This window comes from Petromyzon marinus, chromosome 2, assembly GCF_048934315.1.
Source record: "Petromyzon marinus isolate PM22_M1 ecotype Great Lakes invasive population chromosome 2, UKy_Petmar_22M1.pri1.0, whole genome shotgun sequence".
NCBI classification, from domain to species: domain Eukaryota; kingdom Metazoa; phylum Chordata; class Hyperoartia; order Petromyzontiformes; family Petromyzontidae; genus Petromyzon; species Petromyzon marinus.
The window spans coordinates 23,450,523-23,522,611 of NC_133668.1; positions in this window are offsets into that span (position 1 = coordinate 23,450,523).

Sequence of the window (72,089 nt, forward strand, 5' to 3'; positions counted from 1 at the left end):
GGTGTGAAGGGAAATAAGCTGCTGTGAAAGTTTGGGATACCACTACTTGAATAAATATACTGTACCATTGGAAATTAGTTTAATGTTTGGTTTGATTTAGAACATCTTTCCAATGATTGCTTAATTTGAAACCATCCTCTCGGTTGATTTAAGACACCTCAAACATGCGTCAGACTTATTGCTCCCACCACTTAAGGGCGTAGCTTATTTTCTGGTACAAGAAAGCTGCGCAATACATTAGTCAAAAGACTCCTACTCACGTGGAAGGAAGCCGTGCAAGAAAGAGGATAGAACGCTTTTCACGTCTCGCCACCAAGAAGGCAACAAGTTCGTGTCTAAGAAGAAGGTACCATTAAGTTTGTACGAGAGAAGATTGTTACCAAGAGGGAAAGACAAGCAAACGTTAATGAGTCACTGAACCCTGCTAGTTACATAAACAGAACTGTGAGCTGTATTCGCTTTGTCAAGCCAAGACATTGCATATTTTAGGAACGGATCTGCAAAGGTTATTTAATTGAATAACTCTGAGAGTTTTGAAGCCTTTTGCAACTCGTTGTGCACTGAGTAAACAAGATGGCGGACGGCATGGCAAAGTCAGCTACAGTACAAGGCAGCACAAAGACGCGAAGCTGCGTGAGAACCCGTCAAGCAGGAAAGCACGGTGTTGGCAGAAGAGCGGCGGTGCAGGCACCTAGCCAGGGCGCATATGGCCATATAGAGTCAGAAAAGCCCATGGAAAAGTGGATCACAGAAGTATCTGAAGATACAAGTGATGATAAGAAAGATGAAGATGATGTTGATCCAGGAGACAGTATATCATTACTATCAGTTCCACGGAGCAAAATCACAAGTGAGCATTGCTCCGTAATTGGAAATGACTCAATAGTTTCCTCTAAAAGCTCCACAATTTCGGCACGTGTACTAGAAGAAGCGGAACACGCAGCTCCGTTAGCCAAGGCAGCATCTTTAAAGAAGAAACAAGAAATCGAACTTGAAGAAGTACAGCTGATGACAAAGTAGAAAGCTCAAAAAGAGCAGTTGGAATCAGAGACTGCTATTGCAGTATCCAGTGCTAAGCTAAAGGTGTTTGGTGAATATGTGGACACTTTGGATGGCAAGCATGAGTATTTCAAGACCAAGGCAAGATACAGCAAACCTCGGGACTGGACAAAGAGTATAGAGACAGAGCATTTGAGAAAACCCAGCCGGCTCATGCTATAGAAGCATACGAGGACTCTAAATCAACTCCTTCAAGAGGTAGAGAGGCTGGTACAAGTACAGCATACTACAGACCAGACCTAAGTCAATACCACCAGATGCCTGAAAGGAATTAAATAGATCTTTATCAAGTGATGCAGCGTCAGAACGAGATTACAGAGATGCTTGTAAAACAGCAAAATTTGTCTCACCTTCCTCAGAGAGACATTCCTGTGTTCAAAGGTGATCCACTTGTCTACAAGTCCTTCATAAGAGCTTTCGAGCACACCATTGACAGTAAGACAGAATAGCCAAGACAAGTTTTATTACCTGGAACAATTCACCAGTGGAGAACCACAAAATCTCGTGCGCAGTTATGAACATGAGAGTCCAGAGGCTACCAGGAAACCAGGAAGCTACTTCAGAAGCGCTATGGTGATGAGCTGAAGATAGCCAGTGCTTATATGGAGAAAGCTTGCCAGTGGCCTCAGATCAAAGTGAAGATGGAAAAGCGTTGCACACATATGCATTGTTCTTGATTGGATGTCGGAACACCATGGAAGATATTGAGTACATGGATGAAATGGATAATCCCACGAACATGCAAGTGGTCATCTCAAAGCTTCCACATAAGATGAAAGAGAAGTGGAGAGAGAAGGCCTTCAATGTTCAAGAAAGACGAGGAGGAAGAGCCAGGTTTACAGACTTGGTGGACTTTGTCGACAGGCAAGCCAAAGTTGCAATGGGTCCGCTGTTTGGAGACATGCAGGACACCAACAGAGGTTTTGCAGGAAAGGGAAAAGACAAGACAGCAGACATAAAGACCCATCTGAAGAGTGGCCTTAAAGGAAGCAGTTTTGCAATACGCGTTGTCTTCTGAAGAGGGGAAAGCACCAGACTCACCTCAGAAAAATAGTCGAGACAAGCCTGCTATTGGCTTCCAGAAACCCTGCTTGTTCTGTGGGAAGAATCGCACACTGAATTATTGCATTAAGATCAGAGAACAGCCACAGAAAGACAGAATTGAGTTTCTGAAGAAAATAGGACTTTGCTTTGGATGTCTTATAAAAGGGCACCTCAGCAAGGAGTGTAAGAAAATAATAACATGTCAAGAGTGTAACTTGAGACATCCAAGCATGCTGCACGTCATTAAAGAAAACCGTGTCACCTCCAAAAGGAATGAAGATGCCACCACTGAAGAGAATATAGCCTCAAGTGCTATTGCGTCCCTTAAGCGTGAAACTTGTGGCTACACCGGGGCTGGAGACGGACATTGTATTCTCGCCATTGTTCCAGTGAAAATCAAATCCAAAAGAAGTGAGAAGAGTGTGGAGACATACGCATTCATGGATCCAGGGAGTTCAGCGACGTTTTGTACTGAAACCCTGAGGAAACAACTCAACGTCAGAGGCAGGAAGACTGAAATCCTTCTGCGAACCATGGGTCAGGAGAAGTTGGTACACAGTTATATCCTTTCAGACCTGGAAGTGAGTGGACTTGAGGAGGGAGATTATATTGACCTGCCAAAGGTCTTCACCCACAGTGACATTCCAGTGAAGAAAGAAAATATACCACTACAGCATGATGTTGAGAGATGGCCCTATCTGAGAGAAGTGCATTTCCCATGCATTGAGGCAGAGATAGGCCTGCTGATAGGAACTAATGCACACAAAGCAATGGAACCATGGGAGGCGATAATAGTGAAGGTGATGGACCCTACGCAATCAAGACCACTCTTGGCTGGGTAGTGAACGGACCTATGAGAACAGGAGACGTCAATGGAAAATGGCAAATTTTCACAGCAAACCGTATCTCCATCTCAAATATTGAAGAACTTAGTCCAACAATACAACACATACTTCTCAGAACGCAGTTGCGAGGACAAACCAGAGATGTCACAAGACGACCATCAGTTCATGCAATCTGTGACAAGGTCAGCTGAGCTGGTCGATGGACACTATACCACTGGTTTTCGATTGAGAAGTGAGAAGATGGAAATGCTGAACAACCGCTGCGTTGCAAGGCAGTGCATCAGCAGTCTCAAGAGAAGGCCGAGCAAGAACCCAGATTTCCATGAGGACCACAAAGGCTTCATGAGAGACATTTCAAAGGGCTTTGCTGTGAAAGTGCCTAAAAGGCAGCTGGAACGAGAAGACGGAAGAGTGTGGTGTATTCCTCATCATGGGGTGTACCACCCGAAGAAAAAAGAAGATCCGTGTAGTCTTCGACTGCACTGCAACATACCAAGGAACCTCAATGAATGAGCAGTTTCTCAAAAGACCCAATCTCGCCAACACTCTCAATGGTGTGTTGACCAGAATTGGAAAGGAACTTTTGGGTATGATGGCTGACATTGATTGGTGGCCCGATGGTGACTTGAGTCAAGCACAGAGGAGTACAGAATGACTGCGCACCTGTTTGGAGCAACATCATCACCCAGCTGTGCATCCTATGCACTGAGAAGAACAGCCGAAGATGGAAGAACCGAGTCAACACCAGAGGCGGTTGACACAGTATGCAGAAACTTCTACAATGACGACTGCTTGAAGCCTGTGTCATCTGAAGACCGTGTTGTTACCCTGTCAAGAGATCTCCGAACTTTGTATTCTAGTGAGGGATTCAACTTGACAAAATGGGTAAGCAACAGCAGAGTTGTCATACCGTCTATCACAGAAGAAGAAAGAGCCATAAAGGAGGATAAAATGCTTGGACAAGAACATCAAGTGCCGCTCGAAGAGCCTACCTTTTGGATGGATAGCACTGCAGTGCTGAAGTACATAGAGAATGAAACCACTCGTTCAAAGATGTTTGTGGCAAACAGGATCGCTACAATCCGTAAGGCCACAAAACCGACCCATTGGAAGTATATCAATACCTTTGTAAACCCAGCAGATCATGCTTCAAGAGGTTTGAAAGCTGATAACTTCATAAAAAGTGAAAAATTGATTTAGGGACCCAAATTCCTGTGGATGGCTCCAAGTGAATGGCCATAATGACCAATTCAAATGAGTCAAAACTCAGATGATGATGATATAAAGAAGTCGGTAACAGTCAATCTCCTCAGTATCAAAGATAACTCTAATCCAGTGAACAGACTTGTCAATCACTACTCAAGTTGGTATCATTTGAAGAGAGCAATGGCATGGTTTTTCCAACTGAAAGTGATTGCTGCATTGAAGGAATCAAATAAAAGAGTATCGAGCTACAATCAGTCAGGCTGAAAGTAACCCCGAGAGGCAGAAGATACTTCTCAAGCAGTGCATGCAGAAACTAAAAGCAACACTGGAAAAGGAACTGCTTACATTGGAACATTGGACCCAAGCTGAGATCGACCTAATCTGCTTCAGCCAGAAGAATTATCAAGACCATGCCAGACTCCAACAGTTCAGTCTGTCGTGTGTGTGTGTTAAAACGAAGTTCAGCACACTAGAGTGACCTTTTAAAAAGCTCTATCTGTTACAAGAAGCAGCATGAAAGTATATGGATAAGATAAAGAGAAGGCTCAATAAAGCCAATAAGTGGCAGAAATACAAGAAATTATTTTTGTTATAAGTAAAGATTATTATTTAGAGTTTGTGGCTCTTAAGGTTAAAGTTAAGAGTAATTGGTATGCTCCCTGCCTAGCCAATTAGGGGCTGGTAATGTAAGAGCCATAAGACAGAAAGTGAGTGTATTATTTCTGTATATAGATTTGATGTACATCCGTCATACATTTGTTGATGGACTGGTTATATTTGATTTGGAATATCCCAACTGTGTAGAAACCCCCCTGTGGTTAGACGCTCCATTGGTTGAACCCATGACGTCACTTCCGGTTTTACAGTATAAACGGGGGGCTACGAGAAGAGCCGAGGGGGAGCGAGTGGGTAGTCTTTTGACCGTGCGACAAAGTGATACAGTACGTGAACAGGCGAAGATATAACTTTAGAAAATGCTCGTTTTTGTGCAACTAAGAAATAAAGAAACAGTTTGATTTAAGACACCTTCAAACACGCGTCAAACTTATTGCTCCCACAACTTAAGGGCGTAGCTTATTTTCTGGTACAAGAAAGCTGCGCCTACAGTATTGATTAAAATACTTTGCATCAAATTATTACATATATTCATAGAGTTACATAAAAATCGGACATTTAAACAGGACAGCATAATAATACTTGCAAGTAAACTTTCAGTAAATATTCTTGGTTCTTTCAGTAAAGTCACGTAGAAGGGAAACAATAAAATCAAAACATTAAAATCTAAATCTTTCAGTAAATGTTTACCTTTTTTGTTACAAGCCTCTGAGCGCCTGCTAAGATTAATGATACAATTCTACAAAATTGTATAACTTTTTAAAAACGTTACATGTTGATCAAATCCTAAGCTAACCTTTGGAATCTTCCCTCGGACTTTGGAGGAAAATATTCTGAGTGTTAGCGTCAATTTGTAAGAGACTGATGTGCATTAAGATCAAGGCAACCCCTTAAAAATACTAAACTTCATATACTGAATCAAATCAGTGGTTGATATACAGCAAATATGTATAAAACACCAAATAAAAGCAATACTTTGTCCTCACTGAGTTACTGATTATCCCGTTAATATATATTCTACTGTTTTTTTAAAGCCGAGTGGTAGCGGCTACGCATGTGTGTAATCCAGAGCTGTGGAGGCGAAGGTTGGTGGATCGCAAAAATGTTGCAAAACTCCCTTCCTGTGGGTGCCGAGGAACCATGCCCCAGATCTCCAGGAGAAAGCAGTACAGCAAGTGAGCTTATCGCCATCTTTTTCTATCTGCACGTGGTTCGAGGGTTACCCCCTAGCGCACACGAAGCTATTCTCTTTGTGCTTCAGTTTCTCCCCCAACTTTGTATAAACAAACACTCAATATTAGGCATAAAAAAATCCTAAAATAAAACACAATGCAGGATCCTCCTGAAAACGAGTCCTTCAACTCAGCGTGGCTTTTCAATACAAATGAGAAATTATTGTACATTTATGTACACAGTGCATCCAAGAAAACCCATTAATAGAGGCTCACTACAGTTCCAGATATGAATGTCTGTTTGACAAGCACGGTAGTGTTTGTCGCTGATCAGACTGAAAATATTCGATCCAGTTATCACCATGCAGTTTTTTTTGTGGAGTGGCATTGGTATTGCCCATTGCATGATGGTAGAGAGAACATAATATTAACTTTGCTCAATACATACCATTAGGCACATGACCATTGTTTTGAACTGGAAAACACCGGCTTGTTTCGCCACTTAATGCTGTCTCCTTTCTGTTTCCATCAATTGCATTATTACGTTGTGGGCACGATAATTGACTCGCATGTTGATTGTGAGAGAGGAGGGATGTGCTTGTGTTCGCGTGAATATCTATGTCACCACAAAATGCATTCAGTATAACATTAATACCATATAGAGTACAAATACTGTACACCTAAAAGTTATTGAACCGATGCTGAAAGAGTTTGACATTGAACCAGGGGTAGATGAATATTGATAAAAAATGATTTAAAATTGTTAAGAGCAAGAGAAATATGTGTTTATTGACAAAGAAGTGTGTCTGTATTGACACAGCAGATGGAGTAAAGAGAATACGGCGTGTTATACTTGGCAATATGATGAAATAAATTAAATGTGGAAGCCTTTGCTTTTCACGCATCATCTACTTATTGACTGTGGATGAAATAAATAAGTTTCTAAATATTAAATATACCTTTGTATATTATATAGGCATTGGCATTGTAGAGTTCCTCTTGAAATCAGACTGAAATGTGTATTTATACATAGCTTGCGTTACGTTTGTGACTTACTTTTGTTCGGAAGACACACCGTGGTAAATTATATACAATGGCACAGAGCACTTAATGTTTGATTGGAGGCAATTCATATAAAAAATATGTAATAATGGTTATAATAATGAAATGGCAGTGGTGTCATTTTTGGTAATGATAGAAACACATTTGAAGGCATTACGAATATAATGTGTTGTATGAAGTCTATGCATTTTGGTCAAATTATTCAAATAAGCATAAAACATCAAGTAATGACCTTTATATTGCATCATTTATTTTAACAGTTGAATTATTTTACACAATTCATCTTCGTCATCATTATACACACATTATAGCCCACATGTTGCTACTTCAAATAATGATATTTGTTGTATCACTTTAAAATATACAGTGTAATTATTGGGGTTTTTTCCACAGCGAGCTATGAATAAAAGTTAGGAATTTTTGTTTTCCCCTAAAAAATGTGAAGAAATTCCGCAAAATAAAAAAAAAATATTCGTAAATATGAGTTCAACAGGCCTTGGTTGTTATTTGAAACATAAACGAGCCCTATACTAACGTCAAGAAAAAAACCCGCCACTTTTTTTTTAATTTCTTGCTGTGGGTTTCACACCTGATGATGATTGCTTGTGTTGCAGTCGAAACGTCATGAGAATTTTATTGTTTTATATTTTTATTATCTTATTGTTTCCCTTCTACGTGGCTTTACCTAAAGAACCAAGAATACGAGCCCTATGCTGTTAAATGTGTTAAATCAATTTAATTCAGGCTCGTAAAAAGAGTAGAAGTTAAAAACATGTCTACTCACTGGAATTCACCTCAGATGCCACCTGAAAATTGGCACTGAGCACCAAATAATTGATTTCCCTGCTTAGGCTCCATGTGCGAATTCGGTAAATTCTTCTACTCAACCAATCCCTGTTGTTTACTTCACCATTAAATGTCAAGAATAATGAGCAATGTTTATGTGACAGGGGAACATTGATTGTCGAGGGCTGATGATGCCCTCCCATTTCCTTGTTATTGTGGCTTAAGAATATTATCTCAATTAATTCAAAAGAAACAGATATTTTCTCAATATTTTTTTGTTCTTGTAAATAAGACATTTTGCTCGTGTACTGTGTTCCCTACTTACATTTTAATGATGCTTTGTTGACTAATGGGGACTCTAGGGATTCTTGGTTGCATTCAGAGAATCATGGTCAACATCACAGAATGTTCTACTATATGAAGTCTCGTCCAATGAATACAATCACATTGCTCAATATGTGTCTTCGCCACTTGATAAATCACTGAATACGGGGTGTTACTATTTTGCCATTCTTTTTGTTCAGCTGCTTGTGGCTCTTATGTATATGGCTCCATATGCATTATAAATGAATATACATTATCCACATTTTCCTCATTCCACAAAATATACCAATTAAATACATTAGAGCTTGATAATTGTAGATACAAACAAGCTTATATTATGCCATTTCTGCTCTTCAGCTCATTTCACCATAGTGAAAATCATCTAGCCTAATGTTTTATTATTCCAATTTACTTTAGGCATCATGTAATATTTATTAAATATAAAAACCGAATTAGTCATTGGCATTAATGAACTACATAATAACTACATAATGGTGCAGTACCTTCAACTAAGCTGCACATTCTGCCCTTAACCGTTTATCCAGTTTTTTTTTTTTATCTCTGGCCTCCCTATGTATATATGAATGGTGAACTTCTTTCACACTGTACGTAGCCAACCGTGCTAATCGGAGGTGCAGTGGAGGTATAAAAAGCTAAACATAAAAAGCAGTTCTATAGAATTTATTTTTCAATCGCGATTCAAAGTGCACAGCTCTAGTGGCTTCCTAATGTCAGAAGGAAGAGCATTCCAGACAGCCACAGAAGCACATCTGAAAGCGTGCAGTGACCATCTTTGTGACAAGCCAAAAGCAGATGCTGCGAGGATGACCGGAGTTCGCATGATGGTTTATGCTCCTTGACGAGAAGAAGGGCCATTGCCCAAAATATAATTGATTACCTCTTTTTTCCAAAGCAATGTTACTGACGAATGCGTTGAATTCTATTTTTAGATTCTAACTTGTTCATATTATAAGTAAGTAATGGCTTCAGAATAGCAGATCTAAGTGAAGTTCCACTCTACTCTAAAACCATGCCAACAATGCCACAACACATTTTGAAAATTAAACAAAACCCCATCGCTCTCATTTTAAGGGATGTCGATGAAATACGTCAACCATTTTGTAAACTTTCCATTGGCTTCATACCAAATTTGCTTTGCATATTATTATTAAAATGTATACACCAAAATCTCATTTGTGGAAAGCATAGCAGTTGTCTTCTTACCATGTAGTCTAAAGGACAAAACATTAAAATGTATAATGCATTTATATCAAAGGTATTTTATATACAGTCTCCTACTCTTATGCTTGCACTATTTAATATTATCTGGCTCATTGAGGATTACACTGCAAATCACACTTCCCAATTATTACATAAATAAGGTGTAAAATACCGTACCATATATGCTAAGTAGAGGAATTTTAAAATAAGCATCATATAACATAGGACGGCATACATCACTACAACAACACATACAAGCAAAACATGGAAATTAAGTGTGGCTTAATGTTTAAAACTAATTAGAGTAAATCTATTACGTGAAAGTGTACCATATTAAGGAGGACATTTTAATAATAGGGTTTTTCCCCTTTTTTCTGGCAACAAAACTGAAACCTTTTTACAAGAATTAATGTCTGCATTAACCACAATACCTGCAGTCAAAATGCAAACAAAAAGCATACTATGATAATATATGCATTATCCTTGAAGCTGATTGGTCCACACCAAGAAAGCCGTCCCTTAGTGTGGACCAATCAGTTTTAAGGACAATGCATATAGTATGTTTTTTGTTTACATTTTGACTGCAGGTATTGTGGTTAATGCAGACATGAATCCTTGCAAAAAGGTTTCAGTTTTGTTGCCAGAGAAAAGGGGAAAACCCCTATTATTATATTTTGGTACTGGCAAAGGAGGTCTAATGAAGACAGACATTTTATTAAATGTTCCGAAATTTCCGTTTAATCATCCTCTTATAACACTCAGCTGACGCATTTGTATGAGGTGATATTACAATTTGCATTGGAGAACATGTGTGATGTACTCTGAGGAAGTGTGTGGTGAGAAAGCACCCTTCCCTCTTTTTAACAAACAGCTTACGAAAATGTTTTGTAACCTAAGATGTTTAGCGGCTAAAGCAGCAGTGCTGCTAAGTTAAGGCTTAATGCTGACAGACAGCATTATGAAAGTGTTTCTCTGTTTGAAATCAAATAAATATTCCCATATTAAAAGGGCCAAGTGAGAGCTAGGTAGGCAGAAGGATACATATGTCTATCGTGGGTACACATAAAAGCAATGTTATACCAAACATGTTTATAAAATATGAGTCTTTAACAGTTTTATGTTCTGCTATAAAAGGACAGAATTGCATGCATATAAAATGTTAGAGCACTGAATGTTTGCAATGTTTGTGAAAATAAAATGCACCAACGGTTCATTTGAAGTTTATTCTTGAACACATGATTGTATTTATTTAATTCTGAAAAAAAATCATGGATTTTATTATCTTTGTTCACATGTTACTTTAATGCATTGTAAACTATCGATTTGAACTGAGGTATCACTTGAAAAACAGACTTTTTCTCTAAATAGGTTCTCACCTAGTTATACATAATAATTTGGAACGCTTTGTCAATCCACTTCTGGATGAAGGCCTCCCCACACCGTATCAGTCATGGAGGGGCATTGAACATAAACACAATTCATGTTGATATGATACCTACGCGATCTCACCAAAAATAAAGAAATTATAAATCACAGTATTGATGTGTTTGTATCAATCTTTTACATTTATAATGTTAACTGAATACATTACATGCAAAAAAATACACTGCTCTGTATTTTTGTGTAGCTTTCAGAATGCAACTTAATGATGTAGCATCTGAAGTAATTATGAGAAGCACATACCTTCCCCATGCCATACTTGTGAGACATTTTCCCAAGGCAATTACCAAAAAAAATCATTACGATGTTTATTATAGTTTAACACTTTCCAATATTTCAAATTGTAATTGCAAATTTTTTGTTCATAGAACAATTAAAAAGTTAAATGGGAAGGTTGACCAACTAATTGGTTGGACAGCATGCAGGCTGTTATTATTGGTAGATAATACATTGCATTGGTTGTGGGGGTTGTTTGACCATATTTCTCAACACTAGTCAGTGCTGCTTGGGAAAGATGGTGCAGTTTCCAGGACTGCTTCAGATACCTTCTGCCACTGTTGTGAAATATTGGTGGGAATTGACCTAAGGTCATTGGGTTCATGCAATTACAGTACCACTGCGCCACTGATCCTCCCCCAATTATTAAAAAAAAAATTAAATCTATTGGTCAAAGAGCACATAGGAATAGGTTTTACCCTTTTAACTGGTTCAAAACCTGACACCTTTATTCAAGGCATCATGTTTGCAATAACCACAACACAAGCAGTCAAAATGCAAACAAAAAAGACAACTCTGATAATAATATGCACTGTCCTTGAATTTGATTGGTCCACACCCGAGACAGCTTTTCTTCGAGCCTAGTCTCCATTGGTGTTGGACCAGAAGACGCCAAAAGGCGTACAACTCAAACACAGCGCACTATCAGAGTATTGAGGGCTCGGGGTGAGCATTTACATTATGAGACCTCCTTTGCCAGAAACAAGATATAGGAATAGGTTTTACCCTTTTAACTGGCACAAAAACTGACACCTTTATTCAAGGCATCATGTTTGCAATAACCACAACACAAGCAGTCAAAATGCAAACAAAAAAGACAACTCTGATAATAATATGCACTGTCCTTGAATTTGATTGGTCCACACCCGAGACAGCTTTTCTTCGAGCCTAGTCTCCATTGGTGTTGGACCAAAAAACGCCAAAAGGCGTACAACTCAAAAACAGCGCACTATCAGAGTATTGAGGGCTCGGGGTGAGCATTTACATTATGAGACCTCCTTTGCCAGAAACAAGATATAGGAATAGGTTTTTTTAGTGCCAGTTAAAAGGGTAAAACCTATTCCTATATCTTGTTTCTGGCAAAGGAGGTCTCATAATGCAAAGAGCACATCTTTCATTAAAAAATAAAACGAGTACCCGTCTATAGGAAGGCAATGTTGGTCACTCATGGAGTGATTTGCCTCTGCCATATGGGATAACACTATTTTCACTACTGATTTAGGTACTTAAAAAGGGGAATAGCACAGCCACACATTTATTACATGGAGGAGACACGAGATTTGCAAGATCAGTGTATGAGTTTCCAGAGGATAGTAGCTACCGCGTAGCCTATAATAGCGACGAGCCATTTTATTTTGTAAGATAAAAGAGCCCTTGTCTGACTACCTTTCTGAAATGCATGTACTTAATTTAATCTCAGTGTCGCTGTTCAGTATAAATAAATCGTATCCAAATATTTGTATTTAGACCTTAGTTTGTGAGACGTTACACAACTGCATTCATTTCTACTTCATCAAATGCATTTTCATAGATTACCAAGGCGAAGGATAATGGTATTTGATATTCATTTGCTTTGATAGTATCTAAAATAGCTGTTATTCTGTTTCCAATGATCTTCACTGTATACATGGTTTTTAATTCGGTAATTCAGTGTTTTCTCCTTATTTTAACAAAAACATGGTTGATGTATCTTTCCATGAGATCTGCAGAAAATCACTTCATTAAATAAAAAAATCTGTCCTTGTCATGCATTCCAACTGTCTGCCTTGGGGATGTTATTTGTGAATTTCCAATCATCTGCTTCTAATGTCTGCTTTCATATTCCCTTTACCTGCTATGACGTCATTACAGTGTGCACTTGTTCATCGATGCCTTTTTTCAATGTTTTTTTTTTTATCCAGAGTTCTGGTTATTAAATTTTTGTTTAGTATCGTTGCTAGGCGCTTGTAGCACATACCTGTAATCCAGCACTTTGGAGGTGAGGGTTGGTAGATTACACAAATTCGTTCAACTACCTACCTGTGTGTTTCTCCTGGCTTGCCCTGTATGGCAGTAAAGCAAGTGGATTCATTTCCGTCTGTACAGAAACTGAGGGTTTTCTCTGGGCAATGGTATTTTTCCTCCTACGCGTATAAACATTCATTAATATAGTCAGGCAAATACGCCAATATGGGACCACAGAATGTGGGCAATTTTTGGCGCTTTTGCTGGGTGTCTTCTCACATGTCTATGGTTTTCGCGTGAGTCCGTGTGAAAATTGTACAAGCTATACATTCTACAGTGGTTTGATATGTATGTTGAACTTTTTTTCGCACCGTACTTAGCCAACCATGCTAATTGGAGGTGCGGGGGAAGGACAATAAACTAAACACACAAAGCAGTTCATAAGAAATTCGTATTCAATCTATATTTAAAAGTGTCTTCCTAATATCAAAAGGAAGAGCATTGCAGATGTCCACAGAAGTGTATCTGAAAGCGTGTTATGCTGTGACTGTCTTTATTCGATGGTTATGTATTGTGGTTGATTTGCAGCAAGCACTTTGTGTGAAATGAGTGCAACCTTATAGTGTATTCGTTCGGAACCAGAAGACAATGCTCTCGGCGAGCACTGGACGGACATGGTTGGATATTGCAGTTCCCGCCATGACATGTGCTAAATAATGCTGTACACGCTGCAGCTTAGTAATGTTTTTGCCTGATGCAACTTGCATGAATGATTCTGCATAAAATATATATTAGTAGTACAATTGATAATTATTATACTTCGTTCGTTCGTTTCTCCATCTACTTGTCCTGGTGAGGGTCATGGTAGCAGCATGTTGAGTAGGGCAGTCCAGACCTCCCTTTCTTCCTGGGGAATTCCCTGGTATTCCCAGGTCAGCCGAGCGACATAGTTCCGCCAGCGTGTCCTGGGCCGGCCCCGGGGTGTTCGCCCAGGGAGACATGCTCGGTAGAGTTCCTGGGGGAGTCGGCCGATGGGTATCCTTACCAGGAGCCCAAACCACCTAAACTGGCTTCTCTTGATCCGGCGGAGCAGTGGCTCGACTATGACGCTCTCCAAGAAAAAAATGTGCTCCCCAGAAGGGTATTGGATTCTGGGAGATGGATGAGAGATGTGACCTTGACTAACTGCATCAGGGTATATGCCAGCAATTTGTACTGCACACTATGAGTGACATAGTCCCACTAGCGTGTCCTGGTGGGACATGCCCGGTAGAGTTAAAAATGGGAGTCTACCGGGGGGCATCTTTACCACATCAACTGGCTCCTCTTGATCCGGAGGAGCACCGGCTCAACTCTGAGGCTCTTCCGGAGGACAGATCTCCTCACCCGATCACGGAGAGTGAGCCCTGCAATCCTGAGGAGAAACCTAATATTGGCCCCTTGTACCCGCGATCTCATCCTTTTGGCCATTACCCAAAGTAGCCTGAGCGACATCTTGTTGACCCCTCCTAAGGCGGTGGATGGTTTGCCAGAATATCTTTGAGGCTGCCCGATAGTCCCTCTGCATGGCCTCTCCAAACTCTTCCCATGCCCGGACTTTTACTTTAGAAACTGCTGCAGCTGCCGCCCTCTTGGCAAGCCAGTACCTCTTAATCGAGTCAGGAGACCTTTTTCCGAGCATACCATGGAAAGCCTCCTTCTTCAACTTGACAACTTCCCTCACTACTGGTGTCAACCAGCGTGTCCTAGGATTGCCTCCAAGACAGGCACCAACTACCTTCAGGCCACATATTTGCACGGCTACATCCACAATCGAGATCCTGAACATCATCCACTCGGACTCAATGTCCAGGGTCAACCAGAGTGCCATGGCCTAGGGTAACCTTATCCCATGGCTGATACTCTCACACTCCCTCCTGTAGGAGTCAGCACTGCACGCCACGCGTGGTGGGCGCTATCTCAGCACTCACCGAGCCCCCTTTAGGGCTGGTACTACACCCACTAATACGGGGTGTCCACGATGACAATGCATCGCATGCCGTGCCTCGTTAGAGCTGGCATTACTCAGTGAGATTCATGATGTCGCTACAGACGTGATGTCCGCGATGTGAGTACATCGCACGCCGTGCCCCTCTAGGGCCAGCACCACACAGTGACATCCGTGATGTCACTACACAACAATAAAGTCAATAATTGACCTTTGGCCCAAGGTGCTCTGGTACCAAGTACACTTATGATCATCCTTGTGACCAACCATGGTGTTTGATATTGCTATTCCGTGACTATGGCAGAATTCTAATAACATCTCACTGTTCAGGTTATACAAATAATAATTATTTTACTCTTAATTATGTTTTGGTTTCAGACATGCTTCAAGGAGGCAATTTTATTAAATGTATTCATATGTACATCAGAAGTTTTCGCAAAATTGGATTGAAAAAATAAAGACAATCGTGTGAATGGAAAACATATCAAACCCCTTAGATTTGCTGATAACAAATTCTTAACATCGTAACACCCCAAGGCACATGTGAAATCGTTGGGGTATATAACAACATTAACTACTTTTCTGTATTCTTTATTCTGATCTCCAAGTAGCTTGATACACCGTGAAAATGTCGTGCCATGTGTGTTTAATAAAAAAAAATCCTACAAAATGTGTGCATTGGCATTGTTAGACTGCTGTGCTGTGTGTTCTCAGACAGTGCAATCTAATGAAGACAGATGGCCATGTTACCTCTGCTTCAGTAACAGAGTGGCAAAAAGCCATTAATTATAGGCATGCTCTCCATTCTAAACAATTGCTCTGCCTTAATGTGAAAACGACTACATTTAATGGAAAACACACTGACTCACCATTGGAGATACACCTACAAAACTGCTTGCACCTTCCCTACTTCTTACCAAAGTCCTTGTGGATTTAACTGACTGATAAATTGCAGTATACTTCTCAATTTGCTACCAGACCAGATGTTCAAATTTATTCAAATAACCCCAGATATTTTTACACACTGCAAGGCTCCTTGCAAAATGCTTTCCATTCAAGTAGAAAATATATATACATATGCTGCAAAACCGAGTTACACAAACTGGGGGCATAACAAAATCCCCCCAAAATGTATATCAATCTTTAATAAGAGGATCTGTAGACGCAACAACACCTGACCCTCTACCCAAAAATGAATTTAATCATTCAATTATCGTATGCAACGCCCAGGCAGTTACTCATATCTGTATTGCTTGCATGTGCATACATCACAAGGTCGAATATGCATTATTATGCAGGCCTTACCCAACAGCACTGATTGTATTGAGAATGAAAGGACAATATTACTGCATATACACCAAAGTGCCTGTCATTGGTTCAATATGTCGATTTAAACAAAATATGTCAACTGAAATGTGAAATTTCTCCATCTCTGATTAAAGAGTACATTTTGTCTAGACCAGGGGTCGCAAGCAAAATAACAAGAGCCATGAATGTGAATACGAGACGGTGGTCCTTAATAAATAACGTCACGAAGCAGTCCTTAAAGAACTTCATGCGGCTCCGGAGCCGTCGCTTGCCGAGCCCGGGTCTAGACAGTCCTTCTCAATTTTAAGGTTATAATTAAGGTATGCTGTAGCTATTTTGGAGGTATATGCCTGACATATGTAACAGTATTTTTCATTACATATGGATAAAAAATATTGAAAACTATGCAAAGAAACATAGAGTTATGCATGCTGGGAATTACATAGAAACAAACAGAGGAACGCACTGATCAGCGGAATAAACACAAATTAGAAGCATAATTGTTGCCCTTTAAGGAAAATTAATGGGTATGCGTAGGACACATACAGTGAGGGAAAAAAAGTATTTGATCCCCTGCTGTACGTTTGCCCACTGACAAAGAAATGATCAGTCTATAACTTTAATGGTAGGTTTATTTGAACAGTGAGAGACAGAATAACAACAAAAAAATCCAGAAAAACGCATGTCAAAAATGTTATAAATTGATTTGCATTTTAATGAGGGAAATAAGTATTTGACCCCTCTGCAAAACATGACAATCACAGAAGTCAGACGTTTCTTGTAGATAGCCACCAGGTTTGCACACATTTCAGGAGGGATTTTGTCCCACTCCTCTTTGCAGATCATCTCCAAGTCATTAAGGTTTCGAGGCTGACGTTTGGCAACTCGAACCTTCAGCTCCCTCCACAGATTTTCTATGGGATTAAGGTCTGGAGACTGGCTAGGCCACTCCAGGACCTTAATGTGCTTCTTTTTGAGCCACTCCTTTGTTGCCTTGGCCGTGTGTTTTGGGTCATTGTCATGCTAGAATACCCATCCACGACCCATTTTCAATGCTCTGGCTGAGGGAAGGAGGTTCTCACTCAACATTTGATGGTACATGGCCCCGTCCATCGTCCCTTTGATGCGGTGAAGTTGTCCTGTTCCCTTAGCAGAAAAACACCCCCAAAGCATAATGTTTCCACCTCCATGTTTGACGGTGGGGATGGTGTTCTTGGGGTCATAGGCAGCATTCCTCCTCCTCTGAAACACGGCGAGTTGAGTTGATGCCAAAGAGCTCCATTTTGGTCTCATCTGACCACAACACTTCCACCCAGTTGTCCTCTGAATCATTCAGATGTTCATTGGCAAACTTCAGACGGGCATGTATATGTGCTTTCTTGAGCAGGGGGACCTTGTGGGCACTGCAGGATTTCAGTCCTTCACGGCATAGTGTGTTACCAATTGTTTTCTTGGTGACTATGGTTCCAGCTGCCTTGAGATCATTGACAAGATCCTCCCGTGTAGTTCTGGGCTGATTCCTCACCGTTCTCATGATCATTGCAACTCCACGAGGTGAGATCTTGCATGGAGCCCCAGGCTGAGGGAGATTGATAGTTCTTTGTGTTTCTTCCATTTGAAAATAATTGCACCAACTGTTGTCACCTTCTCACCAAGCTGCTTGGCAATGGTCTTGTAGCCCATTCAGCCTTGTGTAGGTCTACAATCTTGTCCCTGACATCCTTGGAGAGCTCTTTGGTCTTGTCCATGGTGGAGAGTTTGGAATCTGATTGATTGATTGCTTCTGTGGACAGGTGTCTTTTATACAGGTAACAAGATCCTTTTAAGAGTGTGCTCCTAATCTCAGCTCGTTACCTGTATAAACGACACCTGGGAGCCAGAAATCTTTCTGATTGAGAGGGGGTCAAATACTTATTTCCCTCATTAAAATGACATGCGTTTTTCTGGATTTTCTTGTTATTATTCCGTCTCTCACTGTTCAAATAAACCTACCATTAAAATTATAGACTGATCATTTCTTTGTCAGTGGGCAAATGTTCAAAATCAGCAGGGGATCAAATACTTTTTTCCCTCACTGTAGCTACATGGGATGATGGCACATGAACCAGACTAGTGACAGAATGGCAGCCAAATGAGGGAAACACACCCAAGTGGATGACAACTGCACAATGGACTGATAATCAGCTCGTATACATCAGCCGCGAGACAGACTGTGACACTTCAGAACCATGAAGAATGGTGATAACTAACCGGTTGACAGATAATGACGCATATACTTATGAAATAATCAGCGTACAATATGTGTAATGCTGTTTTTGTACCGAACGGGCCCCCTGGTAGAAGTGGGATGCTTTTGAACATAGTAACTAGCAACCCAGCAGTGGTTGTTTTACGGGTTGAGTGACTTGTACGAGAGACGTCGTTATTGGCACATATTTCCTCCATGCTGACCGCGTGATGCAATGCCTGATTCCTAAAAGTGTGTATCTCTCTTGGAAAAGCAAAGTCACGCAGCGCAGAGAATGTGGGCCTTGCAGCCAGGTTATAGCTCACTTGGTCAGGTATAGCCACGGTGGGAATCTAGGCTGAGCCCAACTGTGTGATTTGGAAACAAGATCTGCTCAGTTTTAAGCGGCCAAGGGAACAGCATCCGAGGGGTCGAAACCGGTCCAGAATTTGCACATTGGAATGGATGATGCTGGGAAATATTGGTCTACGTGGAAGGATGTTTTTGTCTCTTCATTAACTACAGTATTTGAAAAAATAACACTTAATACACTAAATAAGGATGTAATAATATAACCTCTATTTCAAATAGCATTGCTTCTGCTTAAGTGTTTAATTTGCTTTGCATATATAATGATACTAAATATACCTACTACACAAATTATTTTTCCAGGAAAGATTTTCTGAAACTCTTTGCTGAGGATTCTGCTTTATATTGCTATATGCATCATTCAGGCACAAAAACTGCTAGGTGTCTCACACAAGGGGTAAGAGCATGATGTACACAAATAAATTGAAATAAATGTGATACCAAATATCTGCTTGATTATAATGATTGATGGTGATGACTGGCTGTGATAACTGCCATGAAGACAAATTGCTACAAGTAATGGTCTACTTATGAGAACGATGATAACATATGACAGAAATTTCACAATAATGTCCATTTATGTCTTTTATTTATAATGAATAATCTATGAGCATCGATTATGGTTATTATGATAAATATGATGCTTGAAAAAATATCAGGAGAAAGGATAAACATTTCCCTCATTGTTTCAGATAAAAAAAGAATTTTTACAAAATGGCCATTTTTTTACAGCACCATTTTAACATCAAAGCGTGCAATAGACTATTCGGGATTATTATTCTTTTGGCTCCAGGATATTTGCTGCCTTCACTGCAGCCATCTCATACCTAAACATTTCACTGAACAAGGTCATCAGCAGTATACCATGCCTTCAAGCAATCACTTTCAAACACCCAGTATTATCAGGACGTATTACGAAATGAATTAAAAAATATAATTTGGTTTTGCTATGGATGTGCGTTCCAAACACATGACCACACAGTATGTGATTTAAATTATGTTGGAGGATTTCACCTCCACCCGCTCTCGCCGGCTGCATGCCGATTGCGGAGTCGGGTGCGTCATCAAATTGTACACGCGAGATTTCATCTTAATTAACCGTGGAGGTCCCTGCGCTGTTAACGATGGCACGGGAATTCAAAGCTCTCAATTTCAGTAGATCTGTCAGTTTCTGCGTGTCCAAGGAAATCTTTTCTTTTGAATTATAATTTTTTAGTAATATTTTTTTTACTTTCTTCTCTCACTCATTTGTTGGACCGATGCTGCTGCAAGCGCCGATAGGCCACGTCAACGCTCTCGGTTTGAACTAATTCTGCCCTTTGAGTTGCAAGGCATTTATCTCTTTGTAAAGTATACCACGTTACAGTCGAATGTAAGAATAATGGACAGCTATTTAAGTTGTTAGACTGCCTGTCATGTATGTGGTGTATCCTGGTATTCGTACCAAGGTGTTTTAATGATTGCCATGCCCTGTGGCACATTGCTTGTTTTTCCAATGCCAACATGGCAGGGTGACCTCAACAACCTGAGTTTTATATTCTTAGTTCTTTCGGCAAAGTCACGTTGAAGGGAAACAACAAAATAACAAAATATATATAAAATAATAAAAATTCTCACGACGTTTCGACCATAACACAAACGGTCGTTTGTCGTTTGTGTTATGGTCGAAACGTCGTGAGAATTTTTATTGTTATATATATTTTATTATTTTATTGTTTCCCTTCAACGTGACTTTACCGAAAGCTAAGAATATGAATTACTGCAGTCACGAAAGCTTTAAATCAAAATTTAACCTGAGTTTTACTTTATCATTTGAATTTTCAAATTATGTATACAAAGTCTATTTCTATTTGACCCAAGTAAAATATTTTCATATACTACTTTAACAGGGTGTTGCGGTGGTGCAGCAGCGAGTGCACTGTGCGATGAGCCTCGGTTCAATTCCCAACCATGACTATTATCTGTTATGATCGATATCTGAGCTGGTACTACCACCTTCCCCTCATCCCTTCACCAACCTTCACTGGCCAGAGTTAAGGAATTATTTTATCCAGCAATAAATAAAGGTATGTAAACCATTGTAAACCAATAAGAAAAACAACTCTACACATTTGTCAATAGAGGCCTCTCTTCTATGTGGATGTTGCTCAGATGTAAATGTCTTTTGTGCATATCTCTACTGCACACGTGGCTTTACCGAAAGACCCAACGAATATAAACAAACATGATCTAGCCAGTTCTGTTGGACTGACTGTTGCTTTATGCCATTTATTGAGCAGGTCCATGTTTCATGGTACTTGTTACAAAATGGAACAGAATATGATCATGTATAATCCCCAACTACATGTCAATTAATCTCTCTGCCCTCTTTATCTTGGCTGACAAGGCCTGTTGTTTAAAACACTGCCTATTATATACGTTTACCTTTTAAGACAGTGTAAATTACAAAGATGTTGAGGTTTTTTTGGTTATTTGGACTTGTGCACCACTGTCAATGCAGAATCATCAAATATTTTGTTTAATTGTAAGGATGTATTACTATCGATATAAATATATATGAGTGCATGAACACACACGGACTTTGATAGAAACAACAGCTGCCATTCGCTAAGTGCTGGTGATGTCACCACGGTGCTTGAGACAGGTTAAATTGAGTTTGAGGCCACTATGAGTTGCAAATAATCGCTGGCAGGAGGTTACAGGAGAGTCAAAGATGATGCCTCGTGTCCATGACCAATGCGACCTGGGTTCTGCCAGCGCAAGAGTAGCCCAAGAGTGACCCATGGAAATGCAGTTCGCGTCTCTATGCACAATAAGCCATGAGGATTTGTGTCCTCAGTTCTTCACAACCCTTCTAAAACCAAATTGATATGAAGAAAATATCAAGGTATAATGTAGCCATTGGCTAGGGGAGTCAATTTCAACCTAAAATGTTATTTTTTTTATAATTTTCTACTCCAGGTAGGTATGATTAACAAGAGCTCAGTTTGGAAGTTAAACATATTGAAAGACGTCACAGTCAATGCATTTTGTATTGAGCCGAGGAAGTTACAACTAGTTATAGATTCAGCATAAATCTAAGCTTGTGGCTTGAGTCAAGAATTTAGCTAAGCAGTTTGATTTATAGGACTCCATGGGCTTAACTTGGCTGGTCCAGGCAATTACAAGAACATGGACTCTTGAATCCAGCCTGGTGTGAACGCAGTGCCAACATGGTTCCCACTGATTGTGGAAATGAGACATGACCGACGTTACTGGAAATTACACCACCCATATTCCCCACAGTGGCAACGTGCTGTATTATAGCTGTTCAACTCTATTCATTGTTGGATGTGTTGGCTTATCTGTCTCCTGTTATTGCTGGATGATGGCTAGTTACAGCTGATAGTAGTGTCCTTGATATGCCCCCTTCACATAGGCCTATCTTGACACCACTTGTACCAGTTTTTGGCAAGTCCATTCAGCCTCATTAATATGGCCAAACAGGAGCTACTTCTGCACATACTGGTTGAGTATGCTGGCTACATGATCTAGGCAATTCAGCTTTACCTTGGTAGCCTCATGATGGCACTATAGTTAAACAACCCAACATAGATTGTAAGCAGCCTACGCTTAATATTTCAATCTGGTTTTAAAATGTCTGCAAACGTGTCAATGTTTTGCAAGTGAGGCCTTTGGCTGCCAAACCAGAGCTGACCATGAGGATACCACTAAGGTATGTTAATTACGCTACACACTCTCCATCACCACCTCATTGCTCATTCAGATGGGGTAAGGTGGAATGCACAATGACACAACGTACCTGGGCAGGTACAGTCTGTTCTCCTATAACGTGGTAGTTGCGTTCCTGAAGAACACCGCGTTATGGAAAAATCGCGTTATAATAAATCATATATAATATAGGCTAAAGCACAGTCTGCGATAACACATGAGATGCGTACGCAAGCTGAATAAAGACTGAGGCACGTGGGTAGCAACTAGAAGCATCCAGCAGCATCCCACCTGGTGCGATGCTACACAAATGCACAACCGCTTTTTCTCTACTCGCGTGACGTAGTTCTGTTTAATCGCGTTATATCCAATTCACATCCGCGTCATAAAAATGTGTTCCCTAATACATTGATCATGTTATATCGAATTCGCGTTATGAGAACATGCGTTATAAGAGAAAAAACTGTATTTTGTTTGTAATGGTAAGGCACAGCACATATACCATCATTAAATTTAATTCGAACAGCTCTGTGGGGAAGCAAAAACAAATGCAGCTATACGATCTGAGGAACAGCTTAAGCTGTTGGAATTCTTCTCCTTTCATTGGTTGAAATAAAATTCTGATCTGTGTGTCTCTCTCTGCATGTGTGTCTGTCTGTGTTGTTTCTGTGCCTGTGTTTTATCATTCATTCTTACCTGATGGTTGCTTGTGTTGCAACCGAAACGTCGTATTCTATTGTTATTTGATTTTATTTCTACGTGACTTTACCGAAAGAACCAAAGAGTAATTCCCCACAAACTTTGCTTTTGTGGCCAGGACAGTGATATTTTGAAATTTACCTATTTTCAATGATAAAACGGGCGAAATTGTGTCTTTTCGTTCACATAAAGTCAGAAAAAAACAACATGATTCAAAAACAACATGCATCGATACTAAAGTAATGCAAATATTACTATAAAATATTTAGGAGTAGTTTTTCGAGATTTACGATTATACTGTAAATCAATTTCACGAATCAGCCTCCAAATGTAGTCTCCCATCATGTTCTCGTTATACTGTCTTTGGTAGCGGCGTTCAAAGTCCAGTATATCTTGGTGGAAGCGCTCGCCTTGCTCCTCCGAGTACACTCCCATGTTCTCCTTGAATTTATCAAGATGAGCATCAAGGATATGGACTTTGAGGGACATCCTACAACCCATTGTGCCGTAGTTCTTCACCAGATTCTCAAACCAGCTCCACATAGTTTTCGACCTTGTGATTGCCCAGGAAGCACGAACCACTGCGACAAAACTGTTCCAAGCTGCTTTCCTTACTAGTGAGCTTCTTGGGGAATTCATTGCACTCCAGGATCTTCTTTATCTCTGGACCGATGAAGACACCGGCTTTGACCTTTGACTCAGACAGCTTAGGGAAGAATTCTTGAAGGTATTTGAAGGCTGCCGACTCCTTATCTACAGCTCTGACAAATTGTTTCATAAGGCCCAACTTGATGTGCAGTGGTGGCATCAGCACCTTCCGGGGGTCCAACAGTGGCTCCCACTTGACGTTGTTCCTCCCGACATAGAACTCAGTCGACTGTGGCCATTCCCACCTGTGGTAGTGCGCCTTGGTGTCCCTGTTGTCCCAAAGCCAAAGTTAGCAGGGAAACTTGGTAAAACCGCCTTGGAGACCCATCAGGAATGCCACCATTCTGAAGTCTCTGATGACTTTCCAGCCATACTCATCATACTTCAAGGCGTCCAGCAAGGTCTTGATGCTGTTGTAATACTCTTTGAGGTGCACCAAGTGAGCCAGGGGAAGATATGGGTACTTGTTACTATTATAGAGCAGCACGGCTTTGAGGCTCCTGGATTAGCTCTCAATGAAGAGACGCCACTCATTCTGAATACAGGTGATTCCGATTGCCTCGAACAGTCTGGTCACATTGTGGCAGAAACAAAGCCAATCTTGACGGGTGAAGAAGCTGCAAAAAGGTTGGTGACGCTTCCTCTGATCTGCGAATTGCACACTTTCATCCAACAAGTTCCACTGCTTGAGCCTCGACGTCAAAAGCTCGGCATTGGACTTGGTGAGACCAAGATCTCTGATCAAGTCATTGAGGTCTTTTTGGTTGGGGTAGTATTGGTTTCTCTCCTCAGCTCCACCTCTGAAATTGTCATCTGGATCTACAACGTCTTACTCGCTCTCTGACTTTCTGCTCTCTTCTAAAGACGGCTGCTCTCTCTCCAGAGGAGTGGGTATGGGGAGCTCAAGGCAGTGTGGCGCCGGGGCGAAGCAAGGTCCGGATACGTGATAGCAGGTGCATTCTTGCCAGTCCAAGGTTTGGAAGGATCCACTCTGCAGAAGTAGCAGTTGCTTGAGTGGTCAGTGGGTTCCCACCAAATTCTTGGGATAGCGAACTTCATGGCTCTCTTTTTCCCTCTGTACCATCCTACAGAAATACATTCTTTTCACCCATGACTAATGTGTAAGAGATTCTCGCAATATTTTTCATATATGATATATTTGTTCAATAACATTGAAAATTATAATTAATTTTTAAATAAAAACTTTTACAATTTTTTTAATTTGTAACAAATTTTATTATATAAAATTCCGAGCAACAATTGTTCCAGAGTTTTTTTTTGCATTGCTCGCAGGTGAAATGAGGTGCCCATGGTTTGTCTTGCCGAAATATGCCTTATTGGCCTCACACATATTAGCAGATGCTTCTACAGAGTACTGTTTCGCTCTTGTCTTGATAAATTGGCCGCAGACATGGCAAAATGCATCTGTCGGATGCTTGCAGCCTCTTGATGCCATCTCAGAAAAATGCAGATATGTATCCACTTAGGCAGCTGGAACTAAACTGAACTGGTGGGCTTCAGGCCTCCGTATTGATACTACAATTTATATTACTGGAAAGTTCTAGAATGTTCTCAAAGTTACTCCAAGATTACTCAGCACTGAATCTATCTGGAATGTTCTGGAAAATAGGTAAATTTAAAAATATCACTGTCCTGGTCACAAAAGCAAAGTTTGTGGGGAATAATAGAAAATTCCTGTACTTTTGAGGCATAAGCAATTGGGAAATAACACTTACTACCCAGGAACAAAAAGTTACACAGTGTAATCAGGCATCTCATGAAACACAGTTTATGCTTTCAATATGGATATTACAAGAATAGTGAGAGAGAGCACCAATTGTAAACACTTCCCTACCACTAATATCTTGAAAATATTCTCTGACAACTGTCAAAACCTTCTTCTTCAAGAACATATTTCAAACATTTCTGAAACACCTGCACCCAAATATATGACATTAATTGCTTTCTTTAGCCGAGTTGTGTCAGAGCATTAACAACTCAAGATCTGAAAAAGGGCCAAAGTCATTGCCCTCTTAAGCCTGAGAAGGATATTTAGTTACCAGACTATCACCGGAATGAGTGTGTGTTTTACACTACTGGGACAATTGTGCTGCATGGTTACCTCTTCCGCTCACTAAGACGTAATTTAAAGCATTCTAAACCAATATGACACACAGACATATAAGGTCGCGTTCATTACACACAAAGTGCTTGCCGAAAATGAACCACAATACGTTGCTGATATAGTCAAGGAGCATAAATCATCATGCAAATTCCGGTCATCCTTGCAGCGGTTTTTGGCTAGCCATCGAACAAAGACGGTTACTGCATCGTGTGATTTTGATGCTCTTCTGCGGCCGTCTGGAACGCTCTTCCTTCCGATATTAGGAAGCCACTGGAGCTATGCACTTTTAAATCTAGTTTGAAACTAATTACTTTAGAACTGCTTTTTGTGTTTAATTTGTTGTCCTTACCCCGCACCTCAAATTAGCACGGTTGGCTACGTATGGTGCGAAGGAAGTTCAACATACGTACATACATATAGAGGGGGAAAAAGGAAAAATAACCAACATTATTATCACATAATACTATTAGAACAAATAAACACTTAAAGAAATTACAAAATACAGAGATTGGGCTGGCAAAAACATAGAAGGAGACAGTAGCATAGCATTCAGCAATTTCTGACCTGCTCATGATAGCTTTTGGCACCTAGCATGAAAACACTGTCTAGTGTTTCAACATGGATATACTCCAGATAATTGTCTTGACACTTGAATCAGGGAAGAGAAGGAATTATATTCACCTGGGGAGAGGTTATTGGCTGCTAGTAAGGCTTCCCAGGTGTGTTTGCATGAACTATTATACTCTCAGATGGAGGTGCCCAGATATAATATATCTGCCGTTTTGTGCATTTAAAAAACACCATAAGCTTTGGCCTATCGTGTTCCAGTATGGTATATGTGACCAGCAAATCAAAAGCAACAACATTTGGTATTAGAGATACTTAGGGGTAGAAGGCCTATACTTTTATTTTAGGGTATGAATAACAGATAAAGAACACATGCCGATTAAATGGAATGTATTTTCTAAAGTGATGCTGGCTTAGTGTGATGGACTTGCAATCGCGAGACTGCCGGTTTGATTTAACCTCCTAGTCTGGCAGGAGAAACAATGACCACATTTATTAAATCCCCCCTGCCCCTGTCCATCCAGCAGTAGCCCCTAGTAACTTTCTGACCCACCCTGACTGGACATCTGTGAAAACGGGCTTCATAGTTAATCTAAATACAAATTCTGATTCTGTGTATAAAATTATATCCCACAGCTAGTCAATTAGCAGAGTGCATGTGGTGGAGGAAAGTGGTGGTGCTCCCACTTCGTGCAAGAAGTTTGGCTAGAGTGTATAATTATTTTAAAATACCCTATAAGTGGCCTCTCTAGATCTCCATCTCGTGGAGTCCTTCCGCAAGGAATGTTGAGAAAGAATTTGCAGTGCTGCACCTTTACCTCTTTCGCTTCTAAATTTTCTGAACAACTGCGTGTGTCCAGAGAGCATGCTCGCACGTGAACCGAACCGAGTGTGGGCATGTGGGAAAACGAGCGTCCAAAATGTGAGTGTTTGTTCCGATGCCATTCATGAATTATACACGATGGAAAATGCTGTTAAAGCTTCAGCAGAGCTAATTTGATACCATGAATGTTTTTGTTTACAGATAAGATGCTATTCGGGTGCTTATATTGCATTCGGTATCCCCCCACACCCCCATAACAATTGTGCAAGACCTGTGCACGGTCCTTGAACTCAGGAGCTGTGAGTATATCCCTGCGATCCTATTATTGCTCAACAGACCATTCAACAGGATTTGGAAATTAAATTTTTAAGAATTAAGAGGATGATAACTCCCTTCCCAATTGTGCACGTAAATGAATGCATGTTTAATATACTTGTGTACATTGTGTGCACATGGATACACTGTATATACACTCGGTGTATAAATGACAGAAACAGTGGTTGTCCTTAGAATATACTTGGCCCAATCATAGAAATGTGAAATTTATATGAGGAGCTCAGGGCTGTAAATAGTAGATAAGCATTTTATCAAGAAATCACTCTGGCTTGGCTCTGACTTGTATATATATGGATGTATTTCAGAAAAGCAATGTAACCTTTACGTCTTTCGGTAAAGTGACATAGATAGAAAAAAATAAGAACAATAAATACAATTTTAACATAAAAATAAAGTGTATAAAAATAATAAAAATATCACGACGTTTCGATCGCAACACAAGCAATCGTCATCAGGAGAAAAAAGAGGGGGAAAGCTGCTGAGGCAGGCTGTGTTAAAGGTTTAAAATGGGTGTATCCCAAGGGTCATAAACGAAGTTGACGGGGCTAGTGATGTTAAAGTGAGAAATTTGCATGTCAATGTAAGATCGGAGAACTACCTCCACGACGAGGGCGCGGTCGTGGCCATGGTATTGTGAGAGATTAGCATGCCAATGTAAGATCGCAGAGCCTCCACATCGAGGACACGAGCGACGGCGGCTGTGTTAGTGTGAAACATTTAACCTCTTAATGTAAAGTCAGAGATTATCATGTTAATGTAAGATCGCAGAGCCGCCGCTACCTCGAGGATACGAGCGACGGCGGCTGTGTTAGTGTGAGACATTTAACCTGTTAATGTAAAATCAGAGAATCGAAAATAACTGCTAATATCGGAAGGTAGGATGGAATCATCAAAGCCAATTATGACTTAAACTGGTTAATAACGTCCTTCCAATGCTTGCTCAGTTTGTACTCATCTTCTCGGTTTAAATTGTGTCTGTGTCTATATATCTGGATGGCTTCATGAACGAATCTTTGTTGATAGTCAGTGGGTTGCAGAGTACCTTCGTCTTGGAGAAATCAATTTTGTGTGAGCCCACGGCATTAATACAATTATCAGCCATGGCTGAGATATTGGTCCTACCGTGTTTCAGATCTACCTTATGTTCTCGAACACGGTCCGAGACATGTTGCTTAGTTTCCCCAATGTAACCACTGCCGCAGACACAGCTTAGTTTGTAGATGCCGGGGTATTTCATGTCAGCGATCACATCCTTCACAGATGGGATCAGATCACGAATTGTATGTACTGTGTTAAATCGAACCTGGATCTTATGTTTGCTCATGATTTTGGAAATCTTTTTGGTGACCCCTGCTATGTATGGCAAGGTAATGGTTTTGATTGGGTCCTCAGATGGTTCTTTACCATCGGTTGGGGTGATAGCTTGGTGTACGTGTTCCAGTTCACTGGCTAGGTGGTGATGGTTCGAAATACATTGAGCTCTATGGTGTAGAGTTTTGATGAAGGAATTCTTCTAGGATGGATGGTGGTGGGAAACAGGTTTTAGGTAGACATCCGTATGGGTGGCTTTCCTGTAGACAGTGTCACATTGAGCCACCTGGTCTCTTTTCGATTAAAACATCCAAGAATGGTGACTTGCCATCCCTTTCCACTTCCATGGTGGATTTTATGGCTGAGTGTATGGAATTGATGTGGTTGAGGAATTGGTTCAGAGCTGGTAGGCCATGTGGCCAGATGACGAATCTGTCATCTACGTACCTCTTCCACAAGGACGGACGTAGAGTGGGTGCCTGGATCGAATCTGTCTCAAAATGTTCCATTAAAACATTGGCTACAACTGGAGATAAGGGAGAACCCATTGGGGTACCTTCAACTTGTTTGTAGAATGTTCCATTCCAGTTGAAGTAAGTGTTGGTGAGGCAGTGTCTAACCAGGGCCGGTACATCAGCATTCAGTCCTTGTTGGACCAAATCTTCATGATTGCAATGGTGTCAAGCACAGGAACTTTGGTAAACAAATATACTACATCAACACTAACGAGCAAATCACCTGGAGATAGTGATATGTCCTTAACTAACGATACAAAGTGAGCTGAGTTAAGTACAGCTGAGGTGGTCTTACCAGTGAATGGTTGTACGGTCCCAGACAGAAATCGGGCCAGTTTGTAGGTGGGTGAGTCAATGGTGGAGACGATAAGATGAAGTGCTGTACCTTCTTTATGGATTTTTGGTAAGCCACACAATCTGGGTGGTCTAGCAGCAGATGGTTTTAAGGAAAACTGCTTGGTTGGTTTCGATTAAAGATGTTGAATCAGTGATGACATTGTTGGTTTTCGTAACCAGGTGGTTGGTGGGATCTCTATTGCTTTTGGTAAAGCTACCATCATTAAGTAGGTCCTGAATTTTGTTATTGTATGTGGTTTTGTCCATGATGACAGTGGCATTGCCCTTGTCAGCTGAGAGGATGACTATGTCATCTCTCTTTTTTAATTGTCTCACATTAACACAGCCACCGTCGCTCATGTCCTTGATGTGGCGGTGGCTTTGCGATCTTACATTGACATGATTTTATATTAACAGGTTAAATGTCTCACACTACCACAGCCGCCGTCGATCGTGTCCTTGTGGTACCACAACAGCGAAGCCGTACCGTCGGAGCCGTGCCTGCCACTGTGATGCCACAGCAGCGAAGCCGTCCTGCCGACTCCGTGGCCGCGACGCCGCCACCTCCGAGCGACGGGGCCGATGCTACTCTTCCCTCACCACCCGCCACATGAACACACACCCCCACATAGAGCCCCGAGGGGAGGTCACCTGGCCGACAGGTTTTCACCCAGAAGCCCTCTCATGGAACCAAACTTCACGGTTTCCTGCGACCAGGAAATTGGGCGACTTCCCCCGAGCCTAACGTGCACCGCGGCGCCGTGACTTGGGTTGTAATTAGATGGTCACGACGGGGCTGCTGAGCCACCGCGGATAGGAAACACCCAAAACACACATGGGTCAGCAGGCAGGTAGGGGGTGGGGCGGAGTAGCGAGCGGCGGGAAGGCAGGGGGCCCTCTCCTTCCACAACGTGTGCGCTTGTTTGGGGAGTAAAAAGCGGATGTCGGAGAGAGCACCAATCAGATTAGCGAGGAGCGGGAAATCCGAGGCTCCTGATTGGACGAGAGGCCAGCGGATTAGCGGCACGTTATCTTTGATGTAGGGACGATAAAAAGGGCAGGGAAGGTAGGGGCAAATTAGTCGAGTTCTTCTGGAGTTAAGGATCAGAAGAGTCATCGTGCCAGCTACTGGAACGTCTGTGAGACGAGTCGCAGCGCAGCCAGGCCCCGTCCCAGACCGCCGGGAGATAGGTTAGACCTGCCATGCTGGCCCACACTGACACAGGTAGTTTAGCTTCATTATTCGCAGAGAATAAATCGCCAGTAGTCAATAAACCTTGTCGTATTATTAGCTCTTTCGGTAAAGTCACGTTGAAGGGAAACAATAAAATAATAATATATGTAACAATAAAAATTATCACGATGTTTCGACCATAACACAAACGGTCGTCATCAGGTGTATCGGTTTGCATTATTTTTTTTTATTTTAAAACGGTGTATTCATTTATTTATTTATAAAAAAACGTCAGCGCCACGCGCAGCGATTTGGCAGTTTATTTAGAAGGACTAGTCCATCTATGTTCTGAAAAGAGGAGGGGGGAGACGAAAAATTAATGTATGTTGTCTGAAAGCCACTGTAAGCGTGAACAATCAATTAAGACCTGAAATGGTTAATCAAATCTTTCCAATGATTGCTAAGCCAGAATCCATCTTCTCGGTTGAAATTGTCTATGTGCTTGTATATGTGGATAGCCTCATGAACGAATTTCTCATGGTAGCCAGATGGCTTACAAAGAACCTCTGTCTTGGAAAAGTCAATGTCATGTGAGCCTACTGAATTATAACAATGATCTGCCACGGCCGAGGTGTTGGTCCTACCATGTTTAAGGTCTGCTTTGTGTTCACGAATGCGGTTCGAGACATGGCGTTTGATTTCTCCAATGTAACTATTACCACAGAGGCAACTTAATCTGTTTAGATTGATCAATTAATGCGGTTGAATCAGAAATTATTTTGTTGGTTTGTGTGACGAGGCTGTTGGTGGGATCTCTTTTTATTTTTGTATAACTACCATCGTCGAGTAATTCTTTAATTTTGTTGTTGTATCCTATTTTATCCATGATGACAGTAGCATTGCCCTTGTCAGCTGAGAGGACTACAATATCATCCCTCTTTTTTAATTTATATAATTCAAAACGCTCATCTTTGCTGAGGTTGCTAGCTGGCATCTTAGCGTTTTTGAGGGTTGCAGCGATTTCAGATCTTGCTACGTCTGCAGCGATGTGACCCAGGCCCCTGAGAGCAACGTCTACTTGGGCAATTATATCATTAACTGGTATGTGTTTAGGTGTGACTGCAAAGTTTAGACCTTTAGCTAAAACGGATTTCAGACCATCGGAAATAGAACTGTTACTGCGATTAATTACGACTTTGTTAACGTCTAACTTTTTGGTTTGTGGGTCCGGTCTTTTTTAAAAAGATGTGATTCCGGACATACAGTACCCTGGTGTCTATAAACTAAGTTGCCTCTGTGGTAGTAGTTACATTGGAGAAACCAAACGCCATGTCTCGGACCGCATTTGTGAACACAAAGCAGACCTTAAACATGGTAGGACCAACACCTCGGCCGTGGCAGATCATTGTTATAATTCAGTAGGCTTACATGACATTGACTTTTCCAAGATAGAGGTTCTTTGTAAGCCATCTGGTTACCATGAGAGATTCGTTCATGAGGCTATCCACATATACAAGCACAGAGACAATTTCAACCGAGAAGATGGATTCTGGCTTAACAATCATTGGAAAGATTTGATTAACCATTTCAGGTCTTAATTGATTGTTCACGCTTACAGTGGCTTTCAGACAACATACATTAATTTTTCGTCTTCCCCCTCCTCTTTTCAGAACATAGATGGACTAGTCCTTCTAAATAAACTGCCAAATCGCTGCGCGTGGCGCTGACGTTTTTTTTTATTATAAATACACCCTTTAAAAATAAATAAATTAATGCAAACCGACACACCTGATGACGACCGTTTGTGTTATGGTCGAAACGTCGTGATAATTTTTTATGTTTTATATATATTTTATTATGTTATTGTTTCCCTTCAACGTGACTTTACCAAAAGAGCTAAGAATATGAATTACTGCAGTCACGAAAGCTTTAAATCAAAATCTAAACCTTGTCGTCTCGTCCCTGCGAGTGCTGAGAGGGGTGCATGGTGCTGTGAGCCTTCTCCTTGTGGTATCCTGTGTTTGCGCACGAGCATGTATTTTACCCGCGTGTGCGCTCGCCACTGTGTGGCTCGTGGTTAGCGTGTGCGTGTGGTGAGCGGCGGTGGATTTGTACGAGGGTATGTGAGATTGCGACCTTTGGTTAGCGTGTGCGAGAGGTGCACGGCGGCGTACCCGCGAGGTTGTTCATGCAGCCCTTTAAATCATGCCCCGAGGGGCCGCAGCGAGGGGGGGGGGGAGTCGGTGAGCAGTGGCCCTCCCCAGGACACGGAAGAGGGGAGCAGTGGATCCCAGATGAGTGGGGAGACGGGGGTCAGCCTCTCCGACATCCTCAAGGTGGCGGCGGCTCTGTGATCTTACATTGACATGCTAATCTCTGATTTTACATTAACAGGTTAAATGTCTCACACTAAAACAGCCGCCGTTGCTCGTGTCCTCGATGTGGCCGCGGCTCTGCGATCTTACATTGACATGTTAATCTCTCACAATACAATGGTCACCTCTGTGCCCCTATCGTGGAGGTAACTCTCCGATCTTACATTTACATGCACATTTCTCACTTTAACATCACTAGCCCCACCCACTTCGATTATGACCCTTGGGCTACACTCATTTCAAACCTTTAAAACAGCCTGCCTCAGCAACTTTCCCCCTCTTTTTTCTCCTGATGACGATTGCTTGTGTTGCGATCAAAACGTTGTGATATTTTTATTATTTTATACACGTTATTTTCATTTTTTATTTCCTTCTTTATCGTTATATTTTTTTCTATCTACGTGACTTTCCCGAAAGACCCAAAAAATATGAATTCCTGCAGTCACGAAAGCTTTAACTCAAGATTTCAGCAATATACTCGGTGTTTAACTATTAAACTATAAATTCACATTAACATTGAATGCGCAATGATATGCAGCAGTATAAATTGGCACAAAGGCAGATTGAACTTACATTGTCTGTAATGCTAGGTGAGTGTGATAACCATTACACAATACCAGCATTGGAAATATATCAAATTTGGATTATGCACTTCAAAACCTCCAGGAGTATCATAAGTATAACGTATGAGCATAAGCACAACGAAATTTGCAATACGCCATTTATTTATTTGCAAATGTCAGCCTCATTTAGTTATTCCATGACACCATTCGAAGTTGCATTAGTCATTCACAACAGCGTACATATACAATGAAGGAAAAAAGTATTTGATCCCCTGCTGATTTTGTACGTTTGCCCACTGACAAAGAAATTATCAGTCTATAATTTTAATGGTGGGTTTATTTGAACAATGAGAGACAGAATAGCAACAAAAAAATCCAGAAAACCGCATGTCAAAAATGTTATAAATTGATTTGCATTTTAATGAGGGAAATACGTATTTGACCCATCTGCAAAACATGACTTAGTACTTGGTGGCAAAACCCTTGTTAGCAATCACAGAGGTCAGACGTTTCTTGTAGTTGGCCACCAGGTTTGCACACATCTCAGGAGGGATTTTGTCCCACTCCTCTTTGCAGATCTTCTCCAAGTCATTAAGGTTTCGAGGCTGGCGTTTGGTAACTCGAACCTTCAGCTCCCTCCACAGATTTTCTATGGGATTAAGGTCTGGAGACTGGCTAGGCCACTCCAGGACCTTAATGTGCTTCTTCTTGAGCCACTCTTTTGTTGCCTTGGCCGTGTGTTTTGGGTCATTGTCATGCTGGAATACTCATCCACGACCCAATTTCAATGCCCTGGCAGAGGGGAGGAGGTTCTCATCCAAGATTTGACGGTACATGGCCCTGTCCATCGTCCCTTTGATGCGGTGAAGTTGTCCTGCCCCCTTAGCAGAAAAACACCCCCGAAGCATAATGTTTCCACCTCCATGTTTGACGGTGGGGATGGTGTTCTTGGGGTCATAGGTAGCATTCCTCCTCCTCCAAACACGGCAAGTTGAGTTGATGCCAAAGAGCTCCATTTTGGTCTCATCTGACTACAACACTTTCACCCAGTTGTCTTCTGAATCATTCAGATGTTCATTGGCAAACTTCAGACGGGCATGTATATGTGCTTTCTTGAGCAGGAGGACCTTGCGGGCACTGCAGGATTTCAGTCCTTCACGGCGTAGTGTGTTACCAATTGTTTTCTTGGTGACTATGGTCCCAGCTGCCTTGAGATCATTGACAAGATCCTCCCATATAGTTCTGTGCTGATTCCTCACCGTTCTCATGATCATTGCAACTCCACGAGGTGAGATCTTGCATGGAGCCCCAGGCCGAGGGAGATTGACAGTTCTTTTCTGTTTCTTCCATTTGCGAATAATCGCACCAACTGTTGTCACCTTCTCACCAAGCTGCTTGGCAATGGTCTTGTAGCCCATTCCTGCCTTGTGTAGGTCTACAATCTAGTCCCTGACATCCTTGGAGATCTCTTTGGTCTTGGCCATGGTGGAGAGTTTGGAATCTGGTTGATTGATTGATTCTGTGGACAGGTGTCTTTTATACAGGTAACAGGCTGAGATTCGGAGCACTCCCTTTCAGAGTGTGCTCCTAATCTCAGCTCGTTACCTGTATAAAAGACACTTGGGAGCCAGAAATCTTTCTGATTGAGAGGGGGTCAAATACTTATTACCCTTATTAAAATGCAAATCAATTTATAACATTTTTGACATGCGTTTTTCTGGATTTTCTTGTTGTTATTAGGTCTCTCACTGTTCAAATAAACCTACCATTAAAATTATAGACTGATCATTTCTTTGTCAGTGGGCAAACGTACAAAATCAGCAGAGGATCAAATACTTTTTTCCCTCACTGTAGAATATTATATATGATGTGAGAATGTTATGCAATTATGTACAATATCTGAGTATTGATGCCAAGGTTCCTCCAGTACGATATAAAAATGGTTACACAACTGCTCGGTTAACTATGTAATATGCTGAAAAATATGAATTCATTTACAAAATACACATGTAAGTAATTCTACCAAACAATCATCTTACTCCAATTGAAAGGTTCACATTGTAAGAATTTATTTATTGCAAACATTGATGAGGATATAAAATAATTACATTGAAAACATGCATTAAATTTCGTCCATAGCTAACAACAAAGTACATTTGCATACAGTTACTATGTTTATGAATATGAAGTGAGCAGATGCTCGGTTCAGGCAATGAACGTCACCCACCCTGCATAGTCAGAACATCAAATGCTTCAGAACAGAATACAAATCATGCATTTCCATGGTAACCAGTGTTACAAAATGGAAAATGATCAGTGATTGAATCAGTAAATTATAATAGAAGTACAAAGCTTGATACACATTATCAAATGTTCGAATATCTACATGAGCAATAAGGCTGAGTTAAAAAAGCATCTTGATAAGCATTCATGCACGTACGCACACAAACAATAGTGAGCACTGTCCTGTTGGTTAGCGCACTGCCCCAATTATCACAGTGACTCTGGCTACGCGTAACAATGGTGTCAAAATGTTATGCGAACTCAGCATGGGCATCCCATAGGTGGCCATTGACTTAAAAGGGGCGCCAAGTTTCAAGCATTGGGAGGGAAAGACAGCAATGTGCCATGGCCACTTTAATACGCACTGTACTTGTGTAATGCGAGCGTACGCTGACGGTCGCCGAATGGTGGGATAGGCTTCGCCGCTTCAGCCTCTAAGTCAGTGGTTCTTAACCTTGTTGGAGGTACCGAACCCCACCAGTTTCATATGCGCATTCACCGAACCCCTCTTTAGTGAAAAATAAAATGTGATTTTTTTCAAATTCAAGACATAGATATGTTTTTTACTGGTACACAAAATGAGCCGTGCATGAACATTACCTTGTTCAAAGAATAAAACCAACACAATGCATAAACTCACAATAAATTACATACCTGGAAATCAATGTGACTTCTGCTGTTGCCTTTGAGAGATCAGTTCAGATATGGGTGGCTTCACCTTGGCAAGTGCCACTCTCATGTCATTTTCACAGCAAAGTCTGTTCCTTTTCTTCGTTTTTATGTCCAGCATCCTCGAAAAGGATTGCTCACAAAGATATGTTGTAACAAATGGTATAAAAAAAATCCAAGGCTTTCTTAGCAATAACTGGATACTTGTTCATTTGTCGACACCAAAACGTTGAGAGCGTTGTTGTTCTGAAGAGTTGCTGTTGAACCTGGCTCTGCTGAATTTCAATGATTTCGTCGAGGAATTCATCATTGACATCTGCTGTTTCAACAGCAAACGTGAACGGCTGTCTCACCCATGCTGGATATGACTCTCTTGTAGGGAAATATCCGTCGAGAGACTTTGCAAGCTCATCTAAGTGCGTGGCAATTGTTTGCTTCAGTTCCGTGGATACAGAAATATCTCCGATTCCAGACACATCTTCGATCTTACTTGCACAGTCGTCCAGAAGCGGGAAGTTTGCGAAGTTATTGTTCTCTGTTCGTCGTTTCCATAACGGTAGCTTTTTTTGAAAAGCCTTCAGGTGTTCTTCCGCTTCCATGATATTGACTCCACCACCCTGCATCTGCTGATTGAGATGATTGAGAGCTGCGAATATATCAGCCATGTACGCTAAAATGAGAATGAACTCAGGATTTTTGAAGCAATCTGCATGGCAGTGTTGGTGCTCTTGCAAAAACAGGGCTAATTCCACACGCATGGCAAAAACACGATTCAGCACCTGTCCCCGGGATAGCCACCGAATATTAGAATGGAGCAGAAGTACCTCAAATTCAGAGCCCATTTCTTTACACAGCTCACTGAAGATGCGGTGCCTCAGAGCACTTTTTTGCACATAGTTCACACATTCCACCACAGTTTTTAATACTTCTGCCATTTTTGGAGGTAAGGTTTTTGTTGCCAACGCATGCCTGTGCAGAATACAATGCGTCACAATGATGTGTGGTGCATCGGCCTTTACTAGCGCACCAAAACCAGACTTTCTTCCCAGCATGACTGGAGCTCCGTCCGTACAAACTGCAGAAACCATATCCCATGAAAGATTGTTGTCTCTGAAGAAGTCATCCACAAGCTTCTTCACATCGGCTGCCTTCGTTGTTGTTGTAAGAGGCTTACAAAATAAAAACTCTTCTTTTATCATGTCGTCTTTCACATAGCGTACAAAAACAGCAAGCTGGCTTAGATCAGAAACGTCTGTGGTTTCGTCGAGTTGAAGGCTGAATTTTGCCGGGCTTGAAATCAGATCCGCGACTACTTGAGCCAAGATGTCTTTACTCATGTCTTCTATTCTGTCACTGACGGTGTCATTTGAAAGGGGAATTTGGGATAATTTACCTTTGGCCGCTGTTCCGAGTATCAGATTCGCCATCTTTAATGCAGCTGGTTTCACAAGTGTTTCACCAATGGTGTGTGGCTTGCCCTGCTTTGCGATCAGGTAAGCAACTTCGTACGATGCTGTCAGGATCGGTTTGTTAACAGGTACAAATCCAAGAGCAGGCAGAGTGGCCCTTTCATCGAATCTGGCTCTCTTCACCCTGAATTCAGCAAGTGTTGTGTTCTTGTATTCCCCGTCTCCATGCAGCTTCAAGAAGTGTTCCTTTAGTTTGGCCGGTGCAAGACTAGAGTTGCTCAACTTGGCGTTGCAAATCATGCAGGTAGGACGCTCACTCCCATCACGTTCCGTGATACATGAGAATCCATGTTGTACATATTCGTCCGACCACTTTCTTCTTTTGCCCGACATAGTTAGTATGGATGAAATATTAAAGAAATCACACGACGTACGACAACAACAGTCACACGTTGACTACTGAGTACGCACTAAATTCCCCGCAGCGCTGATTGGCCAAGCAGTGTAGCATGATCATCTGCAGCCAGTGATGGCCAAACGGGCCGTGTGTGTCATCACAAATTTACACAATAATTCAAGTGTGTCCGGACCTCCGTGGCGGGGGCTCTGCCGAACCCCTGAGATCGACTCACCGAACCCCTGGGGTTCGATCGAACCCAGGTTAAGAACCACTGCTCTAAGTCAATCGGGTGACAGGGAGTATCTGGGCTAGAGTTCAAGGGCGGAGCCCGAGGGTGCTAGTGGGGTATCATCTAGAACAGGGGTCACCAAACTTTTTTCACAGTGGGCCGGATAACTGAAAGAATGACGAGCGCGGGCCGCATAATAAATACATATTTCTGGAGCGTCGGAACCTGTATTGACAGCTGGAAAATCTGGAGGCGGGAAAGATGCGTGTTTGTGTGTGTTGCCATGGGAACCATGGTAACGTGTTGCCATGACGTTGCCATGGAAACCATGGTAACGTCATAGTGTAGGCGGAGCTACCACGAGCCGGGGAAGTACTTGGGATGGGGCGAAATAAGCAAACATTACAATAAACAAAAAAATCTAAATACAATAATTTTTAATTTAAAATAGTAAATTTAAGGAACATAGCAGTCAAGAGGTCTCCGCACGCGTGAAGATTTCCTAGTATTCTAAACATAATTAAATTTAAATTGTATCACAACGTCTCGTGTTCCATACGTTTTATCAACCAAATTCAAGTACCGTCGGAGGGCCTGATGGACTGACGTCGCGGGCCGGATCCGGCCCGCGGGACGTAGTTTGGTGACCCCTGATCTAGAAGATTCGTGAGGGGGCGTGGATAGAGGCGGGGCTTGGTGACTCGGGAGGGGGTTATAAGGAAAAGCCGGAAGGGACTCGGGGTCAGTGTGGGAAGTCTGGAAGCGGGACCACGTCTCGCGCCTCCGGGACGCCATCGGCCACGTGGCGGTCAGGAGACGGTCTCCTTGTGCGCCGTCTGCCAGCGGTGGGCGGGAGCGGGGAGAGTGAGCGAGCGTGCGCGGAGGATACCAACTCACGCCGCGCAACGCGGAGCGACGGAGATAGTGTGGAAGAACGCGGAGCTGTCTTTGCGGCGAGAAATAAATAAATAGGACAGTCAATTGTCGTCGAAGTCTTTTATTACACTTGGATAGACCACTTCTGTGTATTGTATGTGTGTGCAGTTGTGCTGCACTGCAAACCTGGTGACCCAAGTTAGATTCCCGCTCACGGCCAACACCAGTGTTGAATATGTGAACTAGGTGACGAATATCTGAACTAGGTCGACTCAGCCCCAAATGAGTACCTGGTATGGTGTGTAAACAATGCCATTGGGGAGACAAAGGGATCTGAGTGTGGCGCTGGCCACTCACCCCCTCGCGTGTTGTGGCAGCCTTCATAGGCGCTCACAAACAGCACTTGCCCCAACAGTCTGTTGAGACTATACGGGGGATATTTATCTTTGTCATACAACTGATAGTTTAAATTAAAATACGAAAGTTGGTAGACAGACAATACTTCTGGACTGGGAAAGATGCAAACTAAATTTTAAACATTGACCACCGTGAAGAAAGTTGAACAGCTTGACCTTCACCGTGGAGAAATTCAAGGTTACAGTTATGACAGTCAAATGCAGATGAATGCCTTTCGTATGAGAATCACAGTTTCCAGTTGAGCAAGAGGTGATGCTTAGGTTGCGCACAATGCCATTTTTGCACTGAAAAATAGAGGTCCGTTTTTTTTCCATAGGAAGTAATCCGGTACTTCACAGGCGCCAGTCAATTGGATGTGACCCAGTAAACTGTTATTGAAGTGAATGCATCAGTGCACATTTGCACAGATGGGTTTTTGCATCAGCAATCTTAAATGGATAAATAACGTGTAAATTTGAACCCTGCATATTTGCAGTCCATACGCAGTCATGCTGGTTTGTTTTGCCGTTCAGAAAACATTTACCATTTTCATTGTGTTTATGAATGCAACAGTATAAAAGTGGAAGTTAACGATTTAGGTAACAATACACCTTGAGGGGTCCTTTGCTTTTCAGTGTCTAAAAATAAATAATCAGTAACCTGTGTTGGCTGAATGCCACGAATGAATGGGAGCGCCAATCCAACACATTACTCTGTCCTGTGATCAATATGCAGACAACATGCTTCTGTATCTTGCGAGTGGGATTACATGGTTTGTATGATATACAATTCAATTGGGTTCGGTGGGTTGTGTTGCTGGGATGTAACTGACTTGTGTTGCATTTCCCTACTGCACAGAAAATATTCAAAGGCAAACCAACATCTCGCCAGTTATATGGACTGACCATTGTGCCATATTTTGAGCAAGTTCACATTCCGTGGGTACTTGTTACAACACTGAATAGAATACGGCCATGTAGAATCCCCAACTGCACGCCAGTTTATCTTACTGCCCTATTTCATTGGGCTTTGACGAAGGTATTTGTCTGAAAGTTTGTTTTAATGCAGTGCTAATAATGAATGTGGATATATTATTTTGTGCTTGTGCACTACGTTCAACGCTGGCCCACAATGTTTCGTACATCCTTGCAACTAAATAAAATGTATGCAAATTCTCTGAAGTTACTTTAAGAGGCATGAGTCTGTACTTGTGTGTGCAGTGTAAAAAGATATTGTTTGACATGTAATTATCTTGACGATTTCAGAATCATTTACGTAGCACAGTTGCCTCTGGAAACGCACTGCATGCATCTGTAGTGGTGTTATTTCACGCAGACAACTTCTTCGTGTTCTCCTGTGTCACTTTTATTCGAACCGAACTCCTCACGTTCAACACCACGTAACTCCGTCGCAACTCTCCCCGCTTGCGCTGCTCCGCTCCACTCGCTTCGCTCACTCCGCTCGCTCTCTCTCTTCTAGCCTGCTCTCTCTCCTAGCCTCTCCACTGCTAGCCTGCTATCTCTCTCTTAGCCTCTCTGCTGCTAGCCTGCTCTCTCTCACTCTGCTAGCCTATCACTACACACTGGCAGCTTCCCACCATACTCTGCTAGCCTCTCCACTGCTAGCCTATTACTATACACTCTGCTAGCTTCTCTACTGCTAGCCTCTCGCCAGATACTCTGCTAGCCTCTCTTGTGGGCACTCTTCTCTTCACTCCAACCAACTCAACTCACAACTCCCCCGCGTGTCTCCGCACATCGCCTTATAACCTTTCACTCATTAAGAGACCCCAGGTGGCCCTCATTAAGCCGCCGCTCACGCTGAGTCTCCACCAGCTTATCGCCTCAATCTGCAGACTCCCAGGCGCCTACACCGTGTCTGCATTTGCAGCCAGCCAATCATTGCTATGCTTCTAGATTTGAAGCTTTCGTGACTGTAAGGATTCATACTCTTTGGTTTTTTCGGTAAAGTCACGTAGGTAAAATTAAAATAAAATAAAACAACTGAAGCCATCCAGATATACAAACATAGACACAACTTCAACCGAGAGGATGGTTTCAAATTGAGCAACTTTTGGAAAGATGTCATTAGCCAAGTCAAACGTTAGCTGGCTTATAATTGTACAGCCGTTTCCGTTTCTACCAGGATGGTGCTCTCTCGTGCAGTGCACCACCGCTCCCCCCGAACCCCCTGCAGCATAACAAAAGGCGGCTTAACTTAGTCCTCCCCTCCCCACCCACGTCCCTTCCTGGCTCCTCCCCCCCCTTAACCTGTATATAAGCTCGGGTATCCCAGAGCTGTTCACTTGATACAGCTAATTTTTCTGTCTGTTCCACCTGAAGACGGAAGCTTGTGTTGCCTCCGAAACGTCGTGATTTAATTTAGTTATTTTATTTTACCTACGTGACTTTACCGAAAAAACCAAAGAGTATGCATTGCTATGCTTCTCAATTGGTCGCCTTTCTCTGGTTGCTCTCTCTCCACACCTGTTTGCCCTTACGTGACTTCACTGTCCGCCGCTCACACATGCGTGCACACTGTTTGCCCCCCCCCCGCGCACGCGTTACTCCACTACACATCCATTAAACACAAGCAACCTCAATTGACATTAGGAGGCATGCTCCCCATTGAAATGGTCATGAGTATTTTTATTGTACATACTCCAACAAATAATTTCGCATTTTTTTATTTATGTACAATTAAGCAGAATGACAACCTGCCTCAATACACTATCTTACGCACTCTTACCACATCGCTCAAATTACGGAATGATTCATTTTGGGAGCACATAATTTGAAACGTCACTCTAGATAGTGCATAGCTGTTACCTTCGTGTTGTTTATTTTATTTAAATGTAATGTTCAACTTGGCAGTTTCAGCAGAAGCAGAAGAGAGATAAAACCATGCCGCCATGAAAATTTACAGCACAAACACACCCATGAAGAGGCACAGGGAAGCGTGACCATGCCATGGGCTATTTGAGGATACATGGTCAGAGCATTGCCACCATACGCATCCATCGTGAAGGACTCCTCACTCCCTTATGTGTAAATGCTACGTTGAACCATGCAAATGCCATATTCTGTGAGTGGGTGGGGCACAAGAGCCGTGGAGCCATCGCTGAGCGGCCAGCGGCGCAGTCCAAGTGTGTCAGCAGCATGGGCGGGGCAGCTAATGCTAATGCAGGAGAAGACAAAGGGGGGGGGGGGAGAGGGGGCAGAGCTAGGGGTAGAGAGAGTGGGCAGACATAGGGGAAGAGAGAGGGGGCAGAGACAGGGAGGGAGAAGGAGCAGAGATAGGTGGAGAGATATGGGGAGAGACAGGGGGGAGAAAGAGGGGGCAGAGATAGTGGAGAGAGAGAGGGGGGGGGAGAGATAGGGGGAGAGAGGGGGCAGTGATTGGGGGAGAGAGAGGGGGTAGAGATGGGTTAGAGATGAGGGGAGAGAGAAGGGGAGTAGAGATAGGGGGAGAGAGAGGGGGGGGGGTAGAGATGGGGGGAGAGAGAGGGGTAGAGATAGCGGGAGAGAGGGGGTAGAGATGGGGGGGGGGGGCATTGCACCTCGCTCCACACATCCACACTGCTGATGGTGGAGGTTGACAAGAAATTACAAATAAAGTCATGGCCCAAAGTGGTTGATGACATCTTTCCAAAGATTTCTGAGTTTATAACTGTCTTCTCGGTTGAAATTGTGTTTATGTCTATATAGTTGGATGGCTTCATGAACGAATCTTTATTGATAGCCAGTAGGCTTGCAAAGTACCATCGTTTTAGATTAATCAATTTCGTGTGAGCCAGCCACATTAAAATTATGATCAGCTAGGGCAGAAGTATTGGTCCTACCGTGTTTCAAATCTGCCTTATGTTCACGAACATGGTCCGAGACATGTCGCTTAGCTTCCCCAATGTAACTGCTGCTGCAGATACAACTTAATTTGTAGACACCGGGGATATTGCATGTCAGGAATGTTGTCCTTCACAGATGGGATCAGATCACGAATTTCATGTATTGTGTTAAATCGAACCTGGATCTTGTGTTTGTTCATGATTTTGGAAATCGTTTTGGTTACCCCTGCTATGTATGGCAAGGTGATAGTTTTGATTGGATCTTCAGATGGCTCATTCTTCATGGTTGGGGTGATGGCTTTGCGGATTTTGTAGTCAGAATATCCATTCGCCTTGAGAGCTTGGTGTACGTGTTTGAGTTCACTGGTTAGGTGTTCATGGTCAGAGATACATTGAGCTCTATGGTGTAGCGTTTTGACGAGGGAATTCTTCTGGGATGGATAGTGGTAGTAATCAGGTTTTAGGTAGGTGTCAGTATGGGTTACTTTCCTGTAGACAGAATGGTTCTTTCAGCCATCTGGCCTCTTTTTGATTAATACATACAAAAAAGGTAGCATGCCATCCTTGTCTATCTCCATGGTAAATTTATGGCTGGGTGTATGGCATTGATGTAGTTGAAGAATTAGTTCAGAGCCGGTCGGCCATGTGGCCAGATGACAAACGTGTCATCCACATACCTCTTCCACAAGGACGGGCATGCAGTGGATGCCTGGATGGCGTGGTCTCAAAATTTTCCATGAAAATGTTGGCTACAACTGGAGATAAGGGAGAACCCTATGGCGGTGCCCTCAGTTTGTTTGTAGAATGTTCCATTTAACGTAAAGTATGTATTGGTGAGGCAGTGTTTCACCAGGGCCGGTACATCAGCATTCAAAACTTGTTGGACCAACACTTTGAGCCAACATTTTCAAGGAAAATTTGGAGACGGACGCCATCCAGGCATCCACTCTACGCCCGTCCTTGTGAAAGAGATACGTGGATGACACGTTTGTCATCTGGCCACCTGGCCGATCGGCTCTGAAACAATTTCTCAACCACATCAATTCCATACACCCAGTCATAAAATTCACCATGGAGGTAGAAAAGGATGGCATGCTACTTTTCTTGGATGTCTTAATCAAAAAGAGACCAGATGGCTCAATGAGCCATGATTCCCACCACCATCCATCCCAGAAGAATGCCCTCATTAAAACGCTACACCATAGAGTTCAATGTATCTCCGACCATTAACAACTAACCAGTGAACTCAAACACGTACACCAAGCTCTCAAGGCGAATGGATATTCTGACTACACAATCCGCAAAGCCATCACCCCAAACGTGAAGAATGAGCTATCTGAAGATCCAATCAAAACCATCACCTTGTCAAACATAGTAGGGGTAACCAAAAATATTTCCAAAATCATGAACAAACACAAGATCCAGGTCAGATTTAACACAATACATAACATTCGTGATCTGATCCTATTTGTGAAGGACAAGATTCCTGACATGCATTATCTCGGTGTCTACAAACTAAGATGTATCTGCATCAACAGCTACATTGGGGAAACTTAGCGACATGTCTCAGTCCGTGTTCGTGAATATAAGGCAGATTTGAAACATGGTAGAACCAATACTTCTGCCGTAGCTGATCATAATTTTAATGCAGCTGGCTCACACGAAATAGATTTCTCTAAAATGATGGTACTTTGCAAGCCTACTGGCTATCAATAAAAATTCGTTCATGAAGCTATCCACCTATATAGACACAAACACAATTTATACCGAGAAGAAGGTTATAAACTCAGCAATCATTGGAAAGTTGTCATCAACCACTTTGGGTCATGACTTAATTTGTAATTTCTTGTCAACTTCCACCATCAGCAGTGTAGATATGTGGAGTGAGGTGCAATGTCCCCCATCTCTACCCCCTCTCTCTCCCGCTATCTCTACCTCCTCTCTCCCCCTGTTTCTACCCCCTCTTTCTCCCCCCCTATCTCTATTCCCCTTCTCACTCCCCTTATCTCTAACCCCTCTCTCTCCCCCCTATCTCTACCCCCTTTCTCCCCCTATCACTACCCCCTCTCTCCCCCTATCTCTCCTCTCCCCATCTCTCTCCCCTATCTCTGCCCCCTGTCTCTGCCCCTTCTCTCCACCTGTCTCTGCCCCCTCTCTCTTCCCCTATCACTGCCCACTCTCTCTCCTCCTAGCTCTGCCCCCTCTCCCCCCCCCCCTTTGTCTTCTCCTGCATTAGCATTAGCTGCCCCGCCCATGCTGCTGACACACTTGGACTGCACCGCTGGCCGCTCAGCGCTAGCTCCACGGCTCTTGTGCCCCACCCACTAGCTTGGCTCGGCCATTCATGCTGCTCCACAGCTCTTGTCCCCCACTCCTTCTGACACTTGGGCTGCGCACATTTTCACAGCTTTGGCTCATCCATTCATGCTGCTCCACGGCTCTTGGGCTGTGCCCATTTCAAGCCTTTATAAACAGTTGCAGTTAGAGGCTTGCCCCCCTTTTCTCTCCACCTGATGATGACCGCTTGTGTTGTGATCGAAACGTTGTGAGTTTTTGGTTTCATATTTAAATATTTAAGTTGTATTTCATTTTTATTATATTTTTTTATTTTCTATCTATGTGTTTTTACCGAAAGAACAAAATAATATTAAGTCATGCAGTCACAAAAGTTTTATTTTCTATCTATGTGTTTTTACCGAAAGAACAAAATAATATTAAGTCATGCAGTCACGAAAGTTTTAAGTAAAAATTCCACAGAAATTATTGCCCTGGAAAAAGGAATAGGAAATGATGACGACCGCTTGTGTTACGATCGAAACATAGTTTTTTATTATTTTGTTATTTTCTTTGAACCTATCTACGTGACTTTATCGGAAGACCCAAAGAATGAGTTCCTGCAGTCACAAATACTTTAAGTCAAGATTTAACTTAACAGGGCTAAGGGTTAACAATACTCGGGGTTATTCTAGACCTCTACATGAACTGAGTCCCCGACGACTGACGCTCCAAGACCCCCGAAGCAACGCCGCACGGCAAGCTCTTCCCGCCAGACAACCACGATCGCTCTGCCTCCGTCCCTCTTATCCTCTCGAGCGTGGCCTTGCTCCGCCTCTGGCCACACCCCTTCCTCGGTCTCTCGCGACGGAACCGGAGCCAGCATCACATGTCCTCCGGGCCCCCGTGTCGGCACGTCCCCTCTCTCTCTCTCTGTGACGGGACCCTGCTCTGTAGGGCCTGCATCCCCACGTCTCCGTCGACCCCATCGAGAGGTACGTGCACACTCATTCACCAGTTGTGGTTGTAGTTGGCTTATACGCCGTAGAGACGCTATTTGCGTCTCTACATGAGCATTTATTTAATTGGAAATCAAATAATTGAGGATTACAAATATGGTGTATTCAAATTACCTGATCATTATAAATAATAGCAAGTTGAAAAGTGTAGCCACAGCAGCCTATGATTGGGGATTTACTAAAAGTTGGGTCCTGATAAAAGTTATATATTAATATCTCTAGATATCATTACCTTGGCTTTACTTCTGAATTTACATTACCAAACAAATTAATTGCATTCATACTGCATTAGCAGTGATGCACAAGCATAAATAACAAGTACTCACCATATTCGTTCATATCACTCCCTTGAAAGGAAAAAAAGTACAAATGAAGGGTAATTGCCCAAAACGTTGCCTATTATGTTTACCAGGACACATTGATGGGACTATGCCACTCGTAGTGTGCAGTAGGAATTTCTGGCATATACTGTACCCTGTTGCAGTTAGTCAAGGTCACATCTCTCATCCATCTCCCAGAATCCAATACCCTCCTGAGGAACACATTTTTTTTCCTTCATTTTCATCCGCATTAATGATTAAACTCAATAAAATATTAAATACTAAATATTAAAACCAGCACTGTGTGGGTGGGTGTGTGTTAGTATGAGCGGTAATTTAGCAGTTAGCGTGCTTCGCTTCAAACCCAACGACCTGAGTTAAATTCCCGCTCATGGCCAACACAAGGGATGGTTATCTAAACCAATCCTGGGCCTCCGCTAGGTTGACTCAACCTCCAATGAGTACCTGGTGTGATGTTTATACATTACCACTTGGGGGACAAAGGTGGCCGGGCGTGGGGCTGGCCACTCACCCCCTCGTGTGCCGTGCTGGGATTTGTAGGTTCTTACTAGCAGCACTTGCCTCAACAGTGAATTCCGAATATATGGGGGATCTTTGTCCGAATGCATATGAACGGAGAAAGTTGACTTTGAGCCTCCCAGACATTCTCATAAAATGTTTTGGTTTAATGTCATTCTGTTTTTTTAAAACAAACATAAAACAAACATTATTTCATTCCAATAGGTTTCCATCTGTCGTTGGAATATTTCACTGCTTTTTTCTGTATTCAAAAAAGTTAAGTTGAAAAGTTGACTCATTTTTGTCTCTTTGCACCTATGATTGGCACATTTGGCTACATACGGTGTGAAATAAGTTCTACATATATACACCCTTGAAAAAATATTGTTAAATTAATAAGTAGCATTCAATTAGTAAATGTGTTCATCATGTTTAGACATTTATGTTGCAAAATAACAACCCTAAATAATGTTTTATCTTTTATATTGTAGTGAGCGACTTCCGACACACGTCTAGTAGAAGGCTTCTTATTTATTAAGAGCACACAGGGCGATACACTTCGTAAAGCGGCTACACCGAGGCTTTCCAAACACGCAGCCCATCTCTGTTCCTGCGCGACGCTGGCTGGTTGACGAGCTTAGCGGCGGCGATGGAGCTAGTCTTGCAGAAGAACAGCCACGTGGTCGAAGACAAAGAGATGACGGTGGCAGCGATGCAACCAGGATCCAGACCCCACACTAACAGCTCCAAAGCTCTGGTTCAGTGCTCCTTATATCTGCCTGGCATGGCCAAGCTCCACCTCTCGCCACGCCCCCTTTCTAGAACCTTTTCGATCCTTTGGATGGTTCCCGGAGCTTCTCGACTGACTCCGCCCTTCACCTTTACCCCAGACATGCCCCTTCATAATAAGGCATTATGTAATGCAGCTATAACCGTAATTATTCCTTCAGGCCGGCAGGTGTCAATCTGTCATTACACTAGTATCAGTGATGATTGTCCCAATGTATGAGGGGTAACAAATACTATTTCTGTAAACATTTAGTTTGTATGTTAAACTATATTTCTCAAACTAGAAAAGGGCAAGGTGCAGCCCTGCAATGACTTGCTCTTGCCACTGTCAGCAGAAGGGCCTCTGTTAGGGTCGTCGGCCCCCGGGATCTCTCCTGCCTGCGACCCTGCCCGCGAAGTACCGACGCCCCCAGACTCTCCACTAGTGTGGGAGCTGCCGCCGCTGCACTCCTCACCGGGCGGGGAAGGGTCGCCGCGCTCCTGTTCCCCCCCCTGGGCTGTCCCCCCCCGAGTCCGGGTTTCCTGCCGGTAAGGCATCACTCTCAACCGCCCTGAGACCCGCTAGCGCTTCGCCGGCACTCGAATGCGACGCTCCCCACCCGCGCAGTCCCACGCACCAATCACACGCGGGTAACAGGGGGTTAGAGGTCGGAGGGTAAGCGACGTCACTCGTACCCACGCCGGCGATTGGGGGGATTGGATTAAATGGATTTAAAGGGCTACGCGATGGGCATGCGTGCGAGATGGGTATCCGCTCGCAACGTGGGAGTCCGCAGCCGAGGGTTTGTAGCGCACACACCCCACGCGGCGCCGCTCCACACACGCGGCGACCACCGATAACAGCAAGCACACCCACGCTTCCACTCTCTTTCCACACACTCGCAAAAACCACACCAGTCCGTTATTGGATCGCCGACGATTTATTCCACCGGGTCGGCGAGCCCTTATTTAACCGAGTCAGTCGGGATCAGCGGGGCAGGACCAATCTATCTCTCGATAGTCGGCACTATACTCTACCTATCCTTCTCCACTTAACCCTCTCAGGTTTTTTTTTAGCTAAGACCCAACTCCCTCTTTCTCTCTCTTTCTCTTACTCACGGTTCGTCGCTACTGTCGGCTGGTCCTCGCGGCACGTTGATACGTCCCACGGACGTTCGCGTGGCTGGACTGGGGAGTTGACGGGCCTGGGGTTGACTCGAGCAGCCAGAACGCTCTTGCCCTCGCCCTGACCCGCTTTATTCTTTCTACATCAAAGGGGCTACCTGGTGCCGAATCGCAGGCCAATCAGCTCGCTGGGATCCCTCGCCAATCGGTAGGCCCATCTGTATCCCAGCATCCCCGGGCCATTGCTTTCAGCGACGTCCGCATCTAAATTTACCTGCTCAGCGGCCATCCAACCAGAGGGCGACCCTGCTTTCCCGCCGCTCGTGGCTCCGCCCTCCCCCCTACCTGCCCTGCCGACCCGTGTGCGTGAGGTGCGTACTAACCGCGGTGGCGGGGCAGCCCCGCCGTGAACATGTCATTTCTACTCAAGTCACGGCGCCACGGTGTGTGTTAGCGTCGGAGGAGACCGTCCAATTCCCTGGCCGCAGGAAACCGTGAAGATTATCCCTTTACGAGGGCTTCTGGGTGAAAACCTGTCGGCCAGGGTGTCTCCCCACGCGCTCTAATGGTGGGGGGAATGCGTGCGTGTGTGTTTCGGTGGGGGGGGGGGGGGGAGGGGGGTGAGGTGGAAGCAGCGTCGGCCTCGCCGCTCGGGGGCGGCGAGATCGCAGGTGGGCCACCCGCCGATCGGCTCCGTGGCGGCGGCATCACACCTCCACTAGAAGCTCTAGAAAGTCCTTACAGATGGTGAATGACCTTCCTTTTCATCCTGGCCAAGCGACCTGGAAAGGAGGTGGGAGTACCCAATCTGTACCCCACCACACACGACCTGCCCATTGGCAATCTGTGGCGGACATTTATATACCCCTCGGTGGACAGAGACCAGGAGATTGAAGAAACGTGTTCATTATTTAAAATCTTGTGCTGGGAGATCAAACCAGTGAACTCTGCATTGAAAGTCAAGTCTGCTTAACTTTACACCACAGCAGCATCCGTGCATATACAAGATAAGCAGGCAAAACACCGAGTAGAACATTTCATTTTCTGAAACTGAACCAAATTAGAACATTTATCCTAAATTAATAATTTTCATTTGCCTTTTTTATTACTTAAACACATCCCAAGGCACAGAGAAGGCAAATTATATCCCTTGACATGTCAGTGATTTAAAACTTTATTATATCATCTCCTCCAGGATAATTATATTCCCACCCTGCAGCCAACAACTTCCATAAGTAGAATATGGTTATCACATATTACATTGCACATAGAAGTATAATACTCAAATTCAGATTGGTCATTGGGATTGTGGAAATAGCTACGTCCAATATAAAATGGTCAAACCTTAGCCTAAAATGTAATGCATTCTACCTCTGTGTATTTTGCATTTGCCTTATGACAAAAGAAGACAGCCATAGTGATCAGTAGGTAGGTATTAATATTATGTACTGTAGTTGCAAAGTCGAAGGAAGGTAGCTCACTGGATAAGTATGTAGGCATGATATATTACGATCAGTCATTTGCCTAAACCGATTCACCTTAATGTGTACGATTTTGTCAGACCTAAGATAAGCAGCCTTGAGCCGAGTGGTTACTCGGATGGGAGACTGGCCATGAGTACGTTATGCTTGGTCTACAAGGGAGGAGGAGATTAAAATACAGAAATTTGTTGTATAATTTATCCATATGGAGTTTTGAGTGTTTGTTTTCTTCACATGCATGGGCTTTCTCTGGGTATTCTGGTTCCCTTCAACATGCCAAACAATCATTCGGAGAATTGGTCAAACATTTCGACGAAAGACAACCCCCCCAAAAGAGAGTCCTGAAAATTAGTGAGGCTTTCTTGTCTAAACACAGCAGTGACACACAATGATTGCTTGGCAGCAGGGTCAGCGGTGAAAAGGGAGCAGGTTTTCTAGAACAGAGGCTCTCAGGTGACTTCTCGCTTAAAATAACGTTGGTTTTAAAGGCACTGCATTGGTTGACCCATTAAAGATTGCATTAGTCACAACAAAGTTTTTAAAGAATAACCTGCCACACATCAGAATCAGAATAATTGTTATCCTGGAGGAATCCGATGAGCTATAAAGATTTTTTTTTTACAGATGTCCAGTTGGGGCGGGTAAGAACGTTACAACAATGCACCTTACACAAGCATACGATTATTTCTGACATGTCAGGAAATTACATTATCTTTAGAAAATATAATGCTGAAGAAGAGTGAAGGATAAAACAGAGTGGGTGTAAAATGCTGTAAAATTCCTTCACAGCTCGAATGGTGTAAATATATATTTACATAATTTCAATGTGTGAAGTATGTCTGCACACAGAACGTCTTTTTCCACGCTTTTTGATACATGAAAAGTCACGAATATAGCCACGATGGTGGTAACACACTGTGGAACACTGATGCAAAGAATAACACTTTTCTGAGAAGTAATTGAGAAACTCACTCAAATCAACTGCTGCTGGTGGTGTTATGCACCTGTGACTTTCATTCCCTTTAAATAAACTTAACAGTATTTGATATGTTTTTATATTGCTCTATTTCACTTATTTTAATGGCAAAACTTCATGAATGGGTGTATTTAAGATGAGCACATAGCATTAAGTATACTACACGCTGGAGGTTAAGCAATATTCAGTGAGGGAAAAAAGTATTTGATCCCCTGCTGATTTTGTACGTTTGCCCACTGACAAAGAAATAATCAGTCTATAATTTTAATGGTAGGTTTATTTGAACAGTGACAGACAGAATAACAACAAAAAAATCCAGAAAAACGCATGTCAAAAATGTAATAAATTGATGTGCATTTTAATGAGGGAAATAAGTATTTGACCCCCTCTCAATCAGAAAGATTTCTGGATCCCAGGTGTCTTTTATACAGGTAACGAGCTGAGATTAGGCGCACACTCTTAAAGGGAGTGCTCCTAATCTCAGCTTGTTACCTGTGTAGTGTTCGATTTCACTCGGACAACTTTTGTCTTTCTTCGAACACCGCTTTATTTACAACTCTCCGCATGTCCTCAACATTCCACAGTATCCTGGTCGCCACGGCTCGCTCGCCGTGCTTCACTCGACTCGCCCGCCACCTTTGTCTCTCCACTCCTCACTATTACTGCACTTACTCCACCGCTAACTTCTTCGTCTCCGCTCTCCGCTATCACCGTCGCTATGCTCTCTCCACTGCTAACTACTTCGTCTCTGCTCTCCGCTATCACCGTCACTATGCTCTCTCCACTGCGAGCTACTTTATCTCTGCTCTCCGCTATCACCGACGCTATGCTCTCTCCTCTGGTAACTACTTCTCTTCTTCAGCTCCGCTATCGTTACGCTCTCTCTACTGCTAGCTGCTTCTCTTCTTCAGCTCCGCTCCAAACTCTGCGTCTCAAAACTCTGTCTCCCAACTCTGTCTCCAAACTCTCCTCTCCTCCGCTACTCCATGTCTTGCCTCGTCCAGCTCCCAACTACAACTCCCTCTCCAATTCCCGACTCCTCAATTTATCCACGCTCTCATTACACCCCAATTGATTAACCCGCGTCCCAACGGCGCTTCGCGTGCCCGTCCACCTGTTACCTCGCCAGACTTCAAGACGCCACTCTAGCCTTGACAACACCAACCAATCACAGCCGTCCTTGGCTCCCCCAGCTTAATTGTCCTAACATAACCTGTCCTGTCTTTGCCTTCGCTACAGGCTGACCCAACATAAGCCATACTGTCTTTGTTTCCATGCAATCACACTGTTTGCACTACGCACCTTCCCACTCCACTACACCTGTATAAAAGACACTTGTTCACAGAAGCAATCAATCAATCAGATTCCAAACTCTACGCCATGTCCAAGACCAAAGAGCTCTCCAAGGATGTCAGGGACAAGATTGTAGACCTACACAAGGCTGGAATGGGCTACAAGACCATTGCCGAGCAGCTTGGTGAGAAGGTGACAATAGTTGGTGCGATTATTCGCAAATGGAAGAAACACAAAAGAACTGTCAATCTCCCTCGGCCTGGGGCTCCATGCAATATCTCACCTCGTAGAGTTGCAATGATCATGAGAACGGTGAGGAATCAGCCCAGAACTACACGGGAGGATCTTGTCAATGATCTCAAGGCAGCTGGGACAATAGTCACCAAGAAAACAATTGGTAACACACTACGCCGTGAAGGCTGAAATCCTGCAGCGCCCGCAAGGTCCCCCTGCTCAAGAAAGCACATATTCATGCCCGTCTGAAGTTTGGCGATGAACTTCTGAATAATTCAGAGGACAACTGGGTGAAAGTGTTGTGGTCAGATGAGTCCAAAATGGAGCTCTTTTGCATCAACTCGCCGTGTTTGGAGGAGGAGGAATGCTGCCTATGACCCCAAGAACACCATCCCCACCGTCAAACATGGAGGTGGAAACATTATGCTTTGGGGGTGTTTTTCTGCTAAGGGGACAGGACAACTTCACCGCATCAAAGGGATGATGGACGGGGCCATGTACCGTCAAATCTTGGGTGAGAACCTCCTTCCCTCAACCAGGGCATTGAAAATGAGTCGTGGATGAGTATTCCAGCATGACAATGACCCAAAACACACGGCCAAGGCAACAAAGGAGTGGCTCAAGAAGAAGCACATTAAGGTCCTGGAGTGGCCTAGCCAGTCTCCAGACCTTAATCCCATAGAAAATCTGTGGAGGGAGCTGAAGGTTCGAGTTGCCAAACGTCAGCCTCGAAACCTTAATGACTTGGAGAAGATCTGCAAAGAGGAGTGGGACAAAATCCCTCCTGAAATGTGTGCAAACCTGGTGGCCAACTACAAGAAACGTCTGACCTCTGTGATTGCCAACAAGGGTTTTGCCACCAAGTACTAAGTCATGTTTTGCAGAGGGGTCAAATACTTATTTCCCTCATTAAAATGCAAATCAATTTATAACATTTTTGACATGCGTTTTTCTGGATTTTGTTGTTGTTATTCTGTCTCTCACTGTTCAAATAAACCTACCATTAAAATTATAGACTGATATTTCTTTGTCAGTGGGCAAACGTACAAAATCAGCAGAGGATCAACTACTATTTTCCTTCACTGTAAGTAAATATTTTGTTTCCTTGTTTCATATTGACTCTAGCTGGCAAGGCGATTTATTTTATTTATCAATCGCAAGACCTCTTGACTTCCCGTGTTCATAGATTTTTACACCAGGAAAACATTACTTAGAATTGTAACATAATACATCGACTCATAAAGCACACAATACAAACAATGTTGCTTCGAATCTGAGCATTTATATAAGATCAGAATATCAATCGGTATCTCCATTCGGTACCACGCTCGTCACAACGTACACAATAACCAAGGGAACCCGACCGACCAACGTGAATGAATGTAACGTGCACACAATGTAGGAAAGGGTTTTAGAGTTCTCTTTAAGTGATGGCCGTATATAGCTTGATATGTCCTTCAGCATAATGATTTTCTTAATTGGTGACATATGTGAATGTAAGATGGTGAAGTGAGGTGTAATTGAGATGCAAGAAGCAAGATATTGTTTGTTTCACGAAGAACAATTATTACAATGTTATTTACCACTACAGCATTTACTTTTACAATCACCTCTGATTAGGACGTTTGGTTACATAAACGGTGCGAAAGAAGTTCAACATGCACACACACAACTCCTACCACCACACCACATTTCACAACAACAATACCACAATCACACCCCTCACAACCAAAACCGCAATTTTACTACTACAGGACACCACAATCACCACAATGTTAATACCACAGGGCACCACAACCACCACCACAATGCTAATACCATAGGACACCACAACCACCACCAGAATGCTAATACCACAGGGCACCACAACCACCGCAATTCCACTACCACATGACACTACAACCACCACCGCAATGCTAATACCACAGATTCCTATAACCACCACCGCAATGCTACTACCACAGGACACCACAACCACCGCAATTCCACTACCACATGACACTACAACCACCACCGCAATGCTACTACCACAGGACACCACAACCATCACCGCCACCACCAACGACTGTTTTAGTTTTCATTAGCAAAAGCAAACAGTTTAAATGTAACTGTTTTCAAACAAGTAACTTATCAGCTTAAAACACCGTGTTATTTATGCAAAAATTACCATTTTTAATACATTTTGTGGAGAAAATGTGTGGTCTTTCTTTTTTATTGCGTAAGGGTGATATATATACAGTAAAGGAGAGCAGCTCTTTGCACTACAGATCTAAATCTCAAAACGAACTACTTATCCTATCGCTATTTGTATGCATTCAAAGATCATGTTTTCATTTTAAATATCATTTACATGACATTGAAAGCATAATATCATAAATACATACAACATATGCAAATCTAATGCATTTCATTTTTTTTATATTGCTTTCTCCAATTTGAGTTAATGGTAACATCACAGTCGGAGGTAAAGTAATGTGACAAGTAATGCACTGTGTATTTGAAAATTAATTTGTTATATCTCTCTAAGATAGAACAACCTTTGTGCTCAATATCATATTTTAACATTTTCATAATTTTTATCCGTATTATTCTAACCCACTCAAGGGATGAGAACAGTTTGACAATTCTGATTGTGTTACTTATATCAACAATAATATATCATCCCGCAATCCATTTGTGGATATTAAATTGTGAACAAACCCACACAGAGCCACTGAAACTAATCGAGGGAAAACGACCCACCAATTATGTAGAGTTTGTTTTCACGCTCAGTAGAATCATGGCATGAGCTGGAAATTCTACAAAAGCGATTTTGCCAATCAATGTGACAGCGCTGCTCAAGCAAGGTGTGATTGATGCAATTCTACAGGACTTGAATGCACTTTCACTTATCTAGCAACCCCAGAGTTAAGTGGTATTTTCAGAAAAATATAACTATATTTCCAGAGTGCTCCAGACTCTAAAATTTAGTTGGAAGTCTGGCACACTTAAGTTGTTTTGTTTGTTATGGGCAATATTTGACAATGTCGATATTTTAGAAGTAAAGAAATGCGATATAATGTCTTCTTGTGCGAGTTAGACGTCACACTGGGAAAGTTAAATTTGACAGATGCACTTGAAATCGAGATATACTCTTGATTTCTGACATCGGTCTAGTATATGTACAACATCCATAAAGATGTATTAGCATGACCATAACTGCTACCAGGTGTATCCAAACATCCTTATGTTCAGAAACGCTTGAAATAACATGCATACAATTACTAAAAACTAAAGATATCTGGTCAAAAAGCATATTCTTAAGTTGTACTTAATTTATGTATATTTTACAAGGGTACATGACCAGTAGCGATTACTCTCTAGAAAGGTGAAAAAACCAGTGGACTAGTTTGGCATGAAAACAAGTCTTAACATTGTGTATTTGTTTTATCAATGGTGATCTCATAGGATTTCAATATTCATAACATGTCTAGGTATTTTGATTTAAAGCTTTCGTGACTGCAGTAATTCATATTCTTAGTTTTTTCGGTAAAGTCACGTTGAAGAGAAACAACAAAATAACAAAATATATATAAAACAATAAAAAATTCTCACGACGTTTCGACCATAACTCAAACGGTCATCATCAGGTGTGTCGGTTTGCATAAATTTATTTTGAAAACGGCATATTTATTTATATATATAAAAATAACGTTTGCGTCACGCGCAACGATGGCAGTTTGCCAGGACTAGTCCATCTATTTTTTGAAAAGAGGAGGGGGGAGACGAAATTTGTTTTTATGTATGCTGTCTGAAAGGCACTGTAAGCGTGAACAATCAATCAAGAACTGAAATGATTTATCAAATCTTTCCAATGATTGCTAAGATAGAATCCATCTTCTCGGTTGAAATTGTCTCTGTGTTTGTATATGTGGATAGCCTCATGAACGAATCTCTCATGGAAGCCAGATGGCTTACAAAGAACCTCCGTCTTGGAAAAGTCAATGGCATGTGAGCCTACTGAATTAGAACAATGATCTGCTACGGCCGAGGTGTTGGTCCTACCGTGTTTAAGGTCTGCTTTATGTTCACGAATGCGGTCCGAGATATGGCGTTTGGTTTCTCCAATGTAACTACTACCACAGAGGCAACTTAGTTTGTAGACACCAGGGTATTGTATGTCCGGAATCACATCTTTTACAGACGGAACCAGATCACGGATTTTATGTAATGTGTTGAAACGGACCTGGATCTTGTGTTTATTCAAGATTTTGGAGATCTTTTTTGTGATCCCAGCAATGTAGGGTAAAGTGATGGTTTTGAAAGGCTCCTCAAGAGGGTTCTTCTTCATGGTTTGAGTGATAGCTTTGCGGATTGTATAGTCGGAGTAACCATTAGCCCTAAGAGCTTGGTGTACGTGCTTGAGTTCACTGCTTATGTGTTCCTGGTCGGATATGCATTGGGCTCTATGATACAGAGTCTTGATGAGAGAATTCTTCTGTGATGGATGGTGGTGGGAATCCGGTTTCAGATAAGCATCCGTATGGGTAGCTTTCCTGTAGACAGAGTGGCTCATTGAACCATCAGGTCTCTTTTTAATTAGGACATCCAAAAAAGGTATCTTGCCATCTATTTCGACTTCCATGGTAAATCTGATGGCTGGGTGTATGGAATTGATGTGGTCGAAGAATTTGTCTAGAGCAGGCCGGCCATGTGGCCAGATGACAAAAGTGTCATCCACGTACCTCTTCCATAAGGTTGGGCGCAGAGTGGCAGTCTGGATGGCGTCAGTCTCAAATTTCTCCATGAAAATGTTAGCTATAACTGGAGAAAGGGGGGAGCCCATTGGGGTGCCCTCAGTTTGTTTGTAGAAAGTTCCATTCCAAGTGAAGTATGTATTGGTTAAACAGTGTCTCACCAGGGGGGGGTACCTCAGTGTTTAGTCCTTGATGAACCAAGTCTTCAATGATTGCAATGGTGTCAGGTACAGGAACCTTGGTGAATAAGGAAACTACATCAAAACTGACAAGCAGGTCGTCTGGGGACAGGGAAATACCCTTGATTGTTGATACCAGGTGAGTAGAATTTTGTACCGCAGAGGTGGTCTTTCCAGTGAAAGGACGCAGGATTTCAGACAAAAAACGAGCTAGTTTGTAGGTGGGGGAGCTGATAGTAGAGACTATGGGACGAAGAGGTGTATCAACTTTATGTATTTTTGGTAAGCCTGCTGCCAGGCCACCAAGATTATACGGCTTACCAAAAATACATAAAGTTGATACACCTCTTCGTCCCATAGTCTCTACTATCAGCTCCCCCACCTACAAACTAGCTCGTTTTTTGTCTGAAATCCTGCGTCCTTTCACTGGAAAGACCACCTCTGCGGTACAAAATTCTACTCACCTGGTATCAACAATCAAGGGTATTTCCCTGTCCCCAGACGACCTGCTTGTCAGTTTTGATGTAGTTTCCTTATTCACCAAGGTTCCTGTACCTGACACCATTGCAATCATTGAAGACTTGGTTCATCAAGGACTAAACACTGAGGTACCCCCCCTGGTGAGACACTGTTTAACCAATACATACTTCACTTGGAATGGAACTTTCTACAAACAAACTGAGGGCACCCCAATGGGCTCCCCCCTTTCTCCAGTTATAGCTAACATTTTCATGGAGAAATTTGAGACTGACGCCATCCAGACTGCCACTCTGCGCCCAACCTTATGGAAGAGGTACGTGGATGACACTTTTGTCATCTGGCCACATGGCCGGCCTGCTCTAGACAAATTCTTCGACCACATCAATTCCATACACCCAGCCATCAGATTTACCATGGAAGTCGAAATAGATGGCAAGATACCTTTTTTGGATGTCCTAATTAAAAAGAGACCTGATGGTTCAATGAGCCACTCTGTCTACAGGAAAGCTACCCATACGGATGCTTATCTGAAACCGGATTCCCACCACCATCCATCACAGAAGAATTCTCTCATCAAGACTCTGTATCATAGAGCCCAATGCATATCCGACCAGGAACACATAAGCAGTGAACTCAAGCACGTACACCAAGCTCTTAGGGCTAATGGTTACTCCGACTATACAATCCGCAAAGCTATCACTCAAACCATGAAGAAGAACCCTCTTGAGGAGCCTTTCAAAACCATCACTTTACCCTACATTGCTGGGATCACAAAAAAGATCTCCAAAATCTTGAATAAACACAAGATCCAGGTCCGTTTCAACACATTACATAAAATCCGTGATCTGGTTCCGTCTGTAAAAGATGTGATTCCGGACATACAATACCCTGGTGTCTACAAACTAAGTTGCCTCTGTGGTAGTAGTTACATTGGAGAAACCAAACGCCATATCTCGGACCGCATTCGTGAACATAAAGCAGACCTTAAACACGGTAGGACCAACACCTCGGCCGTAGCAGATCATTGTTCTAATTCAGTAGGCTCACATGCCATTGACTTTTCCAAGACGGAGGTTCTTTGTAAGCCATCTGGCTTCCATGAGAGATTCGTTCATGAGGCTATCCACATATACAAACACAGAGACAATTTCAACCGAGAAGATGGATTCTATCTTAGCAATCATTGGAAAGATTTGATAAATCATTTCAGTTCTTGATTGATTGTTCACGCTTACAGTGCCTTTCAGACAGCATACATAAAAACAAATTTCGTCTCCCCCCTCCTCTTTTCAAAAAATAGATGGACTAGTCCTGGCAAACTGCCATCGTTGCGCGTGACGCAAACGTTATTTTTATATATATAAATAAATATGCCGTTTTCAAAATAAATTTATGCAAACCGACACACCTGATGATGACCGTTTGAGTTATGGTCGAAACGTCGTGAGAATTTTTTATTGTTTTATATATATTTTGTTATTTTGTTGTTTCTCTTCAACGTGACTTTACCGAAAAAACTAAGAATATGTCTAGGTATGTGTATGTATTACAATCATTCAAATGTTGTAGGTACTAGACAATGACTGCATACTCTGCATCCTTCAGTTGTACCCTGGTATAATTTTTTTAGCAGTGTTTCTATACAACTTAACTTTTTTATGCGACTGATTTTATCACCACTTATAGCAGGATTTTCATCAAGCAAATGAGGGATGCAAGTATGTGCTGATAATCTCGATCAGCACCTAGCCTTTCTTTCACTCATGCATAGCCTGCAGGAATAATGCTAATGCATACGCGAGCTGCACAATCTTCCTAGAGATTATAGAGAAGCTGTTAATACAAATCTCTAAAGTACCAACCACATGTTTCGTAATATTCTCTGACCTTAGTGGTATATTTTCTTTTCTCCAAGGACCATGTCTTTGGCATAAATGCATAATTGGTATAAGGAAAGGTCAAGCTCAGTTTGCAATTATATAAAAAGTAGTGTGATAATAGGTTTTTCCACTTTTTTCCCATTTTCAGATGTTAACATCTTAACACCTGTTTTGTTGCCAGAAAAAAGGGGAAAACCCTATTATCATATTTTGGTACTTGCAAAGGAGGTCCCATGAAAAAGTAGTGTTCAAATTAGAAAACTTGTTTGGCATTACTTAACTGGTATGCTGTTCATAATTTGCCTGCCACTTCCAGATTTAATTGGTTGATTATTTTTTTTGCAAAGGAGCACCATTTGGCAAGAATAAATTAGATTGTATTCTTACATATTAACTTATAAAAACGTTTATGTTCTGAACTTGAGTCACCAATTTTCAATGCAACCTTTACAGCCTTTTAGTCTACCAAAGCTCATCATGTTTTCTAGTACCATAACATCATAAAGTCATACTGTGTCGTCACATGTGCAATGGGTGGATTCACATATTTCTGCCATTTCAAGTGATGGCAGCCCTGCTATAGACATTTTATGTTCCAAGAAGTTCGAATATGGTCAGAACACATTTCCATTCTACTCCCCTTATCATTAACATAAATGTGCAAATGACGAATCCTTCATACATATGTGTCTCTACATACAAAAATATGTATGTTTTACACTTTCCATCAACCACTATGCCTTTTGGGAGTGAATCATTTCAGCAGCATTGGTTCAACACAAGCAAACACTGGACTGGTTTTAACATAAAGTACCTTATCAGTCAATAACATAACAAGATAAGCATTCTAGTTTCGACTTCGACAATGTGACTCGCTAATTAAATAAAAAAAATGTACGTTAAATAATTTTGGTCGATTATTTTTTGAATGTTTGAGAAAATACATTTTACTTGAACTTTAGAGCTGGGTAATTCTAACATTTCCTAGCTTTGCTATACAATTTCAAGTTATTGTATGCACACACACTTACCTATGCAATTTATGTACACACGCCCAGATGCTCATTCGTGCATATGTATAAATATTTATAAACATTTGAATCTCCAATATGATAACTGTGTCTACTGATTTAATAATTCAGGGTGGATTGGTAGGAATGGAATTTGACTTTCTTTTGTTCAAAATAGACACGGTTCAATTTGAGTATTTACGAGCATTAAAATATTCGTAAAGGTACAGCAAATTAAGGCTAACATTAATTACCAAACGAATGATAACATTTAATTATAGCACTATTTTGTAAAGCGTAATGTGTTATTCATTTTGATGCCTTTTTAAATGGCTACTTCATCACGCAGTGGATGGGCTCCTTTAAATACAGAATAAGTCACAATGTAAAGTCATTAACAGGACGAATTCGTGCAATTCATGTTCATGTACATGCATGTTTATGTTCAAACTCTGTATGAGTATGAAAGTACCACAATGACAGGTTTTTTTCCTTCAACGCTTTACCAGGTTATGCATTTTTTTTTAAAGTGGTTTGAAATGAATACTGAGTGTGGTTCTTGAGATAATTATATTTTTGGCAGGAGAAAGGATATAATTATTAAGCAGGCTTGGGCACTGACAGCTCAGTACATAAATGTAGGCAATTAATTAATTATTAAACAAAACAACAACAAAAAACTCCTCCAGGTTTCAACATTTTCATAAACAAGTTTTTTTAGTCTTCTTGACTGAAACTAGTTTCCTCAACTAGTTTCAATTATGCGCAAGAACCTCGTATTGCACCAGGTGAAATCTACATCACAGGTGTTACAATTACATTATTTGAATTTCAATGTCGACGGTATTTTCATGGAGCTCATTCGACAATGTAACTCTTTGTATCATGAGATGAAAAACGAAAGAGCACTCCAGTAGCATCTACGGATATGAATTGATGTGCAAATGTATGTTCTCATCACATTTTTCCAGAAAACCCCCCACAAAAATATGTTTAATACTATGCTACCTTCCATTAAGTTTTAGAAGTGTCTCGTGCTGCCAGGATATTGTTTTAAATAAAGCAGCTTTTATGTTTGACGTGCAGTGGTTGGAATGAAATCTCTGTGCCCATTTTTCCATGGAAATTAATGACAATGCAGTGCCCTCCACTTTGTACAACTTGGCTGTGGTAAGAATTACAGATACATAAATTCACGTGTGAATTGTATATATTCCATATATCCTCAGGTTAACTATTAAAATTACTATATTAACCACTGCAAGCCCAAATTTTACATATTTCACCAAGGCAGCCATATTAAGAAGCCCATGATGAAAGAGATATGGTCCCATGTCACGTAGTGCTTGTTTTTTTATTATTTTACACAAAAGCGATTCACAAAGCAGCCTTTCGCCCTGGGTTTTCCTCATGGAATAGGTGAAGTACCATTCTGGAAAATCAATACTGCAGTCAAATAGCCGGTGGAGGAGTGCCGGACAGGAATCGAGGCATGCGTGCTGATATCGGTACGGACATCCCTTCTTCAACAGATTGAACCGACCTTTCAGGCTACGTGTCTGTAATTTTGTCCAATTAAGAGAACAACACGCATTAATTGTGATGTTTCTGGAGTCATTTGGTGACCAGGCTGTGATCAATTCACCACGCTTGGACATCTGTGAAAAAAAGCTTCATAGCTCATCGGATCTCATCAGCATGAATAAAGATTCTTAAAAAGATAAAAATTCTGATTTCAGTTGGATCATGGGTGGCTACCCAGATTCCTATCTAGCATCTCAGTGGTGCCGACTGCTGCCTATCAGTAAATGGGTAAAAGCCACACAGCAAAATCGCTTCTGATTGTAAAACCGCTGTCGAATATACTTGTCAGTGAAAGATCGCGCCTTTGTTATGGCAACAAGCGCTGCGAGATTGGCACAAATGATTTGAATTTATTTGAGTGATGCAGATCTCTACTTATTCCTGCTGGCGATTATGACGCAGATTAGTTTGCACATACGTTAATGATGTTTTTGTCATCAGTGTTGGAGTCCATGCGGCAGTAAGTACATTTCTCCACCGTTATCCATGTTTGTCTGCACCTCGTGCCAACCTGCAGAGACGAAGTAGAACAACATATCCCCCAGAATGTACTCTCCCGCTTCGCTGATGCAATAACCAGGACAAAAGTAAACACAACAAAACGTTACATCCGACATTTTGCTCAGAACAAACCCCGAGACACGATAGGACAGAATGGAACAAACGACCACGACGAGAAACCCCTGCAGGGTGCAAACAGTAAATATAAGCCACCTTAGTGTACAGCAAAACAAACCTCACCAATGACACAATAAATCCCATCCCAAACTTTGGTGAATCCCAAAACAATCATATATTTCCACACTCTCACATGTGAACTAAGCAATAGTTATGAAGCTGAATTTGGTGTCCATTGAGGAGCGGGAGATATGGCAGCTTATGCAAGGAATTACACTCAGAGGAACACATTTTTTTCCTCAAGTATAAAGTTTTGATTTAAAGCTTTCGTGACTGCAGGGATTCATATTCTTGGTTCTTTCAGTACCGAAAGAACCAAGAATAAGTATAAAGTTCTTTGTATTCCTGACAGTGACTGTGTCTGCAAGCATTACAATGATATACTGATCCACATCTGGTGGATGGTTGGGAAATCTGACGGCCCTGCCTTACCGAACTCAATGTTCTGGGACGCCAAGGTGTGCAGTTCACAATGATGAAAAAATATACTGTTGGAAAGCCACACGTTTAAAGATGGTCACTTCTTTGTGCACTTTCAGATGTGCTTCTGCGGCCGTCTGGAACGCTCTTACTTCCGATATTAGGAATCCACTGGAGCTATGCACTTTTAAATCAAGATTGAAAACGCCTTTCTTCAGAACTGCAGTTTCTGTTTAGTTTGTCCTTCATCCCCATCTCCGATTCGCACGGTTGGCTAAGTACGGTGCGAACTAAGTTCAAAATAGATACAGTACGACGTTCAAACATACGAGCGTGAGGTTATGTGAATTGTTCATAAAGTGGCTATAACTTGAGGCCAGTGAGCGGGAATCAATGAATAAGGCAGAGAAATGCATTCCTTCAAAAACTCCACTAAACTGCATTTAGACGCCAGGACGCTTGAGCCTCAAACAACACAAACAGCTCCTCGATTTTCATCCAGCCTGCACTTCCAAGTGGGCCATGATGGCAGCATATCCTCTCTGCAGTTTGGCGCCAAGCAGAGAAGGTGACCCAGCTTTCAGTCCCTGATTCGTGCCAAATTCCGATAATGGCAGCACCTTGAGGATAATTGCGGTGCATCTTAATGCAGGTCACGGACCAGATGAGCTTTCCAGGCGTGCACGGCACCGATTGACAATTTTGACAGTAGATAAGGCGGGCCTCTTGCCCCTCCAAGTTGATTAGCACGGTTGGCTACGTAAGGTGCGAAAGAAGTTAAACATACATAGATACATAAACTTTCTGTGCTCAAGCCTTTTGATCCCGGGTAGGTTAGTGCATACCTGGCAGCCTGACATGTCATGCGCTTCCACCAGGCACACAAATTACGCATGTGGTGCAGGTACATAACCGGCTCTAAATCATCGACAGAGAAGAACATTGTGGAGGGGAAGGCAGTTTCTTCTCAGGAACTGGGGGGTAATGGAGTTGGCTGGGTATTTGCCAGAAATATGTTTCTGTAATTACCCTCTGCAGGGAGGCTCTATTGTTACAGATGTGGCTATTGCTCTGGTGTCTTATTAGTCAACTGCTTTTATACTAGCATTCTTTCTCTAAGCATAAGAGGATAATCACAAAGACAGTATGCTTTACAACGAGACGATGTATTTACCCCAGGACATATTGAACAACCTAATCTCCGACATAGTTGATCACAATTACCGATGCATATAAAACACATTAATTGAAAGAGGGCCATTGAGCCATATGTTATCAGTAATTTTGCAAATGAGACCATTCTGGACTCTTGAGCTCTCACCTGGTTAAATAAAATAAACCTGAACTATTTATCTCCCAATATTTCACAAACATTTTTTTAAAGGCAAGAGAGTAAACAAATTTTAACTTAATTTCTCTTTCAATAACACGTTAGAATGGCTTGCCAGACTGTGCAAGAAAGTCACTGCCGAGAGCTACGTCAAGTCTCCCTGCAGCCAGCCAGAGACAAAAAGTGCATTGTCATTCAGGAAATTGCCTTTAACCTGCTACTTGCTGGGTAATCATTATGCTCCCTGCGATTGAATGCGACACTTGCTAAATATCAATACGGTGCAATAAGGCAGCGTTGTATCTAGCTTTTAATGGGATGACGTCCCTGGGGACCAGTGATGTACAGGAACCATCAAATGGATTTGTCTCGCTGTAATTAGACAAGTCGAACAGGCAAGGATGTTGATCCACACTGCGGTAATTGGACGTCACTTGTTAATCTTATAATTAAGGTTTAAGCTGTCCGTGTCAAGTGTGTGTACTGTATTGATAATTAATGTGCACGGTATATGTGCATTTGAAATGGCTTAAACAAATATCCAATAAGCCAGTTACTCTTCTTGTACAGTTCACAAAATTAAACGCGATCAATATTAATAAAAAAAACACTGTTACTTTTTACTATGATAATGCATCATGTTAAAGTATTAAGCCACTGCCTCAAAGTTACCAGTCAAGGATGGTGAAAATACAATGTCTATACACTTTTTTGATAGCTTCAGATGAGTCAACGACTTAATGAAAAACAAAATAGCAATGTGACCTATTTTCGAGACAGGGTCTTTTTTTGAATGGGTCACGCTCTCTGAGAACACAGATGAGTGACAGTTTGGGGCACTGACATTAATTTGTCAGTCCAGTGGAGAGGCCTTTTAATGACTCCCAAAGAACTGAGGCACCTTGACAGCTCACTGGCATGTGATCTGAGGACACTGTCCGTGCAATGAATGTCCAAAAATGGATCTCTGGCCAGTGAGAGGAAATACAAGCATTTATATACAGAAGCACCTCAAGACACCACATGAAACACAAACAATGTCTCTTCTTAGTCACTGAAACATGTTTTGTTTTTATTAAAAACGATGTGAAGATGTGTGAATAGAAGTGTAATTGTTGGATAGAGGCGCACACACTCATGTGGAGGGAACACTTTATTTAACACACAACTGTTACACTAAACATAGGGTGGTGACCACCATCCTAGTCTCACTAACACTCAGGTACTACTTGGCTTGGCCAAGCCATACCAGGCACGAGCAGCCCCGCTCCCTCAGCGGCGCTCGCATATGAGCTCCCCGGCATGACCGGCCACACCCCGGCCATGCCCCCTTCTCGAACCCTCGAGAAGGCTCCGGACCCCAACCACGTGACCCCAAGGTCCCCCCTGGGCCCCTGGCCCCCACCTTGATCCGGTCACGTGTTCAGCTGGGGTCACTCAGAGTGCCACGATCCCCCACGACCCCCATGGCACTCGTCAACGGCCTCCGCACTGCCCGACCCGGTATTGAAGTCATGTGTGTACAGACCCGACATGGTAGTGACGTCATGTGTGTACAGACCCGGCATGGTAGTGACGTCATATATCACTACACAAGTGTAGTGACATCCGAAACATGACGTGTAAAGTGCGCCTTGTTTATTTCTCACACTTTACAGGCACAACCACTGAGCAACATATATATTGGGCTACGCACGGCCGACCCACTCATACAGCCCCATCGCCGACGTCTAACTATATAGCTGGCTGACTAATACAGTGACGACGACGATGGGAGCCGTACAGCGGATCGGCCATTCGGCCGGGCAGTAAAGAGATGACAGCGAAGACATTGATGGCAGCCAGGACCTGGACCCCCACAACCGCCCTGAACCTCCGGTTACGTCCCTCTTATATACTCCTCGGTGTGGCCAATCCCCGCCTCCGGCCATGCCCCCTTCTAAAACCTTTGAGCAGGTTCCTGGAGCCTCCCGACTGATCCCCGCCTCTGACCTTTAGCCCAGTTATGTATGCCCCCCTCATGGTTGGTTATTATATAACGCACCCATACCCATAATTATCCCTCCTGGTCAACAGATGGCACCCTGTCTGTACACAAATATGCATGAATGTCGACATCACAATATATATTTGTATTATTTTAAATTATTATTGCTTTTATTCAAGTCATTGTATAAACGAGATATTAAACAAATGCATTCATAATAAAGGTTTTTGGGTTAGATCGCGTTATTTATAAATGTGTCGTAACCCTCCAACACCCGACACGGCCAATCAGCAAAAAAGTGTCACGTTGACAAAAGACAAATAGTTCACTACTTTAGCCCACCGGTGTGTTGAAGAGTGAATCCACAACATTTACAGTTTGAGTACGACGTTTCGCTGGTAATTACAGGCAATTCGCCAGAATGGTAAAGCCCTCACTTGCTCTCGGTCTTAAATAGAGCAGCAGGGTGACGTCATCATTCAAATGCATGTTATGTTTTACTCCTGGAAACCATTGCAGGATTAGTTTAGTAAATTTTGGGATCTTTGGATATTTGGATCTTGGAGAGGCGTTGTACGTGTTGTGACGTCTTTCTGAATTAATATCTATGACATCTTCTCAATCCCGCTCATTGTTGACGTGAGCAGTTGGGATCACTATATACCACGGTCACATAGTCCATGCAGACATGTCCATCAAGGCATTTCATGAGACATGTCTCGTGAAATCTTTATCGTCTTTCAATTGCCACTGGGATGTAAGACTGCTCAGTTTGGGAAACAAGAAAATGGGCATGGCCCGGATTCCCCAGGCACCCTTTACTGGGCCAACACTACTCCGGTGCTGGGCCCAATTGCTCATTTTCATCAGCAAGCTGCACGCATGGATAAAGGTCGGTCCTGGAAACTGCCATGCCATCATAGGATCAACATGGATGAGAAGCAAAATGATGTCGCTCACACAAGTGAATATCAGGGAAGTTTATTTGTAAAAAAATATATAGATATTGTTTTAGGTCTAATATAACCCAAGCCTGCATCAAATGTTATTTGACAGTTTATTTGTTTTGCAATTGCTTCCCTCTGGCTGCTAATCGTGGGGATGGGAAGGGGGCAGAGAGGAATAAGTAGGAGGGGCTGAACCCACAAAACAATTGATGGCCTGAGCTGTGCTTGAATGGCCCTGCTACATTCTCGCGCTGACGAGCACGTGAGGCAGTAGTCATGAGAACATAGCATGCTGTCGTAAGAATAGACTTGTATATTCCAGACATGCCACAGACCCAGGCAAAAGCCATTGAATGTGGTTAAAATAAAATAAAAATATTTGATATGTATTTATATAACAAAGGCACATTTTCCTATTTTTTGCATAACGAAATTACCATATGTATGAGTGTTTAAAATGTGGATAAACAATGTTAGTCATGCATGAAGCCCTTGATTGCTGCACCACTCTCTGGCAATTATGTATGATATAACAGCAACCTATTTTTTCAGTGTCAAAATTGAGAAAGCTAGAATGCTACCCGTTCGCATCTAGACCAACTAAACCCGGCCAGTACACCTGCGATCTATACAGGAAATCGGCTAATTGAGAGTGGGCACGGCGAGTTTGCTAAAACCATTCCTTTCGGTGTGCCACACGTGGTAGTGTGACGTTACAGACCTTGCCAGTGTAGAAAAAGTACTTTCCCTCTGAGAGGGCTACTCAGACAACTGTCATTGTTATCTGGTGAGACTGCTAGGCAGCCTCCACACCCTGTTAAGTAATACAACCATTGCTCTTTGGTGCAAAAATAATTGACCGATCAGCCCGATTACAGCGGAAGGCAGCAGTGAATAATGCTTAATATTAAAACAATAAAATCTCCTACACCAGATAACATTGGCGAGAGCCAACACTTAAAGGAATGGTAACAGGCTTTAATGTCGCGTTTTTGTGTGACATTGAATGATGCGAAGCCTTCACCAGCCTGATGTTAAATAATTCCCACCAGGCAATACAATGGGCTGATGATATAGTTGGATAAGACTACAATGCTTAAACACTACCACGTTTGGTCAATTTATTTTCAATGAGTGCATGTGGGATAAACTGGAGTTCATAGGTTATGACCACCATGGAACTGGAGCAATCAGATGAGCTCAAACGCAGAAGCGAGATGAATTGCTGCATTGCAGGCACGTCTGAGATGATAATGGCACAAGGGGGCCGTCATCCAGCAGCGTAAAGATAATCAAGGCTGCTGATGAAAACATTTAATTTTAAACAGTGGTTATTAATGCAAGTATACTTACCATACAAATACGTGACATCCGCTGGGGGTTGAGAGGTCCGTAGTTTTAATTGTAATTGAGTAGGCCATCGAGTGCCAGCGCCATCGTCCAAATTTTCCACATTTTGGAACATTTCCGACGAATTAGTCGATTGGGAAGACACATTGCAACACCGTCCCGACTGTGAAGTTACTGCACACCACGTGAAACGTTGCACCTTCACGGGAGCCCTGCACTATATGGATGGCGTGAATAACATATGTACTAAATTATTCATTATTGTTGAATAAAGATACTATTAAAATACGCAAAACTATATGTGAACATCTCTGTTGTATTATCTTAAGATTTTTTACTTTGCATTCAAATGATAATTGTATTAAATCCATCTTGGCTTAATAATTGCTTAATGAATTCATTGACAACTATTGTTCCACAGAGTTAAAACCTTAATTATACCACTGACCTTAAATAAAATAATACATTAGTAAAAGGTCATCTTTTCCACTTTTAAAATGACGGGAACGGAAATCTGTCATTTCATGAGTAACCCCTTGAAAGTAAAAATGAACAGAATAACAAAGACAATGTCCCCCTGTTCATCATTATAGACTCTTATGGCATATTCTGTTAATAAGCACCTATTAGGGCTGCTCATGCATGTGAGGGGGTTGTGTGGGCAGTGCTATGGCCATAGTCCTTTGTCTCCTGAGTGCTGATATTTACATACTGCAGAAAGTACACATTTCAGGTTAAGCTGAAATATGGTGAAGGGCTGGATAGGTTCAGATACCACTTACCACTGTTCTTATTCATGACCGGTAACTGAAAATAAACAACAACCGCTGTGGCATCATCACGGTTCTTGGCCACATGAAATGTCAAAGGCTCGCTGGCAGGAGGTCACATGTGTGTATGTAGAATTTCTTTCACACCGCACAGACCCAGGTGTTATGGGTTAACTGAATGAGATGACTGGCAGATGCACCACCTGTGCCCCCCCTCCCCCCCCCCCCTATGCAAACTTCCTAAATTGTATCTGCCCAGTGCTATGCTCGTTGTTGTGAGCATCGCTCCACTCCCCTTCATTGTTGTTATCGTGTAGCTTCCTCCAAATGCCAAATAGTGTCGTTCACGAGCCTCCCCTACAGAGATTGATCTTGATACCGCTGGTACCAGTGATCGGCAAGTCTACTCAGCTCCATATCCTCTTGAACCACATCAGTCCATCACTGGTCTAGCCTGTGCCGTGCCCATTTAGCCCCCTATATCCAGCCAAACAGAAGCTTATTGGGCATGCAGTGTCTGGGCATGCAGTCGACATTACTCAGCCAATGCAGCCT